The 72,089-nt window shown below is 46.6% G+C and overlaps 1 protein-coding gene across 1 annotated transcript; it reads right to left on the bottom strand.

Moving 5' to 3' along the window:
* Nucleotides 1-49,621: 49,621 nt before the first annotated feature.
* Nucleotides 49,622-51,316, bottom strand: LOC134967035 (chemerin-like receptor 1). Its single transcript, XM_063944024.1, has one exon. It carries the CDS (start codon nucleotides 51,296-51,298, stop codon nucleotides 50,375-50,377), a length of 924 nt encoding a protein of 307 aa, XP_063800094.1. The 5' UTR covers nucleotides 51,299-51,316; the 3' UTR covers nucleotides 49,622-50,374.
* Nucleotides 51,317-72,089: the final 20,773 nt, after the last annotated feature.

Here is a 72,089-nt window from a genome sequence, read left to right as displayed (position 1 = left end):
TGTAGCTACCTCTGTGTCGGCAGTCGCTCGTCCATCCATAAGTATACTAGTATCCATCCATCTCCATTGTTTACCTGAGGTGCCTTTTAGTTGTGCCTATTAAAATATGGAGAACAAAAATGTTGAGGTTCCAAAAATAGGGAAAGATCAAGATCGACTTCCACCTCGTGCTGAAGCTGCTGCCACTAGTCATGGCCGAGACGATGAAATGCCATCAAAGTCGTCTGCCAAGGCCGATGCCGAATGTCATAGTACAGAGCATGTAAAATCCAAAACACCAAATATCAGTAAAAAAAGGACTCAAAAATCTAAAATAAAATTGTCGGAGGAGAAGCGTAAACTTGCCAATATGCCATTTACCACACGGAGTGGCAAGGAACGGCTGATGCCCTGGCCTATGTTCATGGCTAGTGGTTCAGCTTCACATGAGGATGGAAGCACTCAGCCTCTCGCTAGAAAACTGAAAAGACTCAAGCTGGCAAAAGCACAGTAAAGAACTGTGCGTTTTTCGAAATCAAAAATCCACAAGGAGAGTCCAATTGTGTCGTTTGCGATGCCTGACCTTCCCAACACTGGACGTGAAGAGCATGCGCCTTCCACCATTTGCACGCCCCCTGCAAGTGCTGGAAGGAGCACCCGCAGTTCAGTTCTTGATAGTCAGATTGAAGATGTCAGTGTTGAAGTACACCAGGATGAGGAGGATATGGGTGTTGCTGGCGCTGGGGAGGAAATTGACCAGGAGGATTCTGATGGTGAGGTGGTTTGTTTAAGTCAGGCACCCGGGGAGACACCTGTTGTCCGTGGGAGGAATAGGGCAATTGACATGCCTGGTGAAAAAACAAAAAAAATCAGCTCTTCGGTGTGGAAGTATTTCAACAGAAATGCGGACAACATTTGTCAAGCCGTGTGTTGCCTTTGTCAAGCTGTAATAAGTAGGGGTAAGGACGTTAACCACCTCGGAACATCCTCCCTTATACGTCACCTGCAGCGCATTCATCATAAGTCAGTGACAAGTTCAAAAACTTTGGGCGACAGCGGAAGCAGTCCACTGACCAGTAAATCCCTTCCTCTTGTAACCAAGCTCACGCAAACCACCCCACCAACTCCCTCAGTGTCAATTTCCTCCTTCCCCAGGAATGCCAATAGTCCTGCAGGCCATGTCACTGGCAATTCTGAGGAGTCCTCTCCTGCCTGGGATTCCTCCGATGCATCCTTGCGTGTAATGCCTACTGCTGCTGGCGCTGCTATTGTTGCTGCTGGGAGTCGATGGTCATCCCAGAGGGGAAGTCATACTCGTAAGACCACTTTTACTACTTCCACCAAGCAATTGACTGTCCAACAGTCCTTTGCGAGGAAGATGAAATATCACAGCAGTCATCCTGCTGCAAAGCGGATAACTGAGGCCTTGGCATCCTGGGCGGTGAGAAACGTGGTTCCGGTATCCATCATTACTGCAGAGGCAACTAGAGACTTGTTGGAGGTACTGTGTCCCCGGTACCAAATACCATCTAGGTTCCATTTCTCTAGGCAGGCGATACCGAAAATGTACACAGACCTCAGAAAAAGACTCACCAGTGTCCTAAAAAATGCAGTTGTACCCAATGTCCACTTAACCACGGACATGTGGACAAGTGGAGCAGGGCAGGCTCAGGACTATATGACTGTGACAGCCCACTGGGTAGATGTATGGACTCCCGCCGCAAGAACAGCAGCGGCGGCACCAGTAGCAGCATCTCGCAAACGCCAACTCTTTCCTAGGCAGGCTACGCTTTGTATCACCGCTTTCCAGAATACGCACACAGCTAAAAACCTCTTACGGCAACTGAGGAAGATCATCGCAGAATGGCTTACCCCAATTGGACTCTCCTGTGGATTTGTGGCATCGGACAACGCCAGCAATATTGTGTGTGCATTAAATATGGGCAAATTCCAGCACGTCCCATGTTTTGCACATACCTTGAATTTGGTGGTGCAGAATTATTTAAAAAACGAGAGGGGCGTGCAAGAGATGCTGTCGGTGGCCAGAAGAATTGCGGGACACTTTCGGCGTACAGGCACCACGTACAGAAGACTGGAGCACCACCAAAAACGCCTGAACCTGCCCTGCCATCATCTGAAGCAAGAAGTGGTAACGAGGTGGAATTCAACCCTCTATATGCTTCAGAGGTTGGAGGAGCAGCAAAAGGCCATTCAAGCCTATACAACTGAGCACGATATAGGAGGTGGAATGCACCTGTCTCAAGCGCAGTGGAGAATGATTTCAACGTTGTGCAAGGTTCTGCAACCTTTTGAACTTGCCACACGTGAAGTCAGTTCAGACACTGCCAGCCTGAGTCAGGTCATTCCCCTCATCAGGCTTTTGCAGAAGAAGCTGGAGACATTGAAGGAGGAGCTAACACAGAGCGATTCCGCTAGGCATGTGGGACTTGTGGATGGAGCCCTTAATTCGCTTAACAAGGATTCACGGGTGGTCAATCTGTTGAAATCAGAGCACTACATTTTGGCCACCGTGCTCGATCCTAAATTTAAAACCTACCTTGGATCTCTCTTTCCGGCAGACACAAGTCTGCTGGGGTTCAAAGAACTGCTGGTGACAAAATTGTCAAGTCAAGCGGAACGCGACCTGTCAACATCTCCTCCTTCACATTCTCCCGCAACTGGGGGTGCGAGGAAAAGGCTCAGAATTCCGAGCCCACCCGCTGGCGGTGATGCAGGGCAGTCTGGAGCGACTGCTGATGCTGACATCTGGTCCGGACTGAAGGACCTGACAACGATTACGGACATGTCGTCTACTGTCACTGCATATGATTCTCTCCCCATTGAAAGAATGGTGGAGGATTATATGAGTGACCGCATCCAAGTAGGCACGTCAGACAGTCCGTACTGTACTGGCAGGAAAAAGAGGCAATTTGGAGGCCCTTGCACAAACTGGCTTTATTCTACCTAAGTTGCCCTCCCACAAGTGTGTACTCCGAAAGAGTGTTTAGTGCCGCCGCTCACCTTGTCAGCAATCGGCGTACGAGGTTACATCCAGAAAATGTGGAGAAGATGATGTTCATTAAAATGAATTATAATCAATTCCTCCGTGGAGACATTCACCAGCAGCAATTGCCTCCACAAAGTACACAGGGAGCTGAGATGGTGGATTCCAGTGGGGACGAATTGATAATCTGTGAGGAGGGGGATGTACACGGTGATATATCGGAGGATGATGATGAGGTGGACATCTTGCCTCTGTAGAGCCAGTTTGTGCAAGGAGAGATGAATTGCTTCTTTTTTGGTGGGGGTCCAAACCAACCCATCATTTCAGTCACAGTCGTGTGGCAGACCCTGTCACTGAAATGATGGGTTGGTTAAAGTGTGCATGTCCTGTTTATACAACATAAGGGTGGGTGGGAGGGCCCAAGGACAATTCCATCTTGCACCTCTTTTTTCTTTCATTTTTCTTTGCGTCATGTGCTGTTTGGGGAGTAGTTTTTGGAAGGGCCATCCTGCGTGACACTGCAGTGCCACTCCTAGATGGGCCAGGTGTTTGTGTCGGCCACTTGGGTCGCTTATCTTAGTCACACAGCTACCTCATTGCGCCTCTTTTTTTCTTTGCGTCATGTGCTGTTTGGGGGGTGTTTTTTGGAAGGGCCATCCTGCGTGACACTGCAGTGCCACTCCTAGATGGGCCAGGTGTTTGTGTCGGCCACTTGGGTCGCTTATCTTAGTCACACAGCTACCTCATTGCGCCTCTTTTTTTTCTTCTTTGCGTCATGTGCTGTTTGGGGAGTAGTTTTTTGAAGGGCCATCCTGCGTGACACTGCAGTGACACTCCTAGATGGGCCAGGTGTTTGTGTCGGCCACTTGGGTCGCTGAGCTTAGTCATCCAGCGACCTCGGTGCAAATTTTAGGACTAAAAATAATATTGTGAGGTGTTCAGAATAGACTGAAAATGAGTGGAAATTATGGTTATTGAGGTTAATAATACTTTGGGATCAAAATGACCCCCAAATTCTATGATTTAAGCTGTTTTTTAGGGTTTTTTGAAAAAAACACCCGAATCCAAAACACACCCGAATCCGACAAAAAAAATTTGGTGAGGTTTTGCCAAAACGCGTTCGAACCCAAAACACGGCCGCGGAACCGAACCCAAAACCAAAACACAAAACCCGAAAAATTTCCGGTGCTCATCACTAATTTAAGAACCGTTTACCTCTAGCTGTATCACATGATCCTCTGGTCCAATCTATATCCGGATAATTAAAATCCCCAATTATTGGGACCTCGCCCAGTCCTGAAGCTTTCTCTATTTGCATCAAAAGTTGTGCTTCCTCTGTCACACTAATATCAGGCAGATTATAGCAGGTCCCTATTAAAAGCTTTTGTGGACATTTTCCTCCTACAGAAATTTCAACCCATAATGTCTCCACAGTATCTCCAGTACCCTCGTTAAAAACCTCTTTAAAGTATGGTTTTAGAAATTGTTTTACATAAAGACATACTCAACCCCCTCTTTTACTAGTCCTGTCTCTCCTGAAAATTCATTTAGAATTCCCTGATTTTCCAATTCGAACTGATATTCCCCTCCCCCCTTCTCCACCCCCATTATACCTGATACCTCCCCCCTCGCTGTACTTACTAATGTTCCCAATTGCTTCTTTCTAATCCCTCCTCCAAGACATCTAGTTTCAAATCTCTTCCAACCTTCTATCCATCTTTCCCCCCAGCACTGCTGCCCCTTCCTCATTCAGGTGCAATCCATCACGACAAAAAAGATGGCGCCTGACTGAGAAGTCTGCCCAGTGTTCCAGGAACACAAACCCCTCTTTCCTACACCAGTCTCTAAACCACACATTTACCTCCCTAATCTCCCTCTGCCTCCCTGGGCTAGATGTGTATACCATGTTTATATTTATGTATAATTACTGTATATATTTTGTATCATGTGATTCTCCTATACTAAATTCTCTATAGAAAACTACTTGCACATTCCGGTGCATAATTATGTTAATTATCTCATTGATGAACCATGAGGATTGGTTACTCCAGCATTTAATTATTGTTCAAAATTCCACCATCATCACCTTCTGATGAAACCGTTGTCACGGAGAAACGCGTTAAGGGGACTCTTATATCGCTCTGTGGTCTTTTGAGGTCGGCGGTGCAAGCTAATGAGGACTTGATTACGGACCACCCGGACTGCTGCAGAAACCGGTAGTAGTGTTCTGCCTCCCTGGCACCTGCAAACAGGGGCGGATTGGGAACTGAAAGTGGCCATGGTAAAATTTGTAGAAGTGGCCTATTATGGGCAGCACCAGAGGTGTAACCTTGGTAGCAGCCCTCACTTGTCAACAAACAAAACAGCCCCCCCACCACCACCACCTATGGCGGTGTGGAGGTAGTCGTACAGTGCATGCTCCATGCGGGTTACGTCAACATTGGTCCATTGAAACACTGTATTTCTTTACAAAAGCACAAAAGATTTCTTTATAATAATAATTGGCTGACTGCACCCATTTTGGCCCACTGCATAAAAGTCATAATACACTTTTGGAGGAACTATGGATAATACATGGACGGAATGCTAAATCCTAATGTGCTCCTATCATGTGGTAAATGTATATATAAAACACATTGCAGTTAGAGTATTCTGGTGTAATCAATAAAACTCTTTTATTAATTGTATTATTAAATACAATAAAGTGCAGCGTGCATTGGCGCTCATACCATATGATGAATGACTGGTAATGAGAATGAGTAATTCAAATGAATTTATTGGAACAAAAAATATATATAAAAATTATATAAAAACAATGGTGAAATCATGCATGATATATCAATTTCCGGGGTGTGCTGGAACGCAGGATGCGTCACTTCCGGCTACACACGCCGGAGAAACACCAGTCCGCCTCTAAACTACAGGTGACACTAATAGAAATCAGGGTATTGGATATAAAAACCCCAACAGCCCACAACAGAACTATCACTGACTTGAAAAAGGTAGGACATACCTACCGAAACGCGTTGTCAACGGAAAATTCATCATATCTGGAGCAGTGGAGCAGTGACCTGTCCGGGACTCATTTGCTGATCCAAGCCCTGTGCGGTGGTGCCGGGCTATATCAGCTCTGGACCGCAAACTGCTTTCTTGAAAGCTAGCCCACCGCAGGGCCATAACACGGTGAGAGATCCTACTCCCTGTATGCACAGTCACTTTGCTCCAGACATTGTCTGTAGGTCCACATCCTTGTGTTTTAATCAGTGCAATATCATGCATGATTTCACCATTGTTTTTATATAATTTTTATATATATTTTTTGTTCCAATAAATTCATTTGAATTACTCATTCTCATTACCAGTCATTCATCATATGGTATGAGCGCCAATGCACGCTGCACTTTATTGTATTTATCTTGATTTACGGGATTTATGTGTTTGTCCCGCTGAGTGGAGAAGCTGGGCAGCTCTAATCATTTTATTGCGCAAGATTGTTGGTGTGCACCCTTTTTGCATATTAATTGTATTATTAAAAATAGCTTTTTAAATATATGTATGTGCTCCCTTTGTCTATCTTTTTAATTTATGTATATCCATGGTATTTCAGAGTGCTGTATGGGAGCTGCAGTTTTAATCTGAGAGTGACCAAGATTTTATATACATAGTCTAGAGCACCTGATTTAATTATATTACAATATAATTGTATTTTAAGCTCTCATATGAGTTCTCTGTGCTAGTCAATGACATTTCTGTGTCCCTCTGTTACAACTGGAGAATCTTCTTCCCACAGAGGCTGTAGTTTCCAGAGGTCTTCTGGGCAGTGACTCTTATACACCCTAGGTTAAGACTTGTAGAACTCACCAGCAGGTCTTTTTGCCTATAAAAGCCGCTTTTCCCATAAGGTGTGATGTACCTACCTGTACAGGGAAGCCACTAGGACTTAAGCCACTGGTAGTAGTACGAGCTTAACCCCAAGTGACCCGAATCAATGCCAGTAGAAAGAAAGACCCAAAAGAAGGAGTAGCACAAAGGTAAAGACCAGAGAAAGGGAATGGCACTACAGTGTTTGGGAATTACCGGGAGAACCAAAGGTATTCAGACAAGAGTGACTCTGACTACGACAAGGCAGGTGAAATATGGGCTAAAATGTAATGAGGAAATGTGAGCACACAACAGTGAGAGCTCCGAACCGGCAGATGGACCTACTGGAAGTGGGAGGACAGAAGAAAGAGAATACAGAGAAAGCACAAAATACTATAGTTAATTAACGAAGAGAGATATTTACAGATATTTTAAATAATCAGAGAGACTGCTAATGCAACAGACAGAGCTGGACACAGGGACTCTGCAGCAGCCAATAGTAGGGTAACCAGGCAGATGAATCCACAGGCTAGTACTTGAACCGACAGACAAGGGCTCCCAGTGCAGCCAGGAACTCCTCTGATTAAAATCATGTGCAGCTGAGCCCTGCACATGCACGGTCACTCCAGCCCAGCGTCCCCGCCGCTAGGTTACCACGGGAGTCCACCAGGTAGAAGCTCCTCAACATCCCTGCTTCCTGACCCGGCATCCAGGTTGCCATGGAGCCGGCATCCGGGGAGCAGAAGCTTGCAAGCATCCCGGTCATCTAGCAATGACCAGACACTGCAACAGACGCGGGCCGCAGCTCGTGACAGCATCCCATTCTGTAGCTTTGAACATCGTATACAAGGTGACCAAATCTTCTATTCCAGAGTTCTAATGACTGTGATTTATTTGTCTTTATCATGTTTAAGTGCTGCATATTAAGGACGTACAATTGCTGACATCTTGTGCCTGTAGCCAGTAGCAGATCTTGCTATGGGCATGCAGGATTTGTGCCCGGGGCACCACCTTCCGTAGGGCGCCGCCGCCATGGCAAGATCTGCTACTGGTGGTGCCCCCCCCAGGTGCTGTGCGGTGCTATGCGGTGCGGTTCGGTGTGCGATGATGGCATCGCATACCGCACAGCATTGTGGGACAGGCACATAGACGCTAGGGGTCATAATTGACCTCTAGTGTCTATGCTGTGCTATGGTAGAGACGTCATGACGTCTCTCCCATAGATCCGAGGAGCGGCGCCAGCAGCCGGAGATGGAGGACAGCAGCGGTTGGGAAACAGGAGCGGGGATGGTGAGTATTTTTTTATTTTTTTTATTTTTTTCTATTCTTTGGTGATCGGCGCTACTGGGAGCACAGTATTGGGGGCACAGTACAGGGGGCACAGTACAGGGGGCACAGTACTGGGGGCACAGTACAGGGGGCATAACTGAACCACGCCCCTTCTCCAAAGCCACACCCCTATTTTTTCGCCCTGGGCGCCACAAGGCCTAGATCCGGCCCTGCCTATAGTTATGACTTTCTCTTTTCTGTTTCTAACAATGCAGTTTCCTTTAGCGATGTGATCTGCATTATGGCTGTGTTACTGCATTACCCTGTACAGTACTATCATATCAGCATTGCACTTACAGTATTGTGACCACCACCCCAATAGGCTATATCAATGACATTTGCCTCATATTTCAAAGCTCAGAATAACACATTGTGAATTTCTGTTGAACAGATGATACATATATTCTGCTGTAAATTGTCAAACTGTTAATGATAAAAATACATACCCAAGCATCTTGCTCACCGCAAAGGTGATGAAATATATTGGTCTACCGCTTCCTGTGTTTTCTAATCCAACATACAGTAATTGTGGCAAAGGCTGTAGGTATATTTTAAAGCTATTCAAAAAAAAAAAAAAAACTAAAACACAGGAACTGGACTACTGGAGCCAATAAAGGTGCCCCCCTCTGGGCGACTGGGATCAACTTACGCCCCTGCTAAAACATGTACAATAAACACACAAAAACTTGTCAAAATTGAGCTACAGGACATGTAATATGGAAATACATATAATTTGTAGAGAGTCCATTTACAATTGAAGAGGTGAGTGGATGAAGTTACATAAAAATATTCTGAAAACTTAGTTATTTTTAATGGATGAAGGTATGAAGACCTGGGGATCATAATAACAATGGCCCTCATTCCGAGTTGATCGGTCGCAAGGCGAATTTAGCAGAGTTACACACGCTAAGCCGCCGCCTACTGGGAGTGAATCTTAGCTTCTTAAAATTGCGACCGATGTATTCGCAATAATGCGATTACTAACTACTTAGCAGTTTCAGAGTAGCTCCAGACTTACTCTGCCTGTGCGATCATTTCAGTGCTTGTCGTTCCTGGTTGACGTCACAAACACACCCAGCGTTCGCCCAGGCACTCCCACCGTTTCTCCGGCCACTCCTGCGTTTTTTCCGGAAACGGTAGCGTTTTCAGCCACACGCCCCTGAAACGCCGTGTTTCCGCCCAGTAACACCCATTTCCTGTCAATCACATTACGATCGCCGGAGCGATGAAAAAGCCGTGAGTAAAAATACTTTCTTCATAGTAAAGTTACTTGGCGCAGTCGCAGTGCGAACATTGCGCATGCGTACTAAGCGGATTTTCACTGCGATGCGATGAAAAATACCGAGCGAACAACTCGGAATGAGGGCCAATGTTATTATAAATGTTGGTAATTTACTTACTGATATATTTTGTGGATAATAGTGCTATGTCCAATTCTTAAGTTCTAATAATTCTAATATTTCCAAACATAACATACTGTAACATCTTCATCTACTCGCCTCTTCAATTGTATAAGTATTTTAATCAGTACAGGTCAGGGATGTCTGCAGGTCCCCATGTTTGTATTTAGCGGAACTCAGTGAGGGTATCCAATTAGCATTGATATCACGGTTTCGCTATAAATTATCCTAAATGCGATAACTCAGTGTCCTATTAGAAGCGATAAGTTATCGGCGATGAGTCTCCATAGGATTTATTGCAGATTTTTCTACACCATCTCTGAGCTGGTGATAAGTACGTAGTGCAAAATCCCTATTTTAAGGGAAAAATTTTGGGTTTTAGTTCAGAAACCTTGGGACACCCCCCAGAATGACTAAATAGGCACTAAGAGGTTTTTAATTATTTTTAATTGCCCAATGATTATGTCATTTTTGGGACCAAAAATTGCAAAGTGATGGAAATTGAGGTACAAGGTATGGGACAGGTATATTGGGGTGCTTTATTAGTGGGACAAGTGTTTTTTGGTTTGCAGGTGGGAATAATTGGTCTGTTTTCAATTTCTTTTAAAAGTCCTCAAAAATGACCCAAATATATACTTATACCCATTTTTATGCACCCCCAAATTTAAATAGGGCACTTATTTTTTTTAAAAGGCATATAACAGCCATTTTACCCAATTTAATGACCCAAAATACTTTTATTATGGCCACTAATAGATTTCTATAATGTGTTTCTATGTTAGTTTGGCTTTTGGGGGGTACAAGCAGATTTCCTCACTTTCTCCTATGCTTATCTCAGCTTTTACCAGCTAGAATTATCGCACAATTGCCATTATTGCCAATTTGGAATAGGATAGGTGCGAAAAACGGGAGCATGCAGGCTGCGATGAGCCGATTTTTTGAGAGATAGGTGCGATAAATTTTGCCGCGATCTCAGATTGCGTTATCATTAGAGATGTGCACCGGAAATTTTTCGGGTTTTGTGTTTTGGTTTTGTGTTCGGTTCCGCGGCCGTGTTTTGGGTTCGAACGCGTTTTGGCAAAACCTCACCGAATTTTTTTTGTCGGATTCGGGTGTGTTTTGGATTCGGGTGTTTTTTTCAAAAAACCCTAAAAAACAGCTTAAATCATAGAATTTGGGGGTCATTTTGATCCCAAAGTATTATTAACCTCAATAACCATAATTTCCACTCATTTTCAGTCTATTCTGAACACCTCACACCTCACAATATTATTTTTAGTCCTAAAATTTGCACCGAGGTCGCTGGATGACTAAGCTCAGCGACCCAAGTGGCCGACACAAACACCTGGCCCATCTAGGAGTGGCACTGCAGTGTCACGCAGGATGGCCCTTCCAAAAAACACTCCCCAAACAGCACATGACGCAAAGAAAAAAAGAGGCGCAATGAGGTAGCTGTGTGACTAAGCTCAGCGACCCAAGTGGCCGACACAAATACCTGGCCCATCTAGGAGTGGCACTGCAGTGTCAGGCAGGATGGCCCTTCCAAAAAACACTCCCCAAACAGCACATGACGCAAAGAAAAATGAAAGAAAAAAGAGGTGCAAGATGGAATTGTCCTTGGGCCCTCCCACCCACCCTTATGTTGTATAAACAGGACATGCACACTTTAACCAACCCATCATTTCAGTGACAGGGTCTGCCACACGACTGTGACTGAAATGACGGGTTGGTTTGGACCCCCACCAAAAAAGAAGCAATTAATCTCTCCTTGCACAAACTGGCTCTACAGAGGCAAGATGTCCACCTCATCATCATCCTCCGATTCATCACCGTGTACATCCCCCTCCTCACAGATTATCAATTCGTCCCCACTGGAATCCACCATCACAGCTCCCTGTGTACTTTGTGGAGGCAATTGCTGCTGGTGAATGTCTCCATGGAGGAATTGATTATAATTAATTTTAATGAACATCATCTTCTCCACATTTTCTGGAAGTAACCTCGTACGCCGATTGCTGACAAGGTGAGCGGCGGCACTAAACACTCTTTCGGAGTACACACTTGTGGGAGGGCAACTTAGGTACAATAAAGCCAGTTTGTGCAAGGGCCTCCAAATTGCCTCTTTTTCCTGCCAGTATACGTACGGACTGTCTGACGTGCCTACTTGGATGCGGTCACTCATATAATCCTCCACCATTCTTTCAATGGTGAGAGAATCAAATGCAGTGACAGTAGACGACATGTCCGTAATCGTTGTCAGGTCCTTCAGTCCGGACCAGATGTCAGCATCAGCAGTCGCTCCAGACTGCCCTGCATCACCGCCAGCGGGTGGGCTCGGAATTCTAAGCCTTTTCCTCGCACCCCCAGTTGCGGGAGAATGTGAAGGAGGAGATGTTGACAGGTCGCGTTCCGCTTGACTTGACAATTTTCTAACCAGCAGTTCTTTGAACCCCTGCAGACTTGTGTCTGCCGGAAAGAGAGATCCAAGGTAGGTTTTAAATCTAGGATCGAGCACGGTGGCCAAAATGTAGTGCTCTGATTTCAACAGATTGACCACCCGTGAATCCTTGTTAAGCGAATTAAGGGCTCCATCCACAAGTCCCACATGCCTAGCGGAATCGCTCAGTGTTAGCTCCTCCTTCAATGTCTCCAGCTTCTTCTGCAAAAGCCTGATGAGGGGAATGACCTGACTCAGGCTGGCAGTGTCTGAACTGACTTCACGTGTGGCAAGTTCAAAAGGTTGCAGAACCTTGCACAACGTTGAAATCATTCTCCACTGCGCTTGAGACAGGTGCATTCCACCTCCTATATCGTGGTCAGTTGTATAGGCTTGAATGGCCTTTTGCTGCTCCTCCAACCTCTGAAGCATATAGAGGGTTGAATTCCACCTCGTTACCACTTCTTGCTTCAGATGATGGCAGGGCAGGTTCAGGCGTTTTTGGTGTTGCTCCAGTCTTCTGTACGTGGTGCCTGTACCCCGAAAGTGTCTTGCAATTCTTCTGGCCACCGACAGCATCTCTTGCACGCCCCTCTCGTTTTTTAAATAATTCTGCACCACCAAATTCAAGGTATGTGCAAAACATGGGACGTGCTGGAATTTGCCCATATTTAATGCACACACAATATTGCTGGCGTTGTCCGATGCCACAAATCCACAGGAGAGTCCAATTGGGGTAAGCCATTCTGCGATGATCTTCCTCAGTTGCCGTAAGAGGTTTTTAGCTGTGTGCGTATTCTGAAAAGCGGTGATACAAAGCGTAGCCTGCCTAGGAAAGAGTTGGCGTTTGCGAGATGCTGCTACTGGTGCCACTGCTGCTGTTCTTGCGGCGGGAGTCAATACATCTACCCAGTGGGCTGTCACAGTCATATAATCCTGAGTCTGCCCTGCTCCACTTGTCCACATGTCCGTGGTTAAGTGGACATTGGGTACAACTGCATTTTTTAGGACACTGGTGAGTCTTTTTCTGAGGTCTGTGTACATTTTCGGTATCGCCTGCCTAGAGAAATGGAACCTAGATGGTATTTGGTACCGGGGACACAGTACCTCAATCAAGTCTATAGTTGGCTCTGCAGTAATGATGGATACCGGAACCACGTTTCTCACCGCCCAGGATGCCAAGGCCTCAGTTATCCGCTTTGCAGCAGGATGACTGCTGTGATATTTCATCTTCCTCGCAAAGGACTGTTGGACAGTCAATAGCTTGGTGGAAGTAGTAAAAGTCGTCTTACGACTTCCCCTCTGGGATGACCATCGACTCCCAGCAGCAACAACAGCAGCGCCAGCAGCAGTAGGCGTTACACGCAAGGATGCATCGGAGGAATCCCAGGCAGGAGAGGACTCGTCACAAATTGCCAGTGACATGGCCTGCAGGACTATTGGCATTCCTGGGGAAGGAGGAAATTGACACTGAGGGAGTTGGTGGGGTGGTTTGCGTGAGCTTGGTTACAAGAGGAAGGGATTTACTGGTCAGTGGACTGCTTCCGCTGTCGCCCAAAGTTTTTGAACTTGTCACTGACTTATGATGAATGCGCTGCAGGTGACGTATAAGGGAGGATGTTCCGAGGTGGTTAACGTCCTTACCCCTACTTATTACAGCTTGACAAAGGCAACACACGGCTTGACAAATGTTGTCCGCATTTCTGTTGAAATACTTCCACACCGAAGAGCTGATTTTTTTGGTATTTTCACCAGGCATGTCAATGGCCATATTCCTCCCACGGACAACAGGTGTCTCCCCGGGTGCCTGACCTAAACAAACCACCTCACCATCAGAATCCTCCTGGTCAATTTCCTCCCCAGCGCCAGCAACACCCATATCCTCCTCATCCTGGTGTACTTCAACACTGACATCTTCAATCTGACTATCAGGAACTGGACTGCGGGTGCTCCTTCCAGCACTTGCAGGGGGCGTGCAAATGGTGGAAGGCGCATGCTCTTCACGTCCAGTGTTGGGAAGGTCAGGCATCGCAACCGACACAATTGGACTCTCCTTGTGGATTTGGGATTTCGAAGAACGCACAGTTCTTTGCTGTGCTTTTGCCAGCTTAAGTCTTTTCATTTTTCTAGCGAGAGGCTGAGTGCTTCCATCCTCATGTGAAGCTGAACCACTAGCCATGAACATAGGCCAGGGCCTCAGCCGTTCCTTGCCACTCCGTGTGGTAAATGGCATATTGGCAAGTTTACGCTTCTCCTCCGACGATTTTATTTTAGATTTTTGAGTCCTTTTTTTACTGATATTTGGTGTTTTGGATTTTACATGCTCTGTACTATGACATTGGGCATCGGCCTTGGCAGACGACGTTGATGGCATTTCATCGTCTCGGCCATGACTAGTGGCAGCAGCTTCAGCACGAGGTGGAAGTCGATCTTGATCTTTCCCTATTTTTGGAACCTCAACATTTTTGTTCTCCATATTTTAATAGGCACAACTAAAAGGCACCTCAGGTAAACAATGGAGATGGATGGATACTAGTATACTTATGGATGACGAGTGACTGCCGACACAGAGGTAGCTACAGCCGTGGACTACCGTACTGCGTCTGCTAGTATAGACTGGATGATAATGATATAAAAAATATATATATATCACTACTGCAGGACAGGTATATATTATATAATGACGGACCTGCTGGACACTGTCAGCAGACTCCTAAACTACTAGTATGAAGAAGATAGAAAAAAAAAACACCACAGGTAGGTATACAATTATGGACGAGCGACTGCCGACACAGAGGTAGCTACAGCCGTGGACTACCGTACTGCGTCTGCTAGTATAGACTGGATGATGATATAAAAAATATATATATATCACTACTGCAGGACAGGTATATATTATATAATGACGGACCTGCTGGACACTGTCAGCAGACTCCTAAACTACTAGTATGAAGAAGATAGAAAAAAAAAAACCACCACAGGTAGGTATACAATTATGGACGAGCACTGCCGACACAGAGGTAGCTACAGCCGTGGACTACCGTACTGCGTCTGCTAGTATAGACTGGATGATAATGATATAAAAAATATATATATATCACTACTGCAGGACAGGTATATATTATATAATGACGGACCTGCTGGACACTGTCAGCAGACTCCTAAACTACTAGTATGAAGAAGATAGAAAAAAAACCCCACCACAGGTAGGTATACAATTATGGACGAGCGACTGCCGACACAGAGGTAGCTACAGCCGTGGACTACCATACTGCGTCTGCTAGTATAGACTGGATGATGATATAAAAAATATATATATATCACTACTGCAGGACAGGTATATATTATATAATGACGGACCTGCTGGACACTGTCAGCAGACTCCTAAACTACTAGTATGAAGAAGATAGAAAAAAAAAAACCACCACAGGTAGGTATACAATTATGGACGAGCACTGCCGACACAGAGGTAGCTACAGCCGTGGACTACCGTACTGCGTCTGCTAGTATAGACTGGATGATAATGATATAAAAATATATATATCACTACTGCAGGACAGGTATATATTATATAATGACGGACCTGCTGGACACTGTCAGCAGACTCCTAAACTACTAGTATGAAGAAGATAGAAAAAAAAAACCCACCACAGGTAGGAATACAATTATGGACGAGCGACTGCCGACACAGAGGTAGCTACAGCCGTGGACTACCGTACTGCGTCTGCTAGTATAGACTGGATGATGATATAAAAAATATATATATATCACTACTGCAGGACAGGTATATATTATATAATGACGGACCTGCTGGACACTGTCAGCAGACTCCTAAACTACTAGTATGAAGAAGATAGAAAAAAAAAAACCACCACAGGTAGGTATACAATTATGGACGAGCACTGCCGACACAGAGGTAGCTACAGCCGTGGACTACCGTACTGCGTCTGCTAGTATAGACTGGATGATAATGATATAAAATATATATATATATCACTACTGCAGGACAGGTATATATTATATAATGACGGACCTGCTGGACACTGTCAGCAGACTCCTAAACTACTAGTATGAAGAAGATAGAAAAAAAAAACCACCACAGGTAGGTATACAATTATGGACGAGCGACTGCCGACACAGAGGTAGCTACAGCCATGGACTACCGTACTGCGTCTGCTAGTATAGACTGGATGATGATATGAAAAAAATATATATATCACTACTGCAGGACAGGTGTATATTATATAATGACGGACCTGCTGGACACTGTCAGCAGACTCCTAAACTACTAGTATGAAGAAGATAGAAAAAAAAAACCACCACAGGTGGTATACAATTATGGACGAGCACTGCCGACACAGAGGTAGCTACAGCCGTGGACTACCGTACTGCGTCTGCTAGTATAGACTGGATGATAATGATATAAAAAATATATATATATCACTACTGCAGGACAGGTATATATTATATAATGACGGACCTGCTGGACACTGTCAGCAGACTCCTAAACTACTAGTATGAAGAAGATAGAAAAAAAAAAACCACCACAGGTAGGTATACAATTATGGACGAGCGACTGCCGACACAGAGGTAGCTACAGCCATGGACTACCGTACTGCGTCTGCTAGTATAGACTGGATGATGATATAAAAAAAATATATATATCACTACTGCAGGACAGGTGTATATTATATAATGACGGACCTGCTGGACACTGTCAGCAGACTCCTAAACTACTAGTATGAAGAAGATAGAAAAAAAAAACCCACCACAGGTAGGTATACAATTATGGACGAGCGACTGCCGACACAGAGGTAGTTACAGCCGTGGACTACCGTACTGCGTATGCTAGTATAGACTGGATGATGATATAAAAAATATATATATATCACTACTGCAGGACAGGTATATATTATATAATGACGGACCTGCTGGACACTGTCAGCAGACTCCTAAACTACTAGTATGAAGAAGATAGAAAAAAAAAACCCACCACAGGTAGGTATACAATTATAGACGAGCACTGCCGACACAGAGGTAGCTACAGCCGTGGACTACCGTACTGCATCTGCTAGTATAGACTGGATGATAATGATATAAAAAATATATATATATCACTACTGCAGGACAGGTATATATTATATAATGACGGACCTGCTGGACACTGTCAGCAGACTCCTAAACTACTAGTATGAAGAAGATAGAAAAAAAAAACACCACAGGTAGGTATACAATTATGGACGAGCGACTGCCGACACAGAGGTAGCTACAGCCGTGGACTACCGTACTGCGTCTGCTAGTATAGACTGGATGATAATGATATAAAAAATATATATATATCACTACTGCAGGACAGGTATATATTATATAATGACGGACCTGCTGGACACTGTCAGCAGACTCCTAAACTACTAGTATGAAGAAGATAGAAAAAAAAAACCACCACAGGTAGGTATACAATTATGGACGAGCACTGCCGACACAGAGGTAGCTACAGCCGTGGACTACCGTACTGCGTCTGCTAGTATAGACTGGATGATAATGATATAAAAAATATATATATATCACTACTGCAGGTATATATTATAATATAATGAATGACGGACCTGCTGGACACTGTCTGTCAGCAGATTGCGTTTATAGAATAAATAAAAAAAACACCACACGAGTGTTTAACTTTTTCAGGCAGACAATATACTGGTAGTCACTGGTCAGTCACACTGGCAGCAAAAGTGTGCACTGTTATCATGTACTCCTGCTATAACTGCTCCCCAGTCTCCCCCACAATTAAGCTGTGTGAGCGGTGAGCACTCAGCACAGTCAGATATACATAGATGATATTATCATGCAGCACACTGAGGCTGAGCACAGATATGGTATGTGACTGTGTATCGTTTTTTTTCAGGCAGAGAACGGATTTTAAATAATAAATAAAACTGGTGGTCACTAGTATAACTATCAGCAAATCTCTGCACTCTCTGAGTACTCCAGTCCTAATGCTCCCCAAAATTACTAAAATTAAATTACTAGTAAATCAAGTGTCTCACTCTCTATCTAAACGGAGAGGACGCCAGCCACGTCCTCTCCCTATCAATCTCAATGCACGTGTGAAAATGGCGGCGACGCGCGGCTCCTTATATAGAATCCGAGTCTCGCGATAGAATACGAGCCTCGCGAGAATCCGACAGCGGGATGATGACGTTCGGGCGCGCTCGGGTTAACCGAGCAAGGCGGGAAGATCCGAGTCTGCCTCGGACCCGTGTAAAAAGGCTGAAGTTCGGGGGGGTTCGGATTCCGAGGAACCGAACCCGCTCATCTCTAGTTATCATGGTTAATTGGATACCCCCTAATGACTAAAGTCATGCTTAGTGAATTAAAGTTGCATTAAGGTAGGTAATCAGCACAAGCAGATTGGTGCTTCTGAGTTATTAATGGGCCTAATTCATTCTTGTACGCGAGGACCAATGTTCATGCAACGGAACGATTATCGGCAGACTGCTCATGTGCTGCTGTCACAGGGGAATTACCAGAGTTGGTTGCAGACAGCAGTGCATGTGCGCAACCTATCATAATGCGATCGCATCCAAGAAGGATGCGATTGCATTATGATTGACAGGCGACGGGCATTCGGGGGCTGTGACGCGGCGATCGGGGGAGTGAAGCAGGAAATGCGGGCATGTCATGGCCGTTTTTGGGGCGGCCCAATGACGTCACCTGTGTTTCCTGCGATTGGAAACATGGCGGCGGTGCACCTGTATGTGCAGCCTGGCTGCATATGCAGGGGATCGTCCTCTATTTTGATTACTACGATGCGATCGCAAATGAATTGCAATCGCATCATGGACTGCGACATACATGCTGGGCAGCCTTGCCTTGTGCTGGTCGGCCCCCGGCATGCAAATTGATCCTTAGCAGTTTTTGCTAATTTAGCAAAAACTGCTAAGGACTCTGAATAACCCCCACAATGCAAATGTGGCAATGTGCTGCTGCGATCTCGATCTCAATGAGGATTTCGGGGAAAGATGAATAACAGGAAGTAACCATTTTGGGGTGTTAACGGGGAGTGGTTGGAAAAGCGCTGGCATGTCATCGCCATTATTGCAGTATTCATCTGCCATCAGCTGCGAGCTCATACGTGCTAAAACATGGCACCTGCATCTGTATCGCTGTGTCAAGTCTGCATCGCCGGAGACCTACCCTTAACCTCAATGTTTCTCGTTTTTGTGTATAGGCTGTGAATGTGTACGCAATTGCAAATGAGTTTGCGATGGCTGCGGTGAGCGTCTCTTCTCATGCAGCATCTTCACTTGCTAACATTAACCGTTCCGTAGCCTAAAAATTTGCACTTACAATTGCATTTGCATACAAACAAGAAGTAGGCCCAATGCTAGCACTGGTCCCTGGACTCAATATCGGTGAAGTGGAGGAAAAGAAATGGAGAATTGTAGATGATTAATTGGTATAAATTATATATTGAAACATTTCACAAATTCTTCCTCTAAAATAATGCTAGACACACCCCCTGGGAGGTGCTAGATATTCTCAATAAGCGATGCTAGACATGTCTTTCCAGTGGTGCACACCCTAATAAAATATGCTGCGTATTCCAATGTATGCCAGCATACATTGTAAGCAGTGACGTGCGGTGGGGTGAGGCAGGTGAGGCAGAGCCTTTCCTGTCATACTTATGTTTGTACCAGAGTTTTGATTGCATAAAGTATATGAAAAATACAAAGAATATATTTGAAATATCTTCTTTGCATTATTCTAATCATTTTTATATCCAAAACTCTGGAGTAAAAAGTCTATAGTTTCCGCACATCTCTGATCAAAACACCAAATTTCCAGGAGTTTATACTGCTGCACCTGTGTATAATGCCCAGATGTACCCCCTGGCTCATATTTTGTGTGTAAATCTGGCTCTGGTGCTAGCTAGTGCCTCCTTAGCCTTTTAGCTCACCGCACATCCCTAATTGTACAGATATCCAGGCGTGCATCTAGGGGGAAGCAAGTGGGGCATGTACCCTGAGTGATAGGGGGTGTGTTTGTTAGTGATGAGCGGGTTCGGTTTCTCGGAAACCGAACCCCCCCGAACTTCACGCTTTTTACACGGGTCCGAGGCAGACTCGGATCTTCCCGCCTTGCTCGGTTAACCCGAGCGCGCCCGAACGTCATCATCCCGCTGTCGGATTTCTCGCGAGGCTCGGATTCTATCGCGAGACTCGGATTCTATATAAGGAGCCGCGCGTCGCCGCCATTTTCACACGTGCATTGAGATTGTTAGGGAGAGGATGTGGCTGGCGTCCTCTCCGTTTAGAGTAGACTAGAGAGTAGTAGAGACACTTGATTTACTAATTTTGGGGAGCATATTAGGAGTACTACTTGCTGATAGTGTGACCAGTGACCACCAGTTTAATTAATCCGTTCTCTGCCTGAAAAAAAACGATACACAGTGTGACACAGTCACATACCATATCTGTGCTCAGCCTCAGTGTGCTGCATCATCTATGTAATACTGTATATCTGACTGTGCTGAGTGCTCACTGCTCACACAGCTTAATTGCGGGGGAGACTGGGGAGCACTTATAGCAGGAGTACATATTTTAACAGTGCACACTTTTGCTGCCAGAGTGCCACTGCCAGTGTGACTGACCAGTGACAACTGACCACCAGTATATTGTGATTGTCTGCCTATAAAAGTTAAACACTCGTCGTGTGGTGTTTTTATTCTATAAACGCATTCTGCTGACAGTGTCCAGCAGGTCCGTCATTATATAATATATACCTGTCCGGCTGCAGTAGTGATATATATATATTTTTTATATCATTATCATCCAGTCTATATTAGCACTGCAGCAGACGCAGTACGGTAGTCCACGGCTGTAGCTACCTCTGTGTCGGCAGTCGCTCGTCCATCCATAATTGTATACCACCTACCCATGGTGTTTTTTTTTTCTATCTTCTTGATACTAGTAGCTTACTTTAGGAGTCTGCAGTGCTGAGCTGACAGTGTCCAGCAGGTCCGTCATTATATAATATATACCTGTCCGGCTGCAGTAGTGATATATATATATATATTTTTTATATCATTATCATCCAGTCTATATTAGCAGCAGACGCAGCACGGTAGTCCACGGCTGTAGCTACCTCTGTGTCGGCAGTCGCTCGTCCATCCATAATTGTATACCACCTACCTGTGGTGTTTTTTTTTTTCTATCTTCTTGATACTAGTAGCTTACTTTAGGAGTCTGCAGTGCTGACAGTGTCCAGCAGGTCCGTCATTATATAATATATACCTGTCCGGCTGCAGTAGTGATATATATATATTTTTTATATCATTATCATCCAGTCTATATTAGCAGCAGACGCAGTACGGTAGTCCACGGCTGTAGCTACCTCTGTGTCGGCAGTCGCTCGTCCATCCATAATTGTATACCACCTACCTGTGGTGTTTTTTTTTTCTATCTTCTTGATACTAGTAGCTTACTTTAGGAGTCTGCAGTGCTGACAGTGTCCAGCAGGTCCGTCATTATATAATATATACCTGTCCGGCTGCAGTAGTGATATATATATATTTTTTATATCATTATCATCCAGTCTATATTAGCAGCAGACGCAGTACGGTAGTCCACGGCTGTAGCTACCTCTGTGCCGGCAGTCGCTCGTCCATCCATAATTGTATAGCACCTACCTGTGGTGTTTTTTTTTTCTATCTTCTTGATACTACTAGTAGCTTACTTTAGGAGTCTGCAGTGCTGAGCTGACAGTGTCCAGCAGGTCCGTCATTATATAATATTTACCTGTCCGGCTGCAGTAGTGATATATATATATTTTATATCTCATTATCATCCAGTCTATATTAGCAGCAGACGCAGTACGGTAGTCCACGGCTGTAGCTACCTCTGTGTCGGCAGTCGCTCGTCCATCCATAATTGTATACCACCTACCCGTGGTTTTTTTTTTTCTATCTTCTTGATACTAGTAGCTTACTTTAGGAGTCTGCAGTGCTGAGCTGACAGTGTCCAGCAGGTCCGTCATTATATAATATATACCTGTCCGGCTGCAGTAGTGATATATATATATATATATATTTTTTATATCATTATCATCCAGTCTATATTAGCAGCAGACGCAGTACGGTAGTCCACGGCTGTAGCTACCTCTGTGTCGGCAGTCGCTCGTCCATCCATAAGTATACTAGTATCCATCCATCTCCATTGTTTACCTGAGGTGCCTTTTAGTTGTGCCTATTAAAATATGGAGAACAAAAATGTTGAGGTTCCAAAAATAGGGAAAGATCAAGATCGACTTCCACCTCGTGCTGAAGCTGCTGCCACTAGTCATGGCCGAGACGATGAAATGCCAGCAACGTCGTCTGCCAAGGCCGATGCCCAATGTCATAGTACAGAGCATGTAAAATCCAAAACACCAAATATCAGTAAAAAAAGGACTCAAAAATCTAAAATAAAATTGTCAGAGGAGAAGCGTAAACTTGCCAATATGCCATTTACCACACGGAGTGGCAAGGAACGGCTGAGGCCCTGGCCTATGTTCATGGCTAGTGGTTCAGCTTCACATGAGGATGGAAGCACTCAGCCTCTCGCTAGAAAAATGAAAAGACTCAAGCTGGCAAAAGCACAGCAAAGAACTGTGCGTTCTTCGAAATCCCAAATCCACAAGGAGAGTCCAATTGTGTCGGTTGCGATGCCTGACCTTCCCAACACTGGACGTGAAGAGCATGCGCCTTCCACCATTTGCACGCCCCCTGCAAGTGCTGGAAGGAGCACCCGCAGTCCAGTTCCTGATAGTCAGATTGAAGATGTCAGTGTTGAAGTACACCAGGATGAGGAGGATATGGGTGTTGCTGGCGCTGGGGAGGAAATTGACAAGGAGGATTCTGATGGTGAGGTGGTTTGTTTAAGTCAGGCACCCGGGGAGACACCTGTTGTCCGTGGGAGGAATATGGCCATTGACATGCCTGGTGAAAATACCAAAAAAATCAGCTCTTCGGTGTGGAAGTATTTCACCAGAAATGCGGACAACATTTGTCAAGCCGTGTGTTGCCTTTGTCAAGCTGTAATAAGTAGGGGTAAGGACGTTAACCACCTCGGAACATCCTCCCTTATACGTCACCTGCAGCGCATTCATCATAAGTCAGTGACAAGTTCAAAAACTTTGGGCGACAGCGGAAGCAGTCCACTGACCAGTAAATCCCTTCCTCTTGTAACCAAGCTCACGCAAACCACCCCACCAACTCCCTCAGTGTCAATTTCCTCCTTCCCCAGGAATGCCAATAGTCCTGCAGGCCATGTCACTGGCAATTCTGACGAGTCCTCTCCTGCCTGGGATTCCTCCGATGCATCCTTGCGTGTAACGCCTACTGCTGCTGGCGCTGCTGTTGTTGCTGCTGGGAGTCGATGGTCATCCCAGAGGGGAAATCGTAAGACCACTTTTACTACTTCCACCAAGCAATTGACTGTCCAACAGTCCTTTGCGAGGAAGATGAAATATCACAGCAGTCATCCTGCTGCAAAGCGGATAACTGAGGCCTTGGCATTCTGGGCGGTGAGAAACGTGGTTCCGGTATCCATCATTACTGCAGAGCCAACTAGAGACTTGTTGGAGGTACTGTGTCCCCGGTACCAAATACCATCTAGGTTCCATTTCTCTAGGCAGGCGATACCGAAAATGTACACAGACCTCAGAAAAAGACTCACCAGTGTCCTAAAAAATGCAGTTGTACCCAATGTCCACTTAACCACGGACATGTGGACAAGTGGAGCAGGGCAGGCTCAGGACTATATGACTGTGACAGCCCACTGGGTAGATGTATGGACTCCCGCCGCAAGAACAGCAGCGGCGGCACCAGTAGCAGCATCTCGCAAACGCCAACTCTTTCCTAGGCAGGCTACGCTTTGTATCACCGCTTTCCAGAATACGCACACAGCTAAAAACCTCTTACGGCAACTGAGGAAGATCATCGCAGAATGGCTTACCCCAATTGGACTCTCCTGTGGATTTGTGGCATCGGACAACGCCAGCAATATTGTGTGTGCATTAAATATGGGCAAATTCCAGCACGTCCCATGTTTTGCACATACCTTGAATTTGGTGGTGCAGAATTATTTAAAAAACGAGAGAGGCGTGCAAGAGATGCTGTCGGTGGCCAGAAGAATTGCGGGACACTTTCGGCGTACAGGCACCACGTACAGAAGACTGGAGCACCACCAAAAACGCCTGAACCTGCCCTGCCATCATCTGAAGCAAGAAGTGGTAACGAGGTGGAATTCAACCCTCTATATGCTTCAGAGGTTGGAGGAGCAGCAAAAGGCCATTCAAGCCTATACAACTGACCACGATATAGGAGGTGGAATGCACCTGTCTCAAGCGCAGTGGAGAATGATTTCAACGTTGTGCAAGGTTCTGCAACCTTTTGAACTTGCCACACGTGAAGTCAGTTCAGACACTGCCAGCCTGAGTCAGGTCATTCCCCTCATCAGGCTTTTGCAGAAGAAGCTGGAGACATTGAAGAAGGAGCTAACACAGAGCGATTCCGCTAGGCATGTGGGACTTGTGGATGGAGCCCTTAATTCGCTTAACAAGGATTCACGGGTGGTCAATCTGTTGAAATCAGAGCACTACATTTTGGCCACCGTGCTCGATCCTAGATTTAAAACCTACCTTGGATCTCTCTTTCCGGCAGACACAAGTCTGCTGGGGTTCAAAGAACTGCTGGTGACAAAATTGTCAAGTCAAGCGGAACGCGACCTGTCAACATCTCCTCCTTCACATTCTCCCGCAACTGGGGGTGCGAGGAAAAGGCTCAGAATTCCGAGCCCACCCGCTGGCGGTGAAGCAGGGCAGTCTGGAGCGACTGCTGATGCTGACATCTGGTCCGGACTGAAGGACCTGACAACGATTACGGACATGTCGTCTACTGTCACTGCATATGATTCTCTCCCCATTGAAAGAATGGTGGAGGATTATATGAGTGACCGCATCCAAGTAGGCACGTCAGACAGTCCGTACTTATACTGGCAGGAAAAAGAGGCAATTTGGAGGCCCTTGCACAAACTGGCTTTATTCTACCTAAGTTGCCCTCCCACAAGTGTGTACTCCGAAAGAGTGTTTAGTGCCGCCGCTCACCTTGTCAGCAATCGGCGTACGAGGTTACATCCAGAAAATGTGGAGAAGATGATGTTCATTAAAATGAATTATAATCAATTCCTCCGTGGAGACATTGACCAGCAGCAATTGCCTCCACAAAGTACACAGGGAGCTGAGATGGTGGATTCCAGTGGGGACGAATTGATAATCTGTGAGGAGGGGGATGTACACGGTGATATATCGGAGGATGATGATGAGGTGGACATCTTGCCTCTGTAGAGCCAGTTTGTGCAAGGAGAGATTAATTGCTTCTTTTTTGGTGGGGGTCCAAACCAACCCGTCATTTCAGTCACAGTCGTGTGGCAGACCCTGTCACTGAAATGATGGGTTGGTTAAAGTGTGCATGTCCTGTTTATACAACATAAGGGTGGGTGGGAGGGCCCAAGGACAATTCCATCTTGCACCTCTTTTTTCTTTCATTTTTCTTTGCGTCATGTGCTGTTTGGGGGGTGTTTTTTGGAAGGGCCATCCTGCGTGACACTGCAGTGACACTCCTAGATGGGCCAGGTGTTTGTGTCGGCCACTAGGGTCGCTTAGCTTACTCACACAGCTACCTCATTGCGCCTCTTTTTTTCTTTGCGTCATGTGCTGTTTGGGGAGTGTTTTTTGGAAGGGCCATCCTGCCTGACACTGCAGTGCCACTCCTAGATGGGCCAGGTGTTTGTGTCGGCCACTAAGGTCGCTTAGCTTACTCACACAGCTACCTCATTGCGCCTCTTTTTTTCTTTGCGTCATGTGCTGTTTGGGGAGTGTTTTTTGGAAGGGCCATCCTGCGTGACACTGCAGTGCCACTCCTAGATGGGCCAGGTGTTTGTGTCGGCCACTTGGGTCGCTTAGCTTAGCCATCCAGCGACCTCGGTGCAAATTTTAGGACTAAAAATAATATTGTGAGGTGTGAGGTGTTCAGAATAGACTGAAAATGAGTGGAAATTATGGTTATTGAGGTTAATAATACTTTGGGATCAAAATGACCCCCAAATTCTATGATTTAAGCTGTTTTTTAGGGTTTTTTGAAAAAAACACCCGAATCCAAAACACACCCGAATCCGACAAAAAAAATTCGGTGAGGTTTTGCCAAAACGCGTTCGAACCCAAAACACGGCCGCGGAACCGAACCCAAAACCAAAACACAAAACCCGAAAAATTTCCGGTGCTCATCACTAGTGTTTGTATGTGTTTATGTGTGTGTGGGAAGGGGCGGTCGAGGGAACATTTGATTAGAGTGGCTGGTCCCTCCTCCAATTATCCTTCCACTACCTCCCATCACTGCATGAGACCTCGCCCCCTCCTTCTCCCCCCTGAGTGCACTACACCTCCACTTCTGTAGCCTGTCACTCTATTCCTTTGCTCCCTTCTGAGCTCTGTGAAGACTAGAGAGATCTTCCTTCCAGGTCCTTCTTAGTGGATGTATTTGGATGTTTTAATGTTATTTAGTGGTGTGGTATATTTATGCTATGGGAAGGGGTGTATTTGCTTTTTTCTGGGAGGTGGCACGTGTATTATGATTGTCAGTGGATTATGTGGGGGGTTGTAAATATTATCTATATTAAATGGAGGTCAGTGATGCTCTCAATATTATATGGTGGTCATTGATTTCCTTTGCATAATATAGTAGTCATTGATGTTCTCTGTATAAATGTGTTCTCTGTATTACATGACAGTCACTCATCTGCACTATATGATGGTCACAGTTGCTCTTCTTAGTATTATATGGCAGTCACTGATAATCTCTGTATTATTTGGCGGTCACTGATGATTTCTGTATTATATGGTGATCAATGCAATGATCTCTGCATTATATGACAGTCCCTGCAATGCTCCCTGCAATATATGGCAGTCACTGAGATGTTCTCTGCATTACAGTATCTGGTGGTCACTGTGACTATATGCTATTAGGGACGCCGAGCTGAGTTATTGCCCTAGATGGCAGAAAGCTAGCTTCGCCCTGTATATACAGTATCTTCACTGAAAAAACAAGGATACACCCATTGCTGGGTAATGTACAGATGTAGCCATGCTCATCTATCCTCAGTGTGGCGTGTAGTCTGAAAACCTAGTCGCATTACATTGGGATCCGGTCTGAAGATCGACAGTGTCTAGGTCGACAATGTTTAGGTCGACCACTATAGGTCGACAGTCACTAGGTCGACATGGATGGAAGGTCGACAGGGTTTCTAGGTCGACATGTGCTAGGTCGACAGGTCTAAAGGTCAACATGAGTTTTTCACATTTTTTTTTTTATTTGGATTTTTTCATACTTAACGATCCACGTGGACTACGATTGGAACGGTAAAGTGTGCCGAGCGAAGCGGTAGCGGAGCGAAGGCACCATGCCCGAAGCATGGCGAGCGGACGCGGTGCACTAATTTGGGATCCCGGTCACTTTACGAAGAAAACGATACACAAAAAAAATCCTCATGTCGACCTTTAGACCTGTCGACCTAGCACATGTCGACCTAGAAACCCTGTCGACCTTCCATCCATGTCGACCTAGTGACTGTCGACCTATAGTGGTCGACCTAAACATTGTCGACCTAGATACTGTCGATAAAACGAACCACACCCATTACATTTGCCTGTGCCTTGTCGCAGCGTGGTGTATTCAGTGACAGTTTAGTGAATTCAAATAACACACCCAAATCTAACTCTCTCTGCAAATGTTATATCTGGCCCCCCTGCACTGCACATGGTTTTGCCTAACTGCTAACAAATTTGCTGCTGTGATTAACTCTCAATTACCCCCACAAAGAAAAGCACAGTTCAGTTCAGAGTTCTACACAGCTCTCTAAAAGAAATCATTACAATCAGTGATAAAGTTGGGACACACAGCACTATAAAAAAAAGACAATGAGAATCATCACTATGTCACTGTAAGTGTCAGTCACCTGTCCCCATATCTCTCTTGGCATAGTGGTATCGCCAATGGTTACCATGCCTGTGAGCTAGGGTTCGATTCCCACAAAGGACATACTTGTTATGTGTAAAAAGTAGCATCCATAAATATTTTATAATTTTCCCAAAACAAGCTCTGTTGTGCTTCATATACATACTCAGACATGCACACAGATACACATTCAAAATTAGAAGAAAGCTGTAGATGCTAATTTTTACACATATACTGTATACAATACAAATATGGCTTCTCAAATTAAGTAAGACATATCTTTATGAGACTGAGTTTACTGTACTTCTTCCCGGGTCTCTCCATTGCTTTAATAGGCAGCCTCCCCCAGCCCCAATCTCATCCCTGTGAGACTTGTGATTTCACGGACTAGGTGTACTGCTTAGTAAATTACAGCATGAGCAATTCATTTACATACAGTAGTGTACTGGCTGTATTGTGTGTTACTAAGCAGTAAACCCAGTCCATAAAATCACAAGTCTCACAGGGGTGGCATTAGGGGTGTTGGAGGCTGCCTATTAAAGCAATGGAGTGTCCTGGGAATAAGTACAGTAAACTCAGCCTCATAAAGATAACACTCTTGTAATATGAAAAGCCACACTTGTATTGTATATTTGTGTAAAATGTAGCACTTACCTTTTTATTTCAAATTTTGACTGTACAGTATATCTGTGTGCATGTCTGAGTCTGTATACAAAGTATGACAGAACTTGTTTTGGAAAAATTGGGAAAAAAACTGTGGAAGCCAATTGTTATACAACATAGGGAGAGAAAAGAAGACTTGTGTGGGCGCACTCTTATTTGTTTGGTACATGCCGTGTAAGGTTTAGTCAGGATAAAACATAACTTTTAATTGTATATCGTTAAAACAACTTGGTGTCTTACAGACAATAGCAAGTGGAGATAGTCAAAGTAACAATACCATGGAAGTCAAATTTTAAAATTTGTAATTATAATCAAGAATAAGCAGATCAAAAATCAGAAATATTTATTTGTTTAAAAAATATGTATGTTATGTTCTGGTCAATCTAAGTATCAAGTGGGTTGGGGGTGTACAGACACAGGTGGTTGTTGCACCCTTTCACCCTGACCAGTACAGATAAACTGTGCTGATAGGGCCACAATGGGCCAATTGGCACGTGAGAGAGCCTCAAATCAATTTTGGTGGTACCGTATGGATGACTGTACCACCTAAATACTCACAACAGGTTCATAGTGCAGGATGTTAAGGGACAGTGATAGCAGAAAATTAAAGAAGAAAATAATTCATATATTGTCCAATTTTGGTTGATTTCTGACTACCTACTCTATACTATCTCAACTGGTGCCGAATCACCCTTGCCTCCTGCAATGCCAATTTTTAAACAGATATAATGCTACATTTTACACAAATATACAATACAAGTTTGGCTTTTCAAATTATGAGTGTGTTATCTTTCTAAAGGTGCATACACACGGAGCGATATAACTGAGCGATTTTGACTATATAGTCAAAATCGCTCAGAAAGTTAGTGCATATCTCTCAATGTGTACACAGCCAGCGATAGCGATGCGCGGCCCCGCCAGGTCGCTATCGCTGCTAAAAATAGACTGTGCAGGCAAGTCAATTTTGGCTATGTCGCTGGAAAAGAAAAAGCATCCGCTTGCTTGAATGAGTTAGCCAAAATCGCCCATAGCCAAAATCGCTGGAAAAGTTAGTCAAAATCTCTGGTAAAGTTAGCCAAAATCTCCCACTGCCAGTTCAAAGGAAATCGCTCAGTAAAAATCTCTCATAGTCAAAATCTCTCCGTGTGTATGCACCTAAAAGGTGTGTACACACGGTGAGATCCTTGCTATGTCCTATTTTTACTTGAGATTTCCCTTGAACTCCCTGGAGCCAAGATAGTACAGATTTTGACTAACTTTTCTTGAGATCTGTGTTTGTGTGCTTAAGATTTTGGCTTATGTGAGATTTCGGCTTATGTAAGATTTTGACTATCTCATTATAATAGTGGGATGGCATTACAGGGTTGGGGGGAGTGTCTTTTTCGACTGTCAGCCATTTTTAAAACAGTGCATTTCTGCTCTGTGGCTGATTTTTGTTTACATTTTTTTCCAGTGAACCCATGGATTCTACATGGACAAGAGGACCGAGGGGCTGCGTGGGACACTATGTAAGTATGTGCGAGTGTGTCGGTGTGTGTCAATAAACTTTTACCTTCACGGTGTGTGTGTGTTTTGTCTTTCTTGGGGTATTTCTTTTGTTGTGGAACTATAGGTACCAGTGGGCCTTTTAATTATCTGCATGCTGGTACTTGTGGTTCTCCAAGTACCAGCACGTGGGGGAGGCTTGCTGGGACTTGTAGTTCCACAGCAAAAGACAATATTCTTTTTTTACACAATTTTGACTATCAGTCCGGCACCCACCGCCCAGGGGTGCTGGGGACAGCCTCAGGCTTCACCCCTGGCCCCTGGGTGCCTGGAGGTGGGGGGGGCCTTTATTTAATGGGTCCCCAACCCCCCAGAGAACCCCGGCCAGGGGTGACTAGTTGGGGTGTGTGATGCTGCGGCCGCAGGGACCTGTATAAAAGTGTCCCCCGGCTGCTGCATCACCTCCCTGGCTAGTGGAGCCCGGTGCTGGTTTCAAAAATATGGGGGACCCCTACTCTTTTTGTCCCCCGTATTTTTGGAACCAGGACCGGACAAAGAGCCTGGTGCTGGTTGCTTAAATATGGGGGACCCCTACTCCATTTTTCCCTCATATTTTTGAAACCAGGACCGGCTCAAAGAGCCCGAGGCTGGTTATGTTTTTTGGGGGGACCTGCACATAATTTTTTTTTATTTTTAACACTTTCTTAACATTTTTACACAGAAGCATGCACGGATCTTACTGGTCTGTGTATGCTTCTGAGTAAGGGGGTCATTCTGACCTGATTGCTTGCTGCAGTTCATCGCAGCAATCAGGTCAGAAGTGCGCCGAATGGCCGACAGCTGTCGTGGCCTTGCGATCGCCTCTGCCTGATTGACAGGCTGAGGCGGGAGGGGTCGGCACGGCGGCGTTCGGCTGCCGTTTTGTGGGCGCGGTCCGGCCAACGCAGGCGTGGCCAGACTGTACGGGGGGCAGGCCACAGCAGCGTGGCGTCACACGGAGCCGCTGTGACCCGGCCAACGACGAGTAGCTCCCGGCTAGCACGCAAAAGTTGTGCTGGCTGGGAGTTACTACTGAAGTGCAAAAGCATTGCAGCTGTATGATGCTTTTGCACTTCTGTGGGGGGTGGGTGGGCCTGACATGTGGGGCAGACTAGCCCTGTGCTGGGCGTCCCCCTGCATGTCGGTGTGCCTGATCGTAGACCTGCAAAATTATGCAGGGCTACGATCAGGTCTGAATCGGACTCTAATAAAACATGACCCCAAAAAAACATAAAAAATATGTGGTTTTCGGCAGTATCCCCCCCCCCACCTCAGCAACACTCAACTCCCACCCCCCCACCCCAAAAAAAAACCACCACCCCCCCAACTAAAAATGCTATAGGGCGTTTTTACTACCTGCCGATAACACAATATAAGCCCCTTTACATTTTTTAAAAAATACACCACACAGTTTGTTTTTTCCAAAACTTTATAAAAATATTAAATGCCAACGCCAACTCTGGCCAGGATTCATAAGCTGTACCATGAGAACGAGTGCCTTTGAACAGGGACTATGCCAACAGAACAGGAAACGGGCATATCCGAGTACAGTAGAGGCAAACAGTGCAATTTTGCCTTGGGTGAAGAACATCATCAAATTTCCAAACAGTCTTGAAGGAACACAAGAAGTGCAGTCTTCACAACGATCCGTAGTCCGGGACAGTGAGGTCACAAAACCGACGCTGCAGTACTAATGACCTCAATACAGTTCACTTTGAGCAAGAGCGTAGGATAAGGTCACCAGCAGATTTTTCAAACAAACTAAAAAAACGGGTACAAAAAACTAATTATTTATTGAAAAAGCGTGGGTCGCCCAGCACAGAGGACTGTGTACTCGGCATGTCAGAGTACATGCCACTGGACGAGGTGCTAGATTGGGGGGAGGGGCTGGGCTGTGTGGCTCCCGAAGGAAAAAAATACGGTTGCTGAGGGGGGTTTACCGGCGCATGCTCCATGGGGGGGGTTGTTTGGGAAGGGGGGACGGGCCAAATTTGGGTGATTCCAAGGGTCAGTTGGCACTATCTCACACGCCGGCACCAGTGTTTGGCGCCTGCCGCGTGAGATAGCCTCAGAGACTAACCGTTGGAGGATTAATTTTTGTTCATCCGTCATCAGGCGCATCTCCGATGCAAGAAAAATAAGAATTTACTTACCGATAATTCTATTTCTCGGAGTCCGTAGTGGATGCTGGGGTTCCTGAAAGGACCATGGGGAATAGCGGCTCCGCAGGAGACAGGGCACAAAAGTAAAGCTTTCCGATCAGGTGGTGTGCACTGGCTCCTCCCCCTATGACCCTCCTCCAAGCCAGTTAGGTACTGTGCCCGGACGAGCGTACACAATAAGGGAGGAATTTTGAATCCCGGGTAAGACTCATACCAGCCACACCAATCACACCGTACAACTTGTGATCTAAACCCAGTTAACAGTATGATAACAGCGGAGCCTCTGAAAAGATGGCTCACAACAATAATAACCCGATTTTTGTAACTATGTACAAGTATTGCAGATAATCCGCACTTGGGATGGGCGCCCAGCATCCACTACGGACTCCGAGAAATAGAATTATCGGTAAGTAAATTCTTATTTTCTCTATCGTCCTAGTGGATGCTGGGGTTCCTGAAAGGACCATGGGGATTATACCAAAGCTCCCAAACGGGCGGGAGAGTGCGGATGACTCTGCAGCACCGAATGAGAGAACTCCAGGTCCTCCTTAGCCAGGGTATCAAATTTGTAGAATTTAGCAAACGTGTTTGCCCCTGACCAAGTAGCTGCTCGGCAAAGTTGTAAAGCCGAGACCCCTCGGGCAGCCGCCCAAGATGAGCCCACCTTCCTTGTGGAATGGGCATTTACATATTTTGGCTGTGGCAGGCCTGCCACAGAATGTGCAAGCTGAATTGTATTACACATCCAACTAGCAATAGTCTGCTTAGAAGCAAGAGCACCCAGTTTGTTGGGTGCATACAGGATAACAGCAAGTCAGTTTTCCTGACTCCAGCCGTCCTGGAACATATTTTCAGGGCCCTGACAACATCTAGCAACTTGGAGTCCTCCAAGTCCCTAGTAGGTGCAAGGCACCACAATAAGCTGGTTCAGGTGAAACACTGACACCACCTTAGGGAGAGAACTGGGGACGAGTCCGCAGCTCTGCCCTGTCCGAATGGACAAACAGATATGGGCTTTTTTGAGAAAAAACCACCAATTTGACACTCGCCTGGTCCAGGCCAGGGCCAAGAGCATGGTCACTTTTCATGTGAGATGCTTCAAATCCACAGATTTGACTGGTTTTAAACCAATGTGATTTGAGGAATCCCAGAACTACGTTGAGATCCCACAGTGCCACTGGAGGCACAAAAGGGGGTTGTATATGCAATACTCCCTTGACAAACTTCTGGACTTCAGGAACTGAAGCCAATTCTTTCTGGAAGAAAATCGACAGGGCCGAAATTTGAACCTTAATGGACCCCAATTTGAGGCCCATAGACACTCCTGTTTGCAGGAAATGCAGGAAACGACCGAGTTGAAATTTCTTTGTGGGGCCTTCCTGGCCTCACACCACGCAACATATTTTCGCCACATGTGGTGATAATGTTGTGCGGTCACCTCCTTTCTGGCTTTGACCAGGGTAGGAATGACCTCTTCCGGAATGCCTTTTTCCCTTAGGATCCGGCTTTCCACCGCCATGCCGACAAGCGCAGCTGCGGTAAGTCTTGGAACAGACATGGTACTTGCTGAAGCAAGTCCCTTCTTAGCGGCAGAGGCCATAAGACCTCTGTAAGCATCTCTTGAAGTTCCGGGTACCAAGTCCTTCTTGGCCAATCCGGAGCCATGAGTATAGTTCTTACTCCTCTACGTCTTATAATTCTCAGCACCTTAGGTATGAGAAGCAGAGGAGGGAACACATACACCGACTGGTACACCCACGGTGTTACCAGAACGTCCACAGCTATTGCCTGAGGGTCTCTTGACCTGGCGCAATACCTGTCCCGTTTTTTTTGTTCAGACGGGACGCCATCATGTCCACCTTTGGTATTTCCCAACGGTTTACAATCATGTGGAAAAAACTTCCCGATGAAGTTTCCACTCTCCCGGGTGGAGGTCGTGCCTGCTGAGGAAGTCTGCTTCCCAGTTTCCATTCCCGGGATGAAACACTGCTGACAGTGCTATCACATGATTTTCCGCCCAGCGAAAAGTCCTTGCAGTTTTTGGCATTGCCCTCCTGCTTCTTGTGTCGCCCTGTCTGTTTACGTGGGCGACTGCCGTGATGTTTTTCCCACTGGATCAATACCGGCTGACCTTGAAGCAGAGGTCTTGCTAAGCTTAGAGCATTATAAATTTACCCTTAGCTCCAGTATATTTATGTGGAGAAAAGTCTCCAGACTTGATCACACTCCCTGGAAATTTTTTCCTTGTGTGACTGCTCCCCAGCCTCTCGGGCTGGGCTCCGTGGTCACCAGCATCCAATCCTGAATGCCGAATCTGCGGCCCTCTAGAAGATGAGCACTCTATAACCACCACAGGAGAGACACCCTTGTCCTTGGATATAGGGTTATCCGCTGATGCATCTGAAGATGCGATCCGGACCATTTGTCCAGCAGATCCCACTGAAAAGTTCTTGCGTGAAATCTGCCGAATGGAATTGCTTCGTAGGAAGCCACCATTTTTACCAGGACCCTTGTGCAATGATGCACTGTTTTTAGGAGGTTCCTGACTAGCTCGGATAACTCCCTGGCTTTCTCTTCCGGGAGAAACACCTTTTTCTGGACTGTGTCCAGAATCATCCCTAGGCACAGCAGACGTGTCGTCGGGATCAGCTGCGATTTTGGAATATTTAGAATCCACCCGTGCTGTTGTAGCAGTATCCGAGATAGTGCTACTCCGACCTCCAACTGTTCCCTGGACTATGCCCTTATCAGGAGATCGTCCAAGTAAGGGATAATTAAGACGCCTTTTCTTCGAAGAAGAATCATCATTTCGGCCATTACCTTGGTAAAGACCCGGGGTGCCGTGGACAATCCAAACGGCAGCGTCTGAAACTGATAGTGACAGTTCTGCACCACGAACCTGAGGTACCCTTAGTGAGAAGGGCAAATTTGGGACATAGAGGTAAGCATCCCTGATGTCCCGGGACACTATATAGTCCCCTTCTTCCTGGTTCGTTATCACTGCTCTGAGTGACTCCATCTTGATTTGAACCTTTGTAAGTGTTCAAAAATTTTTTTAGAATAAGTCTCACCTAGCCTTCTGGCTTCAGTACCACAATATAGTGTGGAATAATACCCCTTTTCTTGTAGTAGGAGGGGTAATTTAATTATCACCTGCTGGGAATACAGCTTGTGAATTTTTTCCCATACTGCCTCCTTGTCGGAGGGAGACCTTGGTAAAGCAGACTTCAGGAGCCTGCGAAGGGGAAACGTCTCGACATTCCAATCTGTACCCCTGGGATACTACTTGTAGGATCCAGGGGTCCTGTACGGTCTCAGCGCCATGCTGAGAACTTGTCAGAAGCGGTGGAACGCTTCTGTTCCTGGGAATGGGCTGCCTGCTGCAGTCTTCTTCCCTTTCCTCTATCCCTGGGCAGATATGATCTTATAGGGACGAAAGGACTGAGGCTGAAAAGACGGTGTCTTTTTCTGCAGAGATGTGACTTAGGGTAAAAACGGCGGATTTTCCAGCAGTTGCCGTGGCCACCAGGTCCGATGGACCGACCCCAAATAACTCCTCTTCCTTTATACGGCAATACACCTTTGTGCCGTTTGGAATCTGCATCACCTGACCACTGTCGTGTCCATAACATCTTCTGGCAGATATGGACATCGCATTTACTCTTGATGCCAGAGTGCAAATATCCCTCTGTGCATCTCGCATATATAGAAATGCATCCTTTAAATGCTCTATAGTCAATAAAATACTGTCCCTGTCAAGGGTATCAATATTTTTAGTCAGGGAATCCGACCAAGCCACCCCAGCTCTGCACATCCAGGCTGAGGCGATCGCTGGTCGCAGTATAACACCAGTATGTGTGTATATACTTTTTATGATATTTTCCAGCCTCCTGTCAGCTGGTCCTTGAGGACGGCCCTATCTATAGACGGTACCGCCACTTGTTTTGATAAGCGTGTGAGCGCCTTATCCACCCTAAGGGGTGTTTCCCAACGCGCCCTAACTTCTGGCGGGAAAGGGTATACCGCCCATAATTTTCTATCGGGGGGAACCCACGCATCATCACACACTTTATTTAATTTATCTGATTCAGGAAAAACTACGGTAGTTTTTTCACATCCCACATAATACCCTCTTTTGTGGTACTTGTAGTATCAGAAATATGTAACACCTCCTTCATTGCCTTTAACGTGTGGCCCTAATAAGGAATACGTTTGTTTATTCACCGTCGACACTGGATTCAGTGTCCCTGTCTGTGTCTGTGTCGACCGACTAAAGTAAACGGGCGTTTTAAAACCCCTGACGGTGTTTTTGAGACGTCTGGACCGGTACTAATTGTTTGTCGGCCGTCTCATGTCGTCAACCGACCTTGCAGCGTGTTGACATTATCACGTAATTCCCTAAATAAGCCATCCATTCCGGTGTCGACTCCCTAGAGAGTGACATCACCATTACAGGCAATTGCTCCGCCTCCTCACCAACATCGTCCTCATACATGTCGACACACACGTACCGACACACAGCACACACACAGGGAATGCTCTGATAGAGGACAGGACCCACTAGCCCTTTGGAGAGACAGAGGGAGAGTTTACCAGCACACACCAAAAACGCTATAATTATATAGGGACAACCTTATATAAGTGTTTTCCCTTATAGCATCTTTTTTATATATTTCTAACGCCAAATTAGTGCCCCCCCTCTCTGTTTTAACCCTGTTTCTGTAGTGCAGTGCAGGGGAGAGCCTGGGAGCCTTCCCTCCAGCCTTTCTGTGAGGGAAAATGGCGCTGTGTGCTGAGGAGATAGGCCCCGCCCCTTTTTCGGCGGCCTCGTCTCCCGGTCTTAACGGATTCTGGCAGGGGTTAAATATCTCCATATAGCCTCCGGAGGCTATATGTGAGGTATTTTTAGCCAAAATAGGTATTCATTTGCCTCCCAGGGCGCCCCCCTCCCAGCGCCCTGCACCCTCAGTGACTGCCGTGTGAAGTGTGCTGAGAGGAAAATGGCGCACAGCTGCAGTGCTGTGCGCTACCTTTAGAAGACTGAGGAGTCTTCTGCCGCCGATTCTGGACCTCTTCTTACTTCAGCATCTGCAAGGGGGCCGGCGGCAAGGCTCCGGTGACCATCCAGGCTGTACCTGTGATCGTCCCTCTGGAGCTGATGTCCAGTAGCCAAGAAGCCAATCCATCCTGCACGCAGGTGAGTTCACTTCTTCTCCCCTAAGTCCCTCGTTGCAGTGATCCTGTTGCCAGCAGGACTCACTGTAAAATAAAAAACCTAAGCTAAACTTTTCTAAGCAGCTCTTTAGGAGAGCCACCTAGATTGCACCCTTCTCGGCCGGGCACAAAAATCTAACTGGCTTGGAGGAGGGTCATAGGGGGAGGAGCCAGTGCACACCACCTGATCGGAAAGCTTTACTTTTGTGCCCTGTCTCCTGCGGAGCCGCTATTCCCCATGGTCCTTTCAGGAACCCCAGCATCCACTAGGACGATAGAGAAATTGGCAAATTGTTGTTCGGCATCCGGGGGCCTATGCAAAACCTCCTCAGCGCGTTGAAAAAACTGCTGGGAGACAGAGGGGTTGCTATAGGGGGCAGAAGCGGTCCTCCTTGCCATGCGCCTCGGTCTTCCTGGGCGCGCCTGTGGGGGTGCCAACAGCTCCGCCACCGGCTCCGCTACCGGCTCCTCCACTTCTGCCCCTTGGCCTGTGGTAGACTCCACCCCCAGCTCCGGGGTAGCATCCTGCAATATAAGAAAAACAAAAATTAGGTCTATGTCAAAATTGGTGGGTGGCATATGAAACAAATGTGTGTGTACTTACCAGATCCAGACTCTCCTGGGCCTCCTCCTCGACAAGAACTGGAGACTCTGGATCTAGAGCGTCCCGTGACCTTACCCGCGCCTCTTGCTCTATAATGAACTGAATTTGGTCATAGTACCACAGCGTCGGTTATAGACCTCATCAGTCCCGGCTCCGGATCGCTGTGAATCTTGCACCTTCTTGCATTCCTTCACGAACACTGTTTGGAAATTTGAATTTTTTTTCTTCACCCAATTCACATCGATGTCAGAGTTTCTGCCTCTACTGTACTCAATAAGCTGCTGATATGCCCGATTCCACTTGATCTGTTGGCATAGTCCGGGCTTCTGACACGCCACAGGCACTCGTTCTGATGGTACAGATCAATGAATCCTGACCAGAATTGGCGGTACTCCTCAGATGACATTGCTGGTTGAAAATAAAATAACACAATTAGCCGACAAAATTCAACCGTCACATACAAAAAGCCTAAAAATACTTTTATATATATATATATATACTAGGTGCTTCATCGCGCCCTACGGGCGCTCTTCACACCGTCGGAAGGGGCTACGCCCCCTTAACCCCTGCACGCCTTTCTGGGGTTCAATATATGGAGTATTACCTGCATTCCTAGTTTTGTTAGTGTTTGAATATTGCACAATGAAAGGGCGTCCGATGATGAAGGGGGCGTAGTCCCTTGCAACAGTAAGGGGTTTGGGGAGTGGGGACCGCGGATGGGGGAGGGGGTATGAAGGCGCTGTGGGTGGGGTAGGAGCAGGGGTGTCGCAGGTGGGGGATGGCAGCTGCAGGGCTGTTTCGGATGGAGGAGGGGTTCCGAAGGCGCTGCAGATGGGGAAGGGGTGGGTGCGGGTGTGCAGTGGATGGGGGAGGTGTCCAGGGGGCGCGGTGGGTGGGGGAGGGGTGGATGCAGGGGTAACGTGGGTGGGGGAGTGGCGGGTGCGGTGCTGTTGCGAATGGTGTAGGCGATGCGGATTGGGAAGGGCCTGCTGCGTGGGTGGGGTAGGGGATCCAAAGGTGCAGCGGGCGGGGGAGAGCCAGATGCGGGGTGTGGCGGATGGGGGAGGGGGTCCGGAGGTGATGTAGGTGGTGGAGGGGCGGGTGGCATAGGGGGTCTGGAGGCGCCGCGGGTGGGTACCGGGGGATGGGGCCGGGGGGGCGTTGTGTGTGGGGGAGGGGCAGGTGGGGGAGGGGCAGATGCTGGGCTGGATGGGGGAGGGGTTCCAGAGGTACTGCGGGTGGGAAAGGGTGTGGCGGGTGGGTAGGAGGTGTGGAGGCGTTGCGGGTGGGAGAGGGGGGGGTGCAGTGAATGGGGTTAGGGGTCCGGAGGAGGGAGGGTCCGTGTGTGTTGAGGTGTGGGGTCCGTAGGTGCTGTGGGTGGGGGTGCCACGGGTGGTGGAGGGACAGGTGTGTGGATTTGCGGTGGATGGGGGAGGGGGTCTGGAGGTGCTGCAGGTGGTGAAGGGGTGTGTGCGCGGGTGGGTGCGGGGGTGCAGCGGATGGTGGAGGTGGTCCTGGAGTGTGGGAGAGGTGAGGTGCTGTGGGTGGGGGAGAGGCGGGTGAGGGGCTGTTGCGGATGAGGGAGGGGTTCCGGAGGCGCTGCAGGGTGGAAGGGTGCAGGTGTTGCGGGTGAGGTAGGGGGCCTGGAGGCGCTGCGGGTGGGGGTGCAGTGGATGGGGAGGGGCTGCAGGTGGTGGAGGAGCGGGTGGTGTAGGAGGTCCGGAGGTGCAGTGGGTGGTGGAGGGGTGGATGCTGAGGGTGGGGGAGTGGGTCCGAAGGTGTTGCGGTTGCTGGAGAGGTGGGGGTGTAGGGGATGGTTCAGTGGGTGCAGCGGATGGGGGAGGGGTGAATGCGGGGTTCAGCGGATGGGGAGGGGGTCAGGGGATGCGGGAGGGGTGGGGGTGCTGTGGGTGGGGGAAGCGGGGGAGGGGCTGTTGCGGATGGGGGAGGGGTTCCGGAGGCGCTGCTGGTGGAGAAGGGTGCAGGTGTTGCGGGTGAGGTAGGGGGCCTGGAGGCGCTGCGGGTGGGGGAGGGAGGGAGGGGGGTGAGGGTGCGGTGGATCGGGAGGGGCTGTAGGTGGTGGAGGAGCAGGTGGTGTAGGGGGTCCGCAGGTGGAGTGGTTGGTGGTGGGGTGAGTGCTGCGGGTGGGGTAGTGGGTCCGAAAGTGTTGCTGTTGCTGGAGGGGTGGGGGTGCAGGGGATGGGTCCGGGGGTGCAGCGGATGGGGGAGTGGGGGAGGGGCTGCTGCAGATGGGGGAGGGGTTTGGAAGACACTGCGGGTGGGGTAGGGGGTCCGAAGGCGCAGTGGGTGGGGGTGCCACGGGTGGTGGAGGGGCAGGTGCGGGGGTTTGCGGGGGATGGGGAGGGGTCCAGGGGCGCTGCAGGTGGTGGAGGGGCAGATATCAGTGCACATAGTCTCTGTGGTAGTTAGTGAGGGTTGGTGATGGTGTGAGAGGGGTGAAGGCCAGTACACAGACAGGCAGTTAGAGAGCAGGATGAGGGTGACAGGGCATAGTGACGGGGAGTACTTAGCAGATATAGGGGTGGGCTACAGGTGTGATGTCACAGTGTGTGTACCTTTGCTCTCATGTGTGAGGTATATGTGAGGTATATGTGAGGTATGTGTGAGGTATGTGTGAGGTAAGGATGTGCGGGTCATGGTTGCCACTAACCTCCAGGCTGCTGCTGTGAGATGGTGCCTGCAGAGGGAGGGAGCTCAGACCCAGCAGCAATGGGTCGTGGTCAGCATTCCTTCCTGGCCCCGTTCCGCCGCACACTGTCCGCCCCGTCTGACGGGCGTCATTCCTCCATCCTGCCTGGCAGCGTCAGCTGCTGTGATTGCGGAGCATAGGTAAGCGTCCGGAGCCCTGTGGGCGGGCAGGCATGGTGTTTCCCTGGAGAGGTGCGGCGCGCGTCCTTAGGCTGCAGACGGAGGGAGCTCTGGCCCAGCAGCAATGTTGATTAGTGCGTGTCCCGTCCTGGCGCTGTCCCGCTGCACATGCTCCGCACCGCTTGCCGCTGAGCATGGCAGCCCTTGTGTGTATGCTGCAGATGCTGATCTAGCGGTGCCTGAGCTAGCGCCCTCTCCCTGGGGTGTGGGTGTCAGGCGGCAGGTATGGTGTGTAGGTGGGAGAGGAGCTGCGGGCGGCGACTCGCTGCCTGCAAGTACCCTCCATATCAGCGCTGTTCCCCTCCCTGCAGATAGTGTCAGTGGCCGTGGTGTACTTTTGCTACTGGTGGCCAGGGCCGGTGCTAGGGTGTTCGGCGCCCCCCTGCAAACTATGAATTTTGCGCCCTCCCATATTCCTTTGTTGTGCATCGGGAAAAGTGGTGTGGTCTCACAACTAAGGGGCATGGCCACACAATAGTACCCCCATTTAAAATTACGCCACAATGTAGCACAATCTTATTCATCTTATACGTAATGCCCCACCCGTAGTAGTAGCGTCCTTATACGTAATGCCCCACCCGTAGTAGTAGCGTCCATATACGTAATGCCCCCCCAATAGTAGTTGTGTCCTTATACATAATGCCCCCCCAGTAGTAGTAGCAGTTATATGTAATGCTCCCCAACAGTAATAGTAGCGTCCTTATACATAATGCCCCCCCAGTAGTAGTAGCATCCTTATACATAATGCCCCCCCAGTAGTAGTAGCATCCTTATACATAATGCCCCCCCAGTAGTAGTAGCGTCCTTATACATAATGCCCCCCCAATAGTAGTAGTGTCCTTATACATAATGCCCCCCCAGTAGTAGTAGCAGTTATATGTAATACCCCACAACAGTAATAGTAGCATCCTTATACGTAATGCCCCACCCGTAGTAGTAGCGTCCTTATACGTAATGCCCCCCAGTAGTAGTAGCAGTTATATGTAATGCCCCCCAACAGTAATAGTAGCGTCCTAATACGTAATGCCACCCCTGTAGTAGTAGCATCCTTATACATAATGTGCCCCCAGTAGTAGTACCGTCCTTATACATAATGCCCCCCCAGTAGTAGTAGCATCCTTACATGTAATGCCCTCCCAGTAGTAGCATCCTTATACATAATGCCCCCCCAGTAGTAGTAGCATCCTTACATGTAATGCCCTCCCAGTAGTAGTAGCACCGTCCTTATACATAATGCCCCCCAGAAGTAATAGAGTCCTTATACATAATGCCCCCCCAGTAGTAGCGTCCTTATATGTAATGCCCCCCAGTATTAGTAGCCTCCTTATACGTAATGCCCCCCTATAGTAGTAGCGTCCTTATACGTAATGCCCCCCCATAGTAGTAGCGTCCTTATACGTAATGCCCCCCCTATAGTAGTAGCGTCATTATACGTAATGCCCCCCATAGTAGTAGCGTCCTTATACGTAATGCCCCCCCTATAGTAGTAGCGTCCTTATACGTAATGCCCCCCCTATAGTAGTAGCGTCCTTATACGTAATGCCCCCCCTATAGTAGTAGCGTCCTTATACGTAATGCCCCCCTATAGTAGTAGCGTCCTTATACGTAATGCCCCCCCTATAGTAGTAGCGTCCTTATACGTAATGCCCCCCCTATAGTAGTAGCGTCCTTATACGTAATTCCCCCCCTATAGTAGTAGCGTCCTTATACGTAATGCCCCCCAGTAGTAGTAGCGTCCTTATACATAATGCCCCCCCTATAGTAGTAGCGTCCTTATACGTAATGCCCCCCTATAGTAGTAGCGTCCTTATACGTAATGCCCCCCCTATAGTAGTAGCGTCCTTATACGTAATGCCCCCCCTATAGTAGTAGCGTCCTTATACGTAATGCCCCCCCTATAGTAGTAGCGTCCTTATACGTAATGCCCCCCCCTATATTAGTAGCGTCCTTGCATGTAATGGCCCCCCCAGCAGTGGCGTCCATAAAGTGCGCACACACAGACATACCTCACACACACACAATTCACACATATATACAAACACACACACCCCACCATATATATACGCACACACACACACCCCCACTATATACACACCCCCACTATATACACACACACACACTATACACACACACACACACACACACACACACCCACTATATACACACACGCACACACATTTCTCTCTCACCCTCCACTTACCAAGTCTGGCTGGCCGTCACTGCAATGCTGATTCCACCACTGTTCAGCTGTCTGGTCCCGTCTAGCTCCGCCCCTCTATTCCGTGTAGCTCCGCCCCCTCGTGACGCCGTAGCTCCGCCCCCTTTCCGGGACCCGCGCTGCACAGCACAGGCCGCTGTCACAGGTGATTGGGGGGGGAGGACAGGCACAGCAGCCGGGGGGGAGGACAGGCACAGCAACCGGCAGCTAGTGGCCATCCTCACCTCCTATACTGTAAGGTAGGGTCTTGCACCTGACTGCTGCTGGCACTGGGTATGGGGTAGCTCCCTGCAGCAGATGCAGTTGACTCCGCCCAGCTCTGTGACTCCGCCCAGCGTTACGAGCACAGAGTCACAGATTAAGGCAAATATATAGGAGATATATATATATATATATATATATATATATATATATATACACACAACGACCAGTCAGGCAGCACTCCAATACCTTCAAGTAAATTACATTAAACAGGCCGGTGCCCTCCCATTGAAGAAAGGAACATTCCTCCCCCAAATATTCATCCTCTGTAAAGGCAGCACTCACGGTGAAGAAACAGGACAAGAGCCAAAGATGCTGACAGCATCTTTGGCTCTTGTCTTGTTTCTTCGCCGTGAGTGCCGCCTGAACAGAGGATATATATATATCTATATATATATATCTATATATATATATCATGCAGAAGACCCGGCACTCCTCACGCTCCCCAGCGTAACAATGATGTGCTCCCGTGCCCTCACCTCCTAGGACCTGGATCCCATAGACAGCAATGGAAATAAGTGCGGCACTGGGAGTCTTTGCAATGAAGGTGAATAAACCGTGTCTTTATTTCATCAACGTTTCGGGGACGCAGCCCCTTCGTCAGGATGACAAGGGGGCTGCGTCCCCGAAACGTTGATGAAATAAAGACACGGTTTATTCACCTTCATTGCAAAGACTCCCAGTGCCGCACTTATTTCCATTGCTATATATATATATATATATATATATATCTAGAGATATATATATATATATATATATCACATTAAAAAATGCAGCACCCCAAAAATGCATCCCTTAATGTGTCGCCAGCATCCCCCCGGCAAGGGGGCGTGCCCTCATTATTTAAATGGGCCTGGCCTCATTTTAATGGGTGTGCCTCGTCTGAAAAGACTACCTCATACCTCAGTATTTGACCGTGTACCAACAGATCACGCCCACCATAAGGAAATAAAAATTCTACCATCTTAAGCCCCACACAGTAATGCCCCCTGTACCATATTATGCCACACTCCGCAATGCCCTTGATACATTAAATCCCCACATTATGGCAGGCAAGAGTCCGCATTTTACACATTATGGCAGGCAAGAGTCCCCATTTTATACATTACTGCAGGCAAGTGTCCCCCTTTTTACACATTATGGCAGGCACGTGTCCCCATTTTATACATCAGGGCAGAATCCCCATTTTATACATTACTGCAGGCAATTGTCCCCATTTTATACATCACGGCAGACAGAGTCCCCATTTTATACATTACGGCAGGCAAGTGTCCCCCTTTTTACACATTATGGCAGGCACGTATCCCCATTTTATACATCAGGGCAGAATCCCCATTTTATACATTACTGCAGGCAATTGTCCCCATTTTATACATCACGGCAGACAGAGTCCCCATTTTATACATTACGGCAGGCAAGTGTCCCCCTTTTTACACATTATGGCAGGCACGTATCCCCATTTTATACATCACGGCAGGCAAGAGTCCACTTTTTACCAGTGGCGTGCGGTGAGGTCAGTGGCTGGTGAGGCACTACAGCCATAATGTTCGCCGAATCCTGCCGATGACCCCTACCGCCGCCGAGCCAATGCCCACTACTGCCTATGAGCCGATGCGCGCTGCCACCACCAATGGCTTACAAACTCGCCCACCATCAACTGACCCAGCCCTCCGCCACTAATTTGCATCTCCAGGCCAATGCCGCCAATGCTCGCTGCCTGCCTGCTCATCATACTTGTGATATATTGTACATTTTTATAGAAAAAATAATAATTACTGTTTGGGAAGGGAGTGGGAGGAGGACATGAATGCAATTTTGTTGTCCAGGGCTTCCATTAACTTAATGGAGAAGGGTCTGAATGGGTTCAAAAGTAAAAAAAAAAAAAAGTGTGGGGTCCCCCCTCCTAAGTATAACCAGCCTCGGGCTCTTTGAGCCAGTCCTGGTTGTTTAAATACTGGGAAAAAATTGGACAGAGGTTCCCCGTATTTAGACAACCAGCACCGGGCTCTTAGTCCGGTCCTGGTTCCAAAAATACGGGGGACAAAAGATGTAGGGGTCCCCCGTATTTTTAAAACCAACACCGGGCTCCACTAGCCAGGGACATAATGCCACAGCTGGGGGACACATTTATGGAGGTCCCTGCGGCCGTGGCATTACCCCTCCAACAAGTCACCCCTGGCCGGGGTTCCCTGGAGGAGTGGGGACCCCTTAAATCAAGGGGTCACCCCCCCCCCTCCAGGCACCCAAGGACCAGGGGTGAAGCCCGAGGCTGTCCCCCCATCCGTGGGCGGTGGATGGGAGGCTGATAGTCATGTGTGTAAAGAAAAGAATATTGTCTTTTGTTGTGGAACTACAAGGCCCAGCAAGCCTCCCCCGCTTGCTGGTACTTGGAGAACCTCAAGTACCAGCATGCAGGGAAATAACGGGGTCGCTGGTACCTGTAGTTCTACAACAACAAAAATACCCAAATAAAAACACAACTCGCACACCGTGACAGTAAAAATTTATTAAAACACACTTGCACACTCACACATACTTACCTACATCCCACGCCGGTCACGTCCACTTGTCCAGTAGAATCCAATAGGGTACCTGTAAAAATGAGAGAGAGATTACTTACCTACATCCCACGCCGATCACGTCCACTTGTCCAGTAGAATCCAATAGGGTAGTGGTACCTGTAAAAATAAAAATTATACTTAACACATCCACAGGAGAGAGAGAGAGAGAGAGAGACTCTAACCTGCTGCTGCTGGGGAGAGCCGCATACACTGCAGGGCCATGCCGCTGCTCCTGTCAGTGGTAGGACGGAGCCGGCGGAGGAGGGGGGAGAGCCGCATGTGGGAGAGCCCCCCAGTGCCAGATACATTGCCCCACAGTGCCAGATATGCCCCCCCCCCCAGTGCCAGCATACATTGCCCCACAGTGCCAGATATGCCCCCCCCCAGTGCCAGTATACATTGCCCCACAGTGCCGGATATGCCCCCCCAGTGCCAGTATACATTGCCCCACAGTGCCAGATATGCCCCCCCAGTGCCAGTATACATTGCCCCACAGTGCCAGATATGCCCCCCCAGTGCCAGTATACATTGCCCCACAGTACCAGATATGCCCCCCCAGTGCCAGCATACATTTCCCCACAGTGCCAGATATACCCACCCCAGTGCCAGGTTACAATGCCCCACAGTGCCAGATATGCCCCCCCCAGTGCCAGTAAACATTGCCCCACAGTGCCAGATATCCCCCCCCCCCCAGTGCCAGTATACATTGCCCCACGGTGCCAGATATGTCCCCCCCTCAGTGCCAGTATACATTGCCCCACAGTGCCAGATATCCCCGCCCCCCCAGTGCCAGTATACATTGCCCCACGGTGCCAGATATGTCCCCCTATGGTGCCAGATATGTCCCCCCACGGTGCCAGATATGTCCCCCCACGGTGCCAGATATGTCCTCCTACGGTGCCAGATATGTCCCCCTATGGTGCCAGATATGTCCCCCTACGGTGCCAGATATGTCCCCCCACGGTGCCAGATATGTCCCCCTTCGGTGCCCCCCAGTGCAGATACGGTGCCCCACAGTGCCAGAAAAATTGCCCCACAGTGCCAGATACGGTGCCCCCCTAGTGCCAGATACATTGCCCCCCTAGTGCCAGATACTTTGCCCCACAGTCCCAGATACATTGCCCCCCTAGTGCCAGATACATTGCCCCACAGTGCCAGATATGCCCACCCCAGTGCCAGGTTACAATGCCCCACAGTGCCAGATATGCCCACCCCCCCCCCAGTGCCAGTATACATTTCCCCACAGTGCCAGATATCTGGCACCATGGGGCAATGTATACTGGCACTGGGGGGGGGGGATATGTCCCCCTATGGTGCCAGATATGTCCCCCCACAGTGCCAGATATGTCCCCCTACGGTGCCAGATATGTCCCCCCACGGTGCCAGATATGTCCCCCTACGGTGCCCCCCAGTGCAGATACGGTGCCCCCCAGTGCTGCCCCCCAACCCCGCTGCTGATATACTTACGTTTCCAAGGATGGTTTTCTCCTCCACGTGCTGCCGCTGCTGCTGCTTCTTCCTCCGCGCAGTAAAGAAAATGGACCCGGCGGGGAGTGGCTGGATGACGCAGATCGGCATCGCAAGCTCATATCGCAAGGTACTAGAAACACTTGCGATATGAACTAGATAGTACACCGATCTAGCAAGGATTGACTTGCCAGCACGGTCTATCTTTTCTTGCAATGCCGACCTGGCGGGGACGCGCATCGGGATCGAATCGGGATCGCAAGGTGACTTTCACCTTGCGATCTGCACTAACTTTTCTTCTGATTTTGACTATATAGTCAGAATCGGAAGAAAAAATCTCACCGTGTGTACACACCTTTAGACTGAGTTTACTGTACTTCTTCCTGGGCCTCCCCATTGCTTTAATAGGCAGCCGCCACCACCACTAATCCCTCGCTCTTTGAGACTTGTATTTCACGGACTGGGTGCACTGCTTAGTAAATGACAAACATAACACGGCCGGTACACTACTGTATGTTAATGAATGGCTCATGCTGGCTTTGGTTGGGGGAAGGGAACACAGAAGGAATGTTCATTTATAAGGCATATTAGCATTGTGTATGCACATAGAGATTGAGAGATGCCTGGAGTGAGTGAGCTGTCAGTTGCCGGGCAGCTCTGCTAACGTTGTGCGTCTTTTCTTGCCATAAATGCATCTTATACACATCGTAGCATTTTGTATGCAGATACAGCCGGAAACGTACACTCAATATAGGCATGTCACACATCAATATAGGCATGTCACATATCATTTTAATCAGCAGAAGCTGCTTGTGCATCCTATTCACATAGTGATGCATATATGATGTACTTATGGCAAAAAAAGATGCCCCACAGTTTTAATGTATTAAAACAGTACTATATTTAATGTGCATTGGCCCACTTGTCAGGGCTTGCTACATTGCTCAGTATTCTGTAGTGCCATATCCATCCACTGCTATTTAGCACTGTACTGTATTTTTCATTAGTGGAACAATTGCCACCCAGTGGTGAAACTGGGTATTGCATGCTGTGGATCCTCTTGTGCCTTCTTATGCCCAACTTTGCCTACCTGCGCTATTTCAATGGCATGACTAGGACTCTTGTATGGCGCAGCAGCAGCAACGATAAGCATGGCTACATCTGTATTTAATAGCCTTATATTCTAGCCAGGTCTACAAATGTGTATAAAGAAATCTAATTAATTACTAATTGTCAATAATCAAGTACTGGAATCTGTTCAAACAGTGTTATTAAAACTAGTAAAGCAACCTAGGATATGCCTGGTCACCTCAGTCGGCCTCTGGCTCTGCCCTGCCAACCCAATCCAGTTATCCCCATAATTATCCCATTCTCTGCTCCTACCCAGGTCTTCCTCTTGGGCTAGGTCTGTCCCATCTCCATAGCAGTGGGAGCCATTGGGGCATGAGACCTGGTTCCCATTGTGTGTGCTTTCTGGAAACTGAACAGATCTTACACAATCATTATATAGGCAAAGCAATGATTCATAATATAAATTAAGATACATTTTATTTTATATTTTTAACTATATTAAAGACTGGAGAACAGACCTTTCTACAATGGTTATATAGATAAAGCAATATTTAATCAAATACATTGTAAAGTTAAATATTATTTTTTACTATATTAAAAAGAGTGGAGAACAAATGGCAATGAATTTTCCAATGCCTGCTGAATGCTTTCCTTATTGTGCATGCAATGAGCTGGTAATACTGTATGGCTTGCTACATAACACATATATATTCAGTACACTGATGTGTAAATGTATAGTCCAAAATCATCAGATAGGCTAGATACAGTATAAATTTGATATCTCACTTCCCCTAAATATTCCATTACGTGCTGTCAACATTTTTACAAATATTTCATAAATAGCTTACATACAAACATTTTGAAATGTATCTAGACTGTATTGTCAACAAGTCATTAATTCTATGTTTATTATAATAGTCTCATGATTAATACACCAGTGGCATTACAGCATTTATACATCGTATAATTACCTGCAACAGTTAAACTTTAAACTACTGTATGTATTTCATAAACAGACCCTACAGTTAGAACAATTTCATATTTAGATATTACTCTTGTGTTCTTTATGGTATGGAGTCAAAATTCCGGCAGTCTGGATTCTGGCAATCGGGAGACCAACAACGGGATCCTGATGGCCCAAATCCTGACACATCTGTAAGGTAAGTAGTAGGGCTGGGGTTAAGGTTAGCCAATAGGGGGGTTTAGGGTTAGGCAGTGGAGGTGGGGGAGCTTAGGGTTAGTCTGCGGGGGAGGGGGGGATGTTGATTAGGGTTAGATTGTAGGAGGGGATGGTAAGGATTAGGCTGTGGGAGGTGTGGGTTAAGGTTATCACCATCATTTGAATGAAACCCCATATGTTCTCTTCTCTGTGATATAACTGGTCTTTTGAACAACTTTATCATACATTTTGCTTGGATTTCAAGCTAAAAAAACTACAATGAATTTATCTACTGTACGTTGATCCCAGCACTGTTCCTAATCTATTTGCATGGCTATGATTTTAACTGCATTTTGTGCTATTGTATTATTTAAATAGTCTATTCTAACTATTTTACACAAAGGACATGACACTGGGTGAAATATTTAGAAGTGGATGTAGCTCTCTTTAAAAATGTTTGTATGGAAATTAATTGAATAATGGTGTGTGGGTAATAGTCTACATATTTTCTAGTTTAATTTCAAAGAATCTGAGAGTCAGAGGTAGACTTGGTCTTAGACTGTAAATCTGCCTGCACAGTGTCCTCAGTGAAAGCTCTCTCAAATATAGACTGGATAGAGGACCGGAATTTTCCCTTAAACTCCCGCCCAATGAAGACATAGAGAAAAGGATTAACGCAGCTGTTAATAAATGCCAGGCTGGAGGTAAGTGGAATTCCAACTTGTATCACATCATGAATATCTGCCCCGTAGCTTGCAGACACGTCAAGGAAGGAGAATACATGATAAGGAAACCAGCAGACAAAGAATGAAACAATGAGAGCTACAATAATTTTGAATGGCTTGGTAGATGTGGTCATGTGATTTCTTTGTATACGCAATGCAATTACTGTGTAACATGATATTATGATGGAGAAAGGAATAGCAAAGCCTATGATGAATCTCATTATCACAGTGTCCACATGTCTTGATATAGACACATCAGGATCATCTGCAAAGTTGTTATAGCAGAACACTCTCCCATTGTCATCATAGATATCTCTAAATATAAAGTAGGGTAAACTGAAAATAAAAGCCAAGATCCAAACACACAGGACAACAATGGAAGCCAGTCTTGGGGTTCTATGGTTCTGACACCAAACAGGAAGAATGGCAGAAATACAGCGATCAATGCTGATAATAGTGAGCAAGAAGACGCTGGCAAACAGATTGAGAAATGCAAGTGTACTATTTAACTTGCACATAAATTTTCCAAATGGCCAATGAAAATCAAGGGCAATGTAGGTGATGCTCAGTGGTAGAAAAAATGTGAAGATAAAATCAGCTATCGCTAGATTTAGGAACCACACGACGTTGACTGTCTTTTTCATCCGGAAGACACTGAACCAGATGACCAGGCCATTTCCTGTTGTCCCCAGTAGAAAAGCCACAGAGTAGATCACCATAGAGAAAACATGAAGGATGTGTCCCACATTGTCCTCTGAGTTGCTGCCGTTGATTTCTTGTGTGAAACTTTCATAGTTGTCATCAGATACATATGTGGTGACGTCCTCCACTCTCTTAGTGATATTAGGGATCAGATATGCAGTAGTAATGCTCTCCATCCTTTAAAGAGGAAAGACAGGAGACTATTGTTCAGAGATAATTTAAGTTGTAATTTTCAGATTAATTGCAATACAAAGTGTAAAACAACTGTTACTGTAAGTTATAATTTTAATTACGTTTGCTGAATATATTACCTGCGTGTTATCCTGTTGTAACAAAATATATAGAATTTTTATTTTTTATTTTTTTAGCATTTAGCATAAGTTCCTCTTCAGGATATCTAGGACATTTATCAAAACTGTTTTATAGATGGGGCGTGGCCTAGCGGGACATGGAGTAGCAGCTCGGTGCGGGCGCTCTCCACCTTCAATATCCGATTCATCCATCCTGAGGAGTCCCCCCGAGCCCGTTTTTGCTGTACCTGGTGGAGGAAGGTGTTGTGCCGCCTGGGAGCTGCTGTGTGCCGCTGGACGAGGCGTGTTTGTTGGGCTGCTGGGCGCCTTTTATCCCAGCTCTCCCCCTCCCAAGATGGCGCCGTGACTTCCGGTTCGGGCCCTGCATCGCGTCTCCTCAGCGTGTGCCGCACTGGACACGCATCTGGAGGGGACAACACCGAAGCCTGCCTGCCGCTCTCCTGTGCGAGCCCCGAGCCAGCAACACCAGCTACAAGCCGTGGTGAGTTGGATCTCCCCCCTGCAGTGCCCGTGTGCAACGGAGCCAGGGGCTGCTTGGGTCACGCTGCTAGTATTCGGGATCACGCTCCTGCCTCCCCAATCCCTGCCTCCCACTCCTATGGGTGTACTCTGCGCTGGTTGCCGCTGCTGAGGACCGCAGCATATTTAGAACACCCCTGGGCCGGCTGTATGCCAGCGGGACCAGAGGACTACCTGCCTGAGTGGCTCTGCATAGCTGGCCTGATTCTATCCCTCACAGGGAGCGACAGTCACAGTCTCCTCTGTTTAATGTAGAAATAGGAAAAAAAGGTACCCTGGGCTATTCGGGCGCTGTGAGGCGAGGTGCTTGGCTAAGCAGCAGCCAGTTTTTTAGGGGAGTCACTCCCTATATGGTAGCAAAAGAAAGAGAAGGAGGCTGCGTTGTTAGAGGAAAGAACAGTACCATTCACTATGTGTATATAATTTTTAAAAACAATTTATTAAAAAACAATAATAACTCTTTAAGAAAAGCAGTTTTTTTGTGCAAAATGAGCCAATTATAAGCAGGAAATGATTTAGCCAATTATATAGGATGGATAGAGTTTACCCCTGGAGGTGATTCAGGACTGATGTTTTGTATTCTCAGGATCCGTTCCACATTTTGCCCATAGATGGTATGTCCAGTTAGATTCCACTGTAAAGAGTCCCTTTTAGATGGTATTGTAGAGAGTCCAAATTATAATTCCATATGCCGCTAGAGGGTTGATGCAGAATCCCATATATGGTGGGTACCTCATGCGTATATTCAAAGGTATACTTTGCTGTCTGGGTTTGGGCTTTATATACCCTAGACAAGATGGTGGCTTAATTGGCACCTGGATGCACATTTCCTGTTTAGCACTAACATACCATTTTTTAATCATAAAAACAGCTAAAAAGTGTATAGGAGACAGACCTACTTGCATAGAAACCTTTGGTAGTGATAAACTTTTGTTTTTTATTTAAATATGGGATATATTGATTCAATAGGGAATTTTGGTATTACTGCGTAGTCATGGAGACCTTACTCAGGATCATTTCATAGGTTGAGAGGGAGTCATGTGATCAGTACTGTCATGTGACTACTGATCATGTGATGGTTGAGGTGTAGTCTCAGAAATATACATGTGTGGGAAACAAAAACCCTTTCTCCTTTTCTTTTATATACATATAATTTCTAATCATCAATTTGGGAATATCGGTGATCAGTGGCCGGCCTCCCCCTCTCCCATTCTGCCCTTTGGAAGCGTTATATACATATTCACATATGTCCGGGCCGTTGGTATGGTAACGGCTACCGGATGTGACGTATCGTGTGTGGGAACCAATGGTCTTCTCCGGGCCGTTGCCATAGTAACGCGGCTCGGAGAAGGCGGATGTCCACTCTGCTGTGACGGGCGGAGGAGGTCCTTCCGCCCTCGTCCGTCTCCCTGGCGACGCGGACCTATTCGCCACGCTCTCGTCGGCCGTTGCCATGACGACGTGGCCCTGTTCGCCGCGCCTACCTCGGCCGTCACCATGGCGACGCGGCCCTATTGGCCGCCTCCTCCTAGACCGAGCGGCATATTCTGTGTGTTGTGTGTACCGGGCCGGTCCCCGTGGAAACCCCTAATAACACATCCCTAACAGCCGAGAGTTAGGATAAAATATGCCATAGTATATGCATATTTTGTCAGTCTAATATCCATGGCAACCATATAGAACTAAAAACACTAAGGTTCCATATGTTTCACACAAGAGGGAGTTTCATGTGGTACAATGGCAGCTTATATACCATAATTTTTTTTCCTCAAAACCTAATCATAAATGGTAGATATTTATACCACATATGGAAATATCGATAGTCTATATTTCTTCCACATAAAGAGAGTGTAAGGGATAATAAATTGATTTAAGTGGATATACTATGACTTTTAGTGCCAAAGGAAAATTACTACATTGAAATCTAGATTAATCCAGCAGTGACAATAAAATATTCCTATGGCTAACCGGCCTATAAACACATATTATAGAGCTGAGACTACTCGATCTATGAGAGAAGGAGTTTTGATACAGAAAAAATAATATAGTAAGTTTAATATTTGTAAGAAAAATAAAAATTCATATTTCTGTAATGGCGAAATTGGAACCATATTATACCGTTCCTATGTTAAATGATCGTATTCAATTCCACTGCTTCATCTATAAAAGCCCATTGTTGTAGAAAGCCAAGGATCTTTAATACATGCAATTTCTTTCTCAGGCCTTAAATGGCTCGGAGCTAAGGAGTTTTTTAGGGATCGTCCCTTCCTAAAGACAAATGTGGGCTTAATTGGAAGAACATCTCTCAATAAGTTGTCTTGTTTTAATATATTATAGTTTTTCTTAATTATAGATTTTATCTTAGGACAGTGGTCATTATGGGTGGTAATGAAAGCTAAATGGTGCTCTTTGTCTATTTCTGAGTTATTATTCGGTTTCTTTTTTTTAGATAATAATAGATCTCTATCTATCTCTCTCACTTCTTCTAATGTTTTATAGAGTAGGGGTGTGGGGTACCCACGATGTTCAAAAGAGTCCACCATGTGTTTAGCTTGTGGTTCAAAAGACTGTAAATCGGAACAATTTCTTCTGAGACGAATTAATTGGCTCCGAGGTATACTTTTTTTCCATGGTGGATAATGTGCACTAGCGTAGTGGAGGTAGGCATTTGCTCCTACCTCTTTAATATGATTAGTAGTGATGAGCACCGGAAATTTTTCGGGTTTTGTGTTTTGGTTTTGGGTTCGGTTCCGCGGCCGTGTTTTGGGTTCGAACGCGTTTTGGCAAAACCTCACCGATTTTTTTTTGTCGGATTCGGGTGTGTTTTGGGTTCGGGTGTTTTTTTCAAAAAACCCTAAAAAACAGCTTAAATCATAGAATTTGGGGGTCATTTTGATCCCAAAGTATTATTAACCTCAATAACCATAATTTCCACTCATTTTCAGTCTATTCTGAACACCTCACACCTCACAATATTATTTTTAGTCCTAAAATTTGCACCGAGGTCGCTGGATGGCTAAGCTAAGCGACCCAAGTGGCCGACACAAACACCTGGCCCATCTAGGAGTGGCACTGCAGTGTCACGCAGGATGGCCCTTCCAAAAATCACTCCCCAAACAGCACATGACGCAAAGAAAAAAAGAGGCGCAATGAGGTAGCTGTGTGAGTAAGCTAAGCGACCCTAGTGGCCGACACAAACACCTGGCCCATCTAGGAGTGGCACTGCAGTGTCACGCAGGATGGCCCTTCCAAAAAACACCCCCCAAACAGCACATGACGCAAAGAAAAATGAAAGAAAAAAGAGGTGCAAGATGGAATTGTCCTTGGGCCCTCCCACCCACCCTTATGTTGTATAAACAGGACATGCACACTTTAACCAACCCATCATTTCAGTGACAGGGTCTGCCACACGACTGTGACTGAAATGACGGGTTGGTTTGGACCCCCACCGAAAAAGAAGCAATTAATCTCTCCTTGCACAAACAGGCTCTACAGAGGCAAGATGTCCACCTCATCATCATCCTCCGATATATCACCGTGTACATCCCGCTCCTCACAGATTATCAATTCGTCCCCACTGGAATCCACCATCTCAGCTCCCTGTGTACTTTGTGGAGGCAATTGCTGCTGGTCAATGTCTCCACGGAGGAATTGATTATAAATCATTTTAACGAACATCATCTTCTCCACATTTTCTGGAAGTAACCTCGTACGCAGATTGCTGACAAGGTGAGCGGCGGCACTAAACACTCTTTCGGAGTACACACTTGTGGGAGGGCAACTTAGGTAGAATAAAGCCAGTTTGTGCAAGGGCCTCCAAATTGCCTCTTTTTCCTGCCAGTATAAGTACGGACTGTCTGACGTGCCTACTTGGATGCGGTCACTCATATAATCCTCCACCATTCTTTCAATGGTGAGAGAATCATATGCAGTGACAGTAGACGACATGTCCGTAATCGTTGTCAGGTCCTTCAGTCCGGACCAGATGTCAGCATCAGCAGTCGCTCCAGACTGCCCTGCATCACCGCCAGCGGGTGGGCTCGGAATTCTGATCCTTTTCCTCGCACCCCCAGTTGCGGGAGAATGTGAAGGAGGAGATGTTGACAGGTCGCGTTCCGCTTGACTTGACAATTTTGTCACCAGCAGGTCTTTGAACCCCAGCAGACTTGTGTCTGCCGGAAAGAGAGATCCAAGGTAGGTTTTAAATCTAGGATCGAGCACGGTGGCCAAAATGTAGTGCTCTGATTTCAACAGATTGACCACCCGTGAATCCTTGTTAAGCGAATTAAGGGCTCCATCCACAAGTCCCACATGCCTAGCGGAATCGCTCCCTTTTAGCTCCTCCTTCAATGCCTCCAGCTTCTTCTGCAAAAGCCTGATGAGGGGAATGACCTGACTCAGGCTGGCAGTGTCTGAACTGACTTCACGTGTGGCAAGTTCAAAAGGTTGCAGAACCTTGCACAACGTTGAAATCATTCTCCACTGCGCTTGAGACAGGTACATTCCACCTCCTATATCGTGCTCAATTGTATAGGCTTGAATGGCCTTTTGCTGCTCCTCCAACCTCTGAAGCATATAGAGGGTTGAATTCCACCTCGTTACCACTTCTTGCTTCAGATGATGGCAGGGCAGGTTCAGGCGTTTTTGGTGGTGCTCCAGTCTTCTGTACGTGGTGCCTGTACGCCGAAAGTGTCCCGCAATTCTTCTGGCCACCGACAGCATCTCTTGCACGCCCCTGTCGTTTTTTTAAAAATTCTGCACCACCAAATTCAAGGTATGTGCAAAACATGGGACGCGCTGGAATTTGCCCATATTTAATGCACACACAATATTGCTGGCGTTGTCCGATGCCACAAATCCACAGGAGAGTCCAATTGGGGTAAGCCATTCCGCGATGATCTTCCTCAGTTGCCGTAAGAGGTTTTCAGCTGTGTGCGTATTCTGGAAACCGGTGATACAAAGCGTAGCCTGCCTAGGAAAGAGTTGGCGTTTGCGAGATGCTGCTACTGATGCCGCCGCTGCTGTTCTTGCGGCGGGAGTCCATACATCTACCCAGTGGGCTGTCACAGTCATATAGTCCTGACCCTGCCCTGCTCCACTTGTCCACATGTCCGTGGTTAAGTGGACATTGGGTACAACTGCATTTTTTAGGACACTGGTGAGTCTTTTTCTGACGTCCGTGTACATTCTCGGTATCGCCTGCCTAGAGAAGTGGAACCTAGATGGTATTTGGTAACGGGGGCACACTGCCTCAATAAATTGTCTAGTTCCCTGTGAACTAACGGCGGATACCGGACGCACGTCTAACACCAACATAGTTGTCAAGGCCTCAGTTATCCGCTTTGCAACAGGATGACTGCTGTGATATTTCATCTTCCTCGCAAAGGACTGTTGGACAGTCAATTGCTTGGTGGAAGTAGTAAAAGTGGGCTTACGACTTCCCCTCTGGGATTACCATCGACTCCCAGCAGCAACAACAGCAGCGCCAGCAGCAGTAGGCGTTACACGCAAGGATGCATCGGAGGAATCCCAGGCAGGAGAGGACTCGTCAGAATTGCCAGTGACATGGCCTGCAGGACTATTGGCATTCCTGGGGAAGGAGGAAATTGACACTGAGGGAGTTGGTGGGGTGGTTTGCGTGAGCTTGGTTACAAGAGGAAGGGATTTACTGGTCAGTGGACTGCTTCCGCTGTCGCCCAAAGTTTTTGAACTTGTCACTGACTTATTATGAATGCGCTGCAGGTGACGTATAAGGGAGGATGTTCCGAGGTGGTTAACGTCCTTACCCCTACTTATTACAGCTTGACAAAGGCAACACATGGCTTGACAAATGTTGTCCGCATTTCTGGTGAAATACTTCCACACCAAAGAGCTGATTTTTTTGGTATTTTCACCAGGCATGTCAACGGCCCTATTCCTCCCACGGACAACAGGTGTCTCCCCGGGTGCCTGACTTAAACAAACCACCTCACCATCAGAATCCTCCTTGTCAATTTCCTCCCCAGCGCCAGCAACACCCATATCCTCCTCATCCTGGTGTACTTCAACACTGACATCTTCAATCTGACTATCAGGAACTGGACTGCGGGTGCTCCTTCCAGCACTTGCAGGGGGCGTGCAAATGGTGGAAGGCGCATGCTCTTCACGTCCAGTGTTGGGAAGGTCAGGCATCGCAACCGACACAATTGGACTCTCCTTGTGGATTTGGGATTTCGAAGAACGCACAGTTCTTTGCGGTGCTTTTGCCAGCTTGAGTCTTTTCAGTTTTCTAGCGAGAGGCTGAGTGCTTCCATCCTCATGTGAAGCTGAACCACTAGCCATGAACATAGGCCAGGGCCTCAGCCGTTCCTTGCCACTCCGTGTGGTAAATGGCATATTGGCAAGTTTACGCTTCTCCTCCGACAATTTTATTTTAGATTTTGGAGTCCTTTTTTTACTGATATTTGGTGTTTTGGATTTTACATGCTCTGTACTATGACATTGGGCATCGGCCTTGGCAGACGACGTTGCTGGCATTTCATCGTCTCGGCCATGACTAGTGGCAGCAGCTTCAGCACGAGGTGGAAGTGGATCTTGATCTTTCCCTAATTTTGGAACCTCAACATTTTTGTTCTCCATATTTTAATAGGCACAACTAAAAGGCACCTCAGGTAAACAATGGAGATGGATGGATACTAGTATACTTATGGATGGACGAGCGACTGCCGACACAGAGGTAGCTACAGCCGTGGACTACCGTACTGTGTCTGCTGCTAATATAGACTGGATGATAATGAGATGAAATCAATATATATATATATAATATCACTAGTACTGCAGCCGGACAGGTATATATATTTATTATGTAATGACTGATGACGGACCTGCTGGACACTGTCAGCTCAGCAGCACCGCAGACTGCTACAGTAAGCTACTATAGTAGTATGTATCAAGAAGAAAGAAAAAAAAAACCACGGGTAGGTGGTATACAATTATGGATGGACTGCCGAGTGCCGACACAGAGGTAGCTACAGCCGTGGACTAACGTACTGTGTCTGCTGCTAATATAGACTGGATGATAATGATATGAAATCAATATATATATGTATATATAATATCACTAGTACTGCAGCCGGACAGGTAGATATATATTTATTAGGTAATGATGACTGATGACGGACCTGCTGGACACTGTCAGCTCAGCAGCACCGCAGACTGCTACAGTAAGCTACTATACTATAGTAGTATGTACAAAGAAGAAAGAAGAAAAAAAAACCACGGGGAGGTGGTATACAATTATGGATGGACTGCCGAGTGCCGACACAGAGGTAGCTACAGCCGTGGACTACCGTACTGTGTCTGCTGCTAATATAGACTGGATGATAATGAGATGAAATCAATATAATATCACTAGTACTGCAGCCGGACAGGTATGTATATTTATTATGTAATGACTGATGACGGACCTGCTGGACACTGTCAGCGCAGCAGCACCGCAGACTGCTACAGTAAGCTACTATACTATAGTAGTATGTACAAAGAAGAAAGAAAAAAAAAACCACGGGGAGGTGGTATACAATTATGGATGGACTGCCGAGTGCCGACACAGAGGTAGCTACAGCCGTGGACTACCGTACTGTGTCTGCTGCTAATATAGACTGGATGATAATGAGATGAAATCAATATAATATCACTAGTACTGCAGCCGGACAGGTATGTATATTTATTATGTAATGACTGATGACGGACCTGCTGGACACTGTCAGCTCAGCAGCACCGCAGACTGCTACAGTAAGCTACTATACTATAGTAGTATGTACAAAGAAGAAAGAAAAAAAAAAACCACGGGGAGGTGGTATACAATTATGGATGGACTGCCGAGTGCCGACACAGAGGTAGCTACAGCCGTGGACTAACGTACTGTGTCTGCTGCTAATATAGACTGGATGATAATGAGATGAAATCAATATATATGTATATATAATATCACTAGTACTGCAGCCGGACAGGTATATATATTTATTATGTAATGACTGATGACGGACCTGCTGGACACTGTCAGCTCAGCAGCACCGCAGACTGCTACAGTAAGCTACTATAGTAGTATGTATAAAGAAGAATGAAAAAAAAAAAAACCACGGGTAGGTGGTATACAATATTATATATATATATATTATATACAATTATATATATATATATATATATTAAACTGGTGGTGATTGATTATTAAACTGGTGGTCAGGTCACTGGTCACACTATCAGCAACTTGCAAGTAGTACTCCTAAGCAGACAATAACAAAATATATTATACTGGTCTGGTGGTCAGTGTGGTCACAATGGCAGTGTGGCACTGACTCTGGCAGCAAAAGTGTGCACTGTACGTTATATGTACTCCTGAGTCCTGCTCTCAGACTCTAACTGCTCCCCACTGTCAGTGTCTCCCCCACAAGTCAGATAATTAATACAGTCACACTATCTAATCTATATCACTTCAGCAAGTAGTAGTAGTATAGTAGTACTCCTCCTAATAATGCTCCCCAAAATTACTACTACTGTGTCTCTCTCTACTGTCTCACTCTCTTCTCTAAACGGAGAGGACGCCAGCCACGTCCTCTCCCTATGAATCTCAATGCACGTGTGAAAATGGCGGCGACGCGCGGCTCCTTATATAGAATCCGAGTCTCGCGATAGAATCCGAGCCTCGCGAGAATCCGACAGCGGGATGATGACGTTCGGGCGCGCTCGGGTTAACCGAGCAAGGCGGGAAGATCCGAGTCGCTCGGACCCGTGAAGAAAAAACTGAAGTTCGGGCGGGTTCGGATTCAGAGGAACCGAACCCGCTCATCCCTAGTCTTTAGGTCATTTTATTCATTGCCTTTTTATGTTGGTATAGTCTTTTTTTTCTTTGTTAGGGGGACCAGTTTATTGGGATAAAGTATGCCATAGTTCGGGTGTGTATACAGGGAGGGGGGACAGGATGGGAGGGATTGTAATTTGTTGTCTGTCTTTTTTATGTTTCTATTGCAAACGCTGTGGTATCTTCGATTTCTTTAATTATGTTCGGTGCTAGGGTTGGTGGTCTGTGCGGGATACACGGGACTGATCATATTCCTTGTTTTGCCTTGACTTATGGCCTCTAATCGTCTTAAAGTTCTGTCCTGGAATGTCCGGGGGCTGAACGATAAAGTTAAACGTTCCCTTGTGCTCCGGCACTTTAAACAATATGGTGCGGACATAGTTTACCTTATGGAGACCCACCTGGAGGGGGCAAAGGTCCTGGCTCTCAAAAAACCATGGGTGGGCTGGGCATACCACTCCACTCATACATCCCACTCACAGGGTGTGTCAATTTTAGTTCGACGGTCAGTCCCATTTGTCTTTGATCAGGTTCAACTGGATCAGTGGGGCCGATATGTTTTCCTGAAATGTCAAGTATACTCCATGTCATTACTTGTCCTTGCCATTTATGTGCTGCCCCCTTACTCCCCAGAGGTTCTTAAGAAGGCAGCTGAGTTTATCACATTGTATTCTAATGTCTCCATTGTTTGTCTTGGCGATTTTAACAATGTCATAGACCATGCCATGGATGGAACTAGAATATCATCTGACTAGATGACTAGAATATCATCTGTGGTGCGCAGGAGGGACTTTGCACTTTTGGGGGAAAGTCTGGGCCTAATCGATGCGTGGAGGGTCCGCCACCCTGGCGTACGTCAATATTCTTGCTTTACTCCTGCTTATTCATCCTTCTCTAGAATAGACCTGGCTCTCACCTCTAAAGATTTATTGACGAGATTGGTTGATGTTCAGTATGCTACTAGGGACATCTCCGATCATTCCCCGATAATTCTGAGTTTGGATATGGGAGATGTTGGGGGTGCACGGTTCTGGCGGTTTAACTCCTTTTGACTGACTCAGATGGGCACTGGGGCGGAGCTGGAGGAGATGTGGGGGGCCTTTTTGTTGGAAAATCGGGGCTCAGTATCCATTACAGTTTTATGGGATGCCTTTAAGGCATATGTGCGTGGTACCCTAATTAAATCGGTAGCTGTTTTGAAATCTGGTTATGCACAAAGGGAACGCGACCTTGAGGCTAGTTGTAGACGGTTGGAGCTTCAATACATTGCGGATAGTCAGGACACCACAAGGGAGAGGTGGTTGCTTGCGCGGGCTGACTACTTGGCTGATAAAGCTAAATATCGGCTGCATTATAACCAACATACGCACTATGCAACGGGTGATAGACCTGGTAGTTTTATGGCGACCTTGGCAGGTGCGGATAGGGCTTCTACTACAGTGCCTGCTGTCTGTACTGGAGATCATGTGACTCATTATAAGACCCCCGACATTGTAGGGGATTTTGTAGATTACTACAGACGGCTGTATAGTTCTTGGCTAGTCCACACTGCACCGGAAATAGAAATGTACTTGGCTGCAATTTCGATACCCACATTGTCTCTTGACGCCATTGACTTTTTAGACTCCCCCCTGACATTGACTGAGTTGGAATCCACGGTCAAGTCTTCTCCTGGAGGGAAAACCCCAGGTCTCAACGGGATACCCCTAGAGCTCTATAAAAAACATCTATCCTTTTATGGCCCTAAATTTCTTGATATATATAACAACTTATTTGTGCAGGGAAGGTTGCCTGATTCTATGGCGGAGGCCCTAATTATTGTTCTCCTAAAGCCAGAAAAAGATCCAACACGGGTTGAATCTTATCGCCCATTCCCCTTATTAACAACTGATGTTAAGATTCTGGTTAAATTTCTGGCGACAAGGCTAAACTCTGTGATTCTACAATTGATTCATGATGACCAGTCAGGGTTCATGCCGGGCCGGTCCACTTTACCGAATTTACGCAGACTTTATACTCACATCCAGGCCCCTCATGAGAGTTCCTGCTCCTCGGTTATAGTTTCTTTGGACGCTGCTAAGGCATTTGACTCAGTGGAGTGGGACTTCTTGTGGGGGGCATTGGATCGGTTTGGTATTGGACCCAATTTTAAAAGGTGGGTCCAAATCCTTTATTCTGCTCCCACGGCTAGGGTTTTCGGTTAATGGCCATATATCCTCTAGTTTCCCCTTACAGAGGGGGACGAGACAGGGGTGCCCATTGTCCCCAATTCTTTTTGCACTGGCCATAGAGCCTTTGGCCTGTATTGTTAGATCCTCCCCGCGGGAGGTGGGTTTCCGTTTAGGTGGCAGGACAGACAAAATTGCTCTTTATGCAGATGACATTCTGTTATTCATATCTGATTATTCCACTACTACTGTATGCCTCATGTTCTGGAAATAATTGATACATTTGGGGGATTCTCTGGGTTGTCCATCAATTGGGACAAATCCTGTATCCTTCCACTTAGAGGCCGCTGTCTTGCTTGCCCTCCCGGGGGCCTGCCGCTTCGCTGGGTGGATTCTTTTAAATACTTGGGTGTATGGATTACTAATCGGTCCTTACAATTTATTGATTTGAATATACATCCACAGTTGGAATATCTACGGTCTCATATTAGGGTATGGGGTAAATTGCCACTTACTGTTACAAGAAGAATCAACCTAATTAAAATGGTCGTATTACCTCCAACATTCCCCTGTTTATCTTTCCCAGAAATTATTTGCTACTATAGATGGTCTTCTGTCTTCACTGGTTTGGTCCAGCCGCAGGGCTCGGATTAAATTAGACACACTAACTAGACCCCGTGACTCAGGTGGCCTTGCCCTTCCTAAACCTAGATTTTACTATCTGGCGGCGCAGCTATCCCATTTAATTTCATGGGTCACCAACTCCTCCGGGGATTTATTAATCTCCAGTGTATTATCAGTATCTGGATTCAATTTGACACCTCTGCAGCTTTTATTAAGCGACAATGTTACTCTCCTCTTGATGCTGCTTGTTAAACAGGCTATCATGGTGTGGAGACAGGTACATTCTATGCTGCGTGGGGAGGGTTGGGACCCTGACACTCCACTGACGTACACTCGTGCCCTTCCTTATTTCTCCTCTTTACAAATGGGTTCGGTTTGGGGTCGAGGGGTCATTAGTTCCCTTAGTCATTAGTCATTTGTACTCCTCGGGTACACTTAAATCTTTTGGACAACTACAAATTGAGTTTGATATACCCACGTCATATTATTATAGATACCTCCAGCTTCGCCATGCATGCGCATCTCAGTTTACTGCGGCTCCACCTCTCCTTCAGACGTCTCCTGTTCACCTGCTTTAAACTAATACTGTCGGCTCCAGGGTTATCTCTGCTCTCTATTCTGCTCTGCTCGGTGCCCATCACTCTGGCAGTCTCCCTCACCTTAAGTCTAAATGGTAAGTTGATTTGGGACCTGTTTCCTTAGAGACATATGGGAAGAGGCTTTGGGGGCCTCGCGTGCAGCTACCACATCGGCTCGCTTTCAGCAGATACATTTATTTATACTCCACTGTGTATACATTACCCCCACCCGGCTCGCTAGCATAGGGGGACGGGGAGACTCCAGCTGCCCGAAATGTGCCTCCTTAGATGGTACTTTCTGGCATTTATTGTGGGCTTGTCAGGTGGTACAGGCCTTCTGGCAAGCAGTGATTCGGATAATAACTTCCACGGGAATCCCCTCAGACGTGTTTACCCCCCATGTGTGAATCTTTGGAGATATTGGATGCACACTCTAGAAAATACATCCTTAACTTATGCGCTTTGGCCAAAGTGCTGATAGCATGCTCCTGGACGGCATCCTCGGGCCCTGATATTAATAAATGGATCCCACTAGTGAACTCGGTGGTGTCTCATGAAAAGTTTGTTTATTTTTCTAGGAAAGCCCCAGAAATTTTTTATAAGGTTTGGGATAGGTGGCTATCGTCCCCACTCAATCAATGTACCCGTGTTTCTGTACTGCACTGACACCTGGTCACCCTTTTATGGTACTATTATGTAACTTGCTATTAAGAAATCACAACACTCCTTTGTATATTTTATAGCTGTTTGCAATTTGATTTATTTTATTTTCTTTCTGTTGTTATTGTCTGGTTATGCATATAATATTTGATCACTATATTCTGTATCGGCTTGGCATATGGTATTACTGTTTGTTGCTCTGTTTGTATGTCTGCAAAAAATCAATAAAAACTTATTGAATTTAAAAAAAAACAGTTTTTTAGACAATTGCAAAAACGTATATACAGATATGTCCTGCTATAACGTTGCTGCGTACCGCATAGCGGGCGCCATGCAACTCGCGCCAGCTCCTTGCGCTATAACTCCCGTTGAAAGATGCGTTGTAAATGTGACGTCACGTTATAATTGTAACATGCATTCTACTTTCTGTCCACCAGATGTCGTTTTTCCTAAACTCTATGGCGAATGCCTCAAATAGCCAACGGACCCTTCGTAGCGCTACCTGCTGATTGGCAAATGGGTTCGAATCCTAGCGGGACCAGAATTATTTATTTTTTTGAGAAAAGTCAGAAAAAAAATGCGTGGGGTCCCCCCTCCAAAGCATAACCAGCCTCGGGCTCTTCGAGCCGGTCCTGGTTCTAAAAATCCGGGGGGAAAACGGACAGGGGATCCCCCGTGTTTTTAAAACCAGCACCGGGCTCTGCGCCTGGTGCTGGTGCAAATAATACGGGGGACAAAAAGAGTAGGGGTTACATAGGTAAGTATGTATGTGTGTCGACATGTGTGAAATAAAGTTTTACTGTCACGGTGTGTGTCTCCTGTTTTTATTTGGATATTTTTTTTCCAGTAGAACTACAGGTACCAGCGGGCCCGTTTTTCTCCCGCATGCTGGTACTTGTGGTTCTCCAAGTACCAGCTTGCGGGGGAGGCTTGCTGGGACTTGTAGTACTACTGGAAAAAACAATATTCTGTCATTTTTCTCAAGGCTATCAGCCTCCCATCCGCAGCCCTTGGATGGGGGGGACAGCCTCGGGCTTCACCCCTGGCCCTTGGGTGGCTGGGGGGGACGACCCCTTGATTGAAGGGGTCCCCACTCCCCCAGGGTACCCCGGCCAGGGGTGACTAGTTGGATATTTAATGCCACGGCCGCCGGGCACTGTATAAAAGTGACCCCCGGCTGTGGCATTATCTGTCCAGCTAGTGGAGCCCGATGCTGGTGTAAAAAATACGGGGGACCCCTACTCTTTTTGTCCCCTGTATTTTTTGCACCAGCACCAGGCGCAGAGCCCGGTGCTGGTTTTAAAAATACGGGGGATCCCCTGTCCGTTTTCCCCCCGGATTTTTAGAACCAGGACTTGCTCGAAGAGCCCGAGGCTGGTTATGCTTTGGAGGGGGGACACCACGCCATTTTTTTTTTCAATAAAAAATGACATTAAATAAATTCACAAAAAAAAAAAATTCTAGTCTCAACAGGATTCGAACACGGGATACACGCATTGCAAGCAGACACTGTAACCATTATGCCACTGCTGACGACGATATGAGCTGGCTCTCCAGGTAAATATATGATGTGTTCTACTCTTAGTGAACGCGCGGCACCGTGCTTAACATGGAGCATTCGCCACCTAGCGGTGAAAATGTGTATTACATGGCGTGGGACACAACGCACGCCATAACGTTATTACAACTCGCGATTCAGGACCCTAAATAGCGCGCTATGAGCAACGGTGTATGAGGATACATCTGTAGTAGCCAGTCGTATGTTAATTGTCCATAGACTTCCCTGAATTCATTTTTATACGGTTTATATGCTAGCTCCAGTCTGTTGCTGAGTTTTTGCTTGAGTTCAGTTACTGTGTCTGCATACCGCCAAAGGCTGATTTGCAAAATGTATTATATTTAAATAATAGAATGAAACAGGTTAAATGTACTTAATTTGTGAACAAGGGCTTGGATTTTTTTTTTTTTATAAAGTGAAAATCTAAATTTTGTGTTGGTGTTTTTTGAACACTTATGCAGTGGCGGATTTAGGGGGGGGCACCAAGGCACGTGCCCCCCCTGTCATTTTTAGTAGATTTTTGCATTTTATTTTTTTTAAGTGCGCACGGCGGGCGCGGCGCGCACTTCCGTTATGATGAGGCTGCTGCAGCTGCTAATGGTCCAGGATTGGCTCCCTTGAGAAACGTGACATGCAGACAGTCAGTGCATGTCACGTTTCTGTGCAGAGGAGCCGAGCAGGAGGAGGTCCCAGCTTCAGCCCGCCGCCGCCGCTACTGAGGGACAACACCGTCCGTGACCCAGCCGCCAGTCACACAGCGCTGCGCAGCCAGCCCTGATCACCCCCTTCCTCCTCCCCCACATGGAGAGCCGTGGCACAGGCAACAGTGCCCGATCCGACCACCCGCCCTATTCAGTTAAGCCTGACAGGGGATGTTGCTGCTATGGGGCATGGACTTTTTACAGGTCCTGCCGCTCCCCTGCAACCAGACACCTGTATTGTCTTCCAACGCTGGTACTTTAGCCCCACCAGCTCTCCCCAGAGCTCAGCTCCATGCTGCAGAGTGCACACTGCACGGAAGCTAGGTTTTCCACCCCTGTGCCTGCCCTGCCACCTGCTCAGGACCTAGGTGAGTGCCTTGCCGTAATGTGTAAAAAGGGGACTGGGGGACTCTGTCTGCCGTAATGTGTAAAAAGGGGGCGCTGTCTGCCGTAATGTGTAAAAAGGGGGCGCTGTCTGCCGTAATGTGTAAAAAGAGGACTGGGGGACTCTGTCTGCCGTAATGTGTAAAAAGGGGGCGCTGTCTGCCGTAATGTGTAAAAAGGGGGCGCTGTCTGCCGTAATGTGTAAAAAGGGGACGCGGCCTGCCGTAATGTGTAAAAAGGGGACGCGGTCTGCCGTAATGTGCAAAAAGGGGGCGCTGTCTGCCGTAATGTGTAAAAAGGGGACGCGGTCTGCCGTAATGTGTAAAAAGGGGACGCGGTCTGCCGTAATGTGCAAAAAGGGGACGCTGTCTGCCGTAATGTGTAAAAAGGGGATGCTGTCTGCCGTAATGTGCAAAAAGGGGACGCTGTCTGGCGTAATGTGCAAAAAGGGGACGCTGTCTGCCGTAATGTGTAAAAAGGGGACGCTGTCTGCCGTAATGTGTTAATAGTAGGGATGTGCACTTGAAATTTTTCGGGTTTTGTGTTTTGGTTTTGGGTTCGGTTCCGCGGCCGTGTTTTGGGTTCGACCGCGTTTTGGCAAAACCTCACCGAATTTTTTTTGTCGGATTCGGGTGTGTTTTGGATTCGGGTGTTTTTTTCAAAAAACCCTAAAAAACAGCTTAAATCATAGAATTTGGGGGTCATTTTGATCCCAAAGTATTATTAACCTCAAAAACCATAATTTCCACTCATTTTCAGTCTATTCTGAATACCTCACACCTCACAATATTATTTTTAGTCCTAAAATTTGCACCGAGGTCGCTGGATGACTAAGCTATATATATATATATATATATATATATATATATTTATTATGTAATGACTGATGACGGACCTGCTGGACACTGTCAGCTCAGCAGCACCGCAGACTGCTACAGTAAGCTACTATAGTAGTATGTATCAAGAAGAAAGAAAAAAAAAAAAAACACGGGTAGGTGGTATACAATTATGGATGGACTGCCGAGTGCCGACACAGAGGTAGCTACAGCCGTGGACTAACGTACTGTGTCTGCTGCTAATATAGACTGGATGATAATGATATGAAATCAATATATATATGTATATATAATATCACTAGTACTGCAGCCGGACAGGTATATATATTTATTATGTAATGACTGATGACGGACCTGCTGGACACTGTCAGCTCAGCAGCACCGCAGACTGCTACAGTAAGCTACTATACTATAGTAGTATGTACAAAGAAGAAAGAAAAAAAAAACCACGGGGAGGTGGTATACAATTATGGATGGACTGCCGAGTGCCGTCACAGAGGTAGCTACAGCCGTGGACTACCGTACTGTGTCTGCTGCTAATATAGACTGGATGATAATGAGATGAAATCAATATAATATCACTAGTACTGCAGCCGGACAGGTATGTATATTTATTATGTAATGACTGATGACGGACCTGCTGGACACTGTCAGCTCAGCAGCACCGCAGACTGCTACAGTAAGCTACTATACTATAGTAGTATGTACAAAGAAGAAAGAAAAAAAAAAACCACGGGGAGGTGGTATACAATTATGGATGGACTGCCGAGTGCCGACACAGAGGTAGCTACAGCCGTGGACTACCGTACTGTGTCTACTGCTAATATAGACTGGATGATAATGAGATGAAATCAATATAATATCACTAGTACTGCAGCCGGACAGGTATGTATATTTATTATGTAATGACTGATGACGGACCTGCTGGACACTGTCAGCTCAGCAGCACCGCAGACTGCTACAGTAAGCTACTATACTAAAGTAGTATGTACAAAGAAGAAAGAAAAAAAAAACCACGGGGAGGTGGTATACAATTATGGATAGACTGCCGAGTGCCGACACAGAGGTAGCTACAGCCGTGGACTAACGTACTGTGTCTGCTGCTAATATAGACTGGATGATAATGAGATGAAATCAATATAATATCACTAGTACTGCAGCCGGACAGGTATGTATATTTATTATGTAATGACTGATGACGGACCTGCTGGACACTGTCAGCTCAGCAGCACCACAGACTGCTACAGTAAGCTACTATACTATAGTAGTATGTACAAAGAAGAAAGAAAAAAAAAAACCACGGGGAGGTGGTATACAATTATGGATGGACTTCCGAGTGCCGACACAGAGGTAGCTACAGCCGTGGACTAACGTACTGTGTCTGCTGCTAATATAGACTGGATGATAATGAGATGAAATCAATATATATTTATATATAATATCACTAGTACTGCAGCCGGACAGGTATATATATTTATTATGTAATGACTGATGACGGACCTGCTGGACACTGTCAGCTCAGCAGCACCGCAGACTGCTACAGTAAGCTACTATACTATAGTAGTATGTACAAAGAAGAAAGAAAAAAAAAACCACGGGGAGGTGGTATACAATTATGGATGGACTGCCGAGTGCCGTCACAGAGGTAGCTACAGCCGTGGACTACCGTACTGTGTCTGCTGCTAGTATAGACTGGATGATAATGAGATGAAATCAATATAATATCACTAGTACTGCAGCCGGACAGGTATGTATATTTATTATGTAATGACTGATGACGGACCTGCTGGACACTGTCAGCTCAGCAGCACCGCAGACTGCTACAGTAAGCTACTATACTATAGTAGTATGTACAAAGAAGAAAGAAAAAAAAAAACCACGGGGAGGTGGTATACAATTATGGATGGACTGCCGAGTGCCGACACAGAGGTAGCTACAGCCGTGGACTACCGTACTGTGTCTACTGCTAATATAGACTGGATGATAATGAGATGAAATCAATATAATATCACTAGTACTGCAGCCGGACAGGTATGTATATTTATTATGTAATGACTGATGACGGACCTGCTGGACACTGTCAGCTCAGCAGCACCGCAGACTGCTACAGTAAGCTACTATACTAAAGTAGTATGTACAAAGAAGAAAGAAAAAAAAAACCACGGGGAGGTGGTATACAATTATGGATGGACTGCCGAGTGCCGACACAGAGGTAGCTACAGCCGTGGACTAACGTACTGTGTCTGCTGCTAATATAGACTGGATGATAATGAGATGAAATCAATATAATATCACTAGTACTGCAGCCGGACAGGTATGTATATTTATTATGTAATGACTGATGACGGACCTGCTGGACACTGTCAGCTCAGCAGCACCACAGACTGCTACAGTAAGCTACTATACTATAGTAGTATGTACAAAGAAGAAAGAAAAAAAAAAAACCACGGGGAGGTGGTATACAATTATGGATGGACTGCCGAGTGCCGACACAGAGGTAGCTACAGCCGTGGACTAACGTACTGTGTCTGCTGCTAATATAGACTGGATGATAATGAGATGAAATCAATATATATGTATATATAATATCACTAGTACTGCAGCCGGACAGGTATATATATTTATTATGCAATGACTGATGACGGACCTGCTGGACACTGTCAGCTCAGCAGCACCGCAGACTGCTACAGTAAGCTACTATAGTAGTATGTATAAAGAAGAATGAAAAAAAAACAAAACACGGGTAGGTGGTATACAATATTATATATATATATATATATATATACAAGTATATATATATATATATATTAAACTGGTGGTGATTGATTATTAAACTGGTGGTCAGGTCACTGGTCACACTATCAGCAACTTGCAAGTAGTACTCCTAAGCAGACAATAACAAAATATATTATACTGGTCTGGTGGTCAGTGTGGTCACAATGGCAGTGTGGCACTGACTCTGGCAGCAAAAGTGTGCACTGTACGTTATATGTACTCCTGAGTCCTGCTCTCAGACTCTAACTGCTCCCCACTGTCAGTGTCTCCCCCACAATTCAGATAATTAATACAGTCACACTATCTAATCTATATCACTTCAGCAAGTAGTAGTAGTATAGTAGTACTCCTCCTAATAATGCTCCCCAAAATTACTACTACTGTGTCTCTCTCTACTGTCTCACTCTCTTCTCTAAACGGAGAGGACGCCAGCCACGTCCTCTCCCTATGAATCTCAATGCACGTGTGAAAATGGCGGCGACGCGCGGCTCCTTATATAGAATCCGAGTCTCGCGATAGAATCCGAGCCTCGCGAGAATCCGACAGCGGGATGATGACGTTCGGGCGCGCTCGGGTTAACCGAGCAAGGCGGGAATATCCGAGTCGCTCGGACCCGTGAAGAAAAAACTGAAGTTCGGGCGGGTTCGGATTCAGAGGAACCGAACCCGCTCATCCCTAGTTAATAGGGGGACGGTCTGCCGTAATGTGTAAAAGCGGCTCTACCTGGTGTAGTGGCGCTACTGTGCGGGCGTAATTTGAATAATGGAGACTACTGTGCACCGTAGTATGAATTGGTATTATTTTGTGGCCACACCCCTTCCCCATGAAGCCATGCCCCTATATATTTTTTTGCGCGCC

Source organism: Pseudophryne corroboree, chromosome 10 (assembly GCF_028390025.1).
Source record: "Pseudophryne corroboree isolate aPseCor3 chromosome 10, aPseCor3.hap2, whole genome shotgun sequence".
Lineage (NCBI taxonomy): Eukaryota > Metazoa > Chordata > Amphibia > Anura > Myobatrachidae > Pseudophryne > Pseudophryne corroboree.
Note: the sequence above shows the minus strand (reverse complement) of the source record. Positions and strands in the feature narration are given on the sequence as shown.

What these genes read in the sequence shown, in the direction of transcription:
- LOC134967035 (XM_063944024.1), bottom strand. Translation starts at nt 51,298, where the DNA reads ATGGTGATCTACTCTGTGGCTTTTCTACTGGGGACAACAGGAAATGGC.